Genomic DNA, 72089 nt, shown 5'->3' on the forward strand with positions numbered 1-72089 from the left:
AAGAAAATCTATCAGCTTTGATTTTGTGCACGGTTTTGAAAGTTTGTTTTATTTTCTCGTGCAAGGTGGCAGTTATTATTAATAACTGGCGGGAGGAGCGATCCCATTAAGTATCTGACACCTTACTCTTGTCCGTCATGTATGCACTTGTGTGTAGGCAAACATGTTGTGGGCTTTGGTTTGTGGATTATTTCGAGTCTTTCTATTGATTAATTGATGCAAGTTTGTGGTTATCATTAATAACCGGTGAGAGGAGCAATCACATTGATTATATGGTTATACTTTGGGTGGAAGCACGTGCAGGAGCAAGGCTATTGGCTTTGATTTTGTGCACGGCTTTGAGAGTTTGTTTTTTCTATCATGCAAGGTGGCGGTTATTATCAATAACTGGCAGGAGGAGCAATCCCATTGAGTATCTGACACTTTAATCTTGTCTGTCATGGATGTGGGCTTTGTTTTGTGGATTATTCTTTGTATTGATTAATTGACGCACGTTTGTGGTTATCATTGATAACTGGCGGGAGGCGCAAATGCCATGATGTTGTCTGCGTGCATGTATCTGCTTGTGTTTTTGGCAAACTCATTGTGGGCTTTGCTTTTGTGGACTATTTCGAGTATTTCTTTTGATTAATTGATGCAAGTTTGTGGTTATCATTAATAACTGGCGAGAGGTGCAATCGTCATTATGTTGACTGCGTGCATGTATCTTCTTGTGTTTGGGCAAACACATTATGGGCTATGATTTTGTGGACTATTTCGAGTCTTTCTATTGATTAATTGATGCAAGTGTGTGGTTATCATTAATAACTGGCGGGAGGAGCGATGCCAATAAGTATCAGACACCTTAATCTTGTTAATTTTCCTGAGGGACCTCTCCTGAAGGAATCAATAAAGTACTATCTATCTATGTGCTTGTGTGTAGGCAAACTATTATTTCGAGTCTTTGCGGTTATCATTAATAACTGGCGAGAGGAGCAATCACATTGATTAGATGCGGAGTATAATTAATTGGCGGGAGATGCAATTGCCAGTATGTTTTCTGCGTATCTGCTTGTGTTTGGGCAAACATATTGTGGGCTATGATTTTGTGGACTATTTCGAGTCTTTCTATTGATTAATTGATGCAAGTTTGTGGTTATCATTAATAAGTGGCGAGAGGAGCAATCACATTGATTATATGAGGAGTATAATTAACTGACGGAATCGCCATTATGGGGTGGGCTATAGTTTTGTGGACTATTTTGGGTCTTTCTATTGATTAATTCATGCAAGTGTGCGGTTATCATTAATAACTGGCGCTTTGCATCTTTCTGTTTATTGCTATTATGCGCAGTGGTGGTTGACCCTGGAACAGGCTAAGCACGTACAGGAGCAAGGCTATTGGCTTTGATTTTGTGCATGGCTTTGAGAGTTTGTTTTTTCCATCATGAAGGTGGAGGTTATTATTAATAACTGGCAGGTGGAGCGATTCCATTGAGTATCTGACACCTTAATCTTGTCCGTCATGCATGTGCTTGTGTATAGGCAAACATGTTGTGGACTTTGGTTTGTGGCTTATTCTTTCTATTGATTCATTGACGCAAGTGTGTGGTGATCATTAATAACTGGCGTGAGGCGCAATCGCCATGATGTTGTCTGCGTGCATGTATCTGCTTGTGTTTGGGCAAACACATTGTGGGCTATGATTTTGTGGACTATTTTAAGTCTTTCTATTGATTAATTGATGCGAGTGTGTGGTTATCATTAATAACTGGCGGGAGGGGTGTTCACATTGACTATACAAAGAGTCTAGTTTGGGTGTGAGCAAGTGCAAGAGCATGTCAATTGGCCTTTTGGATTAATTTTGCATCTTTCTTTCTATTGATTAACTGATGCAAGTTTGTGCTTATCATTAATAACTGGCGAGAGGAGCAATCACATTGATTATGGGAGGAGTATAATTAACTGGCGGGACACGCAATCGCCGTCATTTTGTCTGCGTGCATGTATCTTCTTGGGATTGGGCAAACACATTGTGGGCTGGGTTTTTGTGGACTTTTTTCGAGTCTTTCTATTGATTAATTAATGCAAGTGTGTGGTTATCATTAATAACTGGCGGGAGGTGCAATCGCCATGATGTTGTCCGCTTGCATGTATCTTCTTGGGATTGGGCAAACACATTGTGGGGCTTTGATTTTGAGGACTATTAAGAGTCTTTCTATTGATTAATTGATGCGAGTGTGTGGTTATCATTAATAACTGGCGGGAGGAGTGTTCATATTGACTATACAAACAGTCTACTTTAGGTGTGAGCAAGTGCAAGAGCACGTCAATTGGCTTTTTGGATTATTTTTGGATCTTTCTTTCTGATGCAAGTTTGTGGTTATCATTAATAACTGGCGGGAGGTGCAATCGCCATGATGTTGTCCGCGTGCATGTATCTTCTTGGGATTGGGCAAACACATTGTGGGGCTACGATTTTGAGGACTATTTTGAGTCTTTCTATTGATTAATTGATGCGAGTGTGTGGTTATCATTAATAACTGGCGGGAGGGGTGTTCACATTGACTATACAAAGAGTCTTGTTTGAGTGTGAGCAAGTGCAAGAGCATGTTAATTGGCTTTTTGGATTATTTTTGCATCTTTCTTTCTGATGCAAGTTTGTGGTTATCATTAATAACTGGCGGGAGGTGCAATCGCCATGATGTTGTCCGTGTGCATGTATCTTCTTGGGATTGGGCAAACACATTGTGGGGCTATAATTTTGAGGACTATTTTGAGTCTTTCTATTGATTAATTGATGCGAGTGTGTGGTTATCATTAATAACTGGCGGGAGGGGTGTTCACATTGACTATACAAACAGTCTTATTTAGGTGTGAGCAAGTGCAAGAGCATGTCAATTGGCATTTTGGATTCATTTTGCATCTTTCTTTCTGATGCAAGTTTGTGGTTATCATTAATAACTGGCGGGAGGTACAATCGCCATGATGTTGTCCGCGTGCATGTATCTTCTTGGGATTGGGCAAACACATTGTGGGGCTACGATTTTGAGGACTATTTAGAGTCTTTCTATTGATTAATTGATGCGAGTGTGCGGTTATCATTAATAACTGGCGGGAGGGGTGTTCACATTGACTATGCAAAGAGTCTTGTTTGGGTGTGAGCAAGTGCAAGAGCATGTCAATTGGCTTTTTGGATTATTTTTGCATCTTTCTTTCTGATGCAAGTTTGTGGTTATCATTAATAACTGGCGGGAGGTGCAATCGCCATGATGTTGTCCGCGTGCATGTATCTTCTTGGGATTGGGCAAACACATTGTGGGGCTATGATTTTGAGGACTATTTCAAGTCTCTCTATTGATTAATTGATGCAACTTTGTGGTTATCATTAATAACTGGCGAGAGGTGCAATCGCTATGATGTTTTCCGCATGCATGTATCTTCTTGGGATTGGGCAAACACATTGTGGGGCTATGATTTTGAGGACTATTTCGAGTCTTTCCATTGATTAATTGATGCAAGTGTGTGGTTATCATTAATAACTGGCGGGAGGGGCGTTCACATTGACTATACAAAGAGTCTAGTTTGGGTGTGAGCAAGTGCAAGAGCCTGTCAATTGGCTTTTTGGACTATTTTTGCATCTTTCTTTCTATTGATTAACTGTTACAAGTTTGTGGTTATCATTAATAACTGGCGAGAGGAGCAATCACATGGATTATAAGAGGAGTATAATTAACTGACGGGAGACGCAATCGCCGTCATGTTGTCTGCGTGCATGTGTCTTCTTGGGATTGGGCAAACACATTGTGGGCTATGATTTTGAGGACTATTTAGAGTCTTTCTATTGATTAATTGATGCGAGTGTGTGGTTATCATTAATAACTGGCGAGAGGAGCAATCACATTGATTATGTGAGGAGTATAATTAACTGGCAGGAGATGCAATCGCCGTCATGTATTTTCTTGGGATTGGGCAAACACATTTTGGGGCTTTGATTTTGAGGACTATTTAGAGTCTTTCTATTGATTAATTGATGCGAGTGTGTGGTTATCATTAATAACTGGCGGGAGGGGGGTTCACATTGACTATACAAACAGTCTTATTTAGGTGTGAGCAAGTGCAAGAGCACGTCAATTGGCATTTTGGATTCATTTTGCATCTTTCTTTCTGATGCAAGTTTGGGGTTATCATTAATAACTGGCGGGAGGTGCAATCGCCATGATGTTTTCCGCATGCATGCATCTTCTTGGGATTGGGCAAACACATTGTGGGGCTACGATTTTGAGGACTATTTAGAGACTTTCTATTGATTAATTGATGCGAGTGTGTGGTTATCATTAATAACTGGCGGGAGGGGTGTTCACATTGACTATACAAAGAGTCTTGTTTGGGTGTGAGCAAGTGCAAGAGCATGTCAATTGGCTTTTTGGATTATTTTTGCATCTTTCTTTCTGATGCAAGTTTGTGGTTATCATTAATAACTGGCGGGAGGTGCAATCGCCATGATGTTGTCCGCGTGCATGCATCTTCTTGGGATTGGGCAAACACATTGTGGGGCTATGATTTTGAGGACTATTTTGAGTCTTTCTATTGATTAATTGATGCGAGTGTGTGGTTATCATTAATAACTGGCGGGAGGGGTGTTCACATTGACTATACAAAGAGTCTAGTTTGGGTGTGAGCAAGTGCAAGAGCATGTCAATTGGCCTTTTGGATTAATTTTGCATCTTTCTTTCTATTGATTAACTGATGCAAGTTTGTGGTTATCATTAATAACTGGCGAGAGGAGCAATCACATTGATTATGGGAGGAGTATAATTAACTGGCGGGACACGCAATCGCCGTCATTTTGTCTGCGTGCATGTGTCTTCTTGGGATTGGGCAAACACATTGTGGGCTATGATTTTGAGGACTATTTCAAGCCTTTCTATTGATTAATTGATGCAAGTTTGTGGTTATCATTAATAACTGGCGGGAGGTGCAATCGCCATGATGTTGTCCGTGTGCATGTACCTTCTTGGGATTGGGCAAACACAATGTGGGGGTACGATTTTGAGGACTATTTTGAGTCTTTCTATTGATTAATTGATGCGAGTGTGTGGTTATCATTAATAACTGGCGGGAGGGGTGTTCACATTGACTATACAAAGAGTCTTGTTTGGGTGTGAGCAAGTGCAAGAGCATGTCAATTGGCTTTTTGGATTCATTTTGCATCTTTCTTTCTGATGCAAGTTTGTGATTATCATTAATAACTGGCGGGAGGTGCAATCGCCATGATGTTGTCCGTGTGCATGTATCTTATTGGGATTGGGAAAACACATTGTGGGGCTACGATTTTGAGGACTATTTTGAGTCTTTCTATTGATTAATTGATGCAAGTGTGTGGTTATCATTAATAACTGGCGGGAGGGGTGTTCACATTGACTATACAAAGAGTCTTGTTTGGGTGTGAGCAAGTGCAAGAGCATGTCAATTGGCTTTTTGGATTATTTTTGCATCTTTCTTTCTGATGCAAGTTTGTGGTTATCATTAATAACTGGCGGGAGGTGCAATCGCCATGATGTTGTCCGTGTGCATGCATCTTCTTGGGATTGGGCAAACACATTGTGGGGCTTTGATTTTGAGGACTACTTAGAGTCTTTCTATTGATTAATTGATGCGAGTGTGTGGTTATCATTAATAACTGGCGGGAGGGGTGTTCACATTGACTATACAAACAGTCTTATTTAGGTGTGAGCAAGCGCAAGAGCACGTCAATTGGCATTTTGGATTCATTTTGCATCTTTCTTTCTGATGCAAGTTTGGGGTTATCATTAATAACTGGCGGGAGGTGCAATCGCCATGATGTTGTCCGCGTGCATGTATCTTCTTGGGATTGGGCAAACACATTGTGGGGCTTTGATTTTGAGGACTATTTCAAGTCTTTCTATTGATTAATTGATGTGATTGTGTGGTTATCATTAATAACTGGCGGGAGGGGTGTTCACATTGACTATACAAACAGTCTACTTTAGGTGTGAGCAAGTGCAAGAGCACGTCAATTGGCTTTTTGGATTCATTTTGCATCTTTCTTTCTGATGCAAGTTTGTGGTTATCATTAATAACTGGCGGGAGGTGCAATCGCCATGATGTTGTCCGCGTGCATGCATCTTCTTGGGATTGGGCAAACACATTGTGGGGCTATGATTTTGAGGACTATTTAGAGTCTTTCTATTGATTAATTGATGCGAGTGTGTGGTTATCATTAATAACTGGCGGGAGGGGTGTTCACATTGACTATACAAACAGTCTACTTTAGGTGTGAGCAAGTGCAAGAGCATGTCAATTGGCTTTTTGGATTCATTTTGCATCTTTCTTTCTGATGCAAGTTTGTGGTTATCATTAATAACTGGCGGGAGGTGCAATCGCCATGATGTTGTCCGTGTGCATGTATCTTCTTGGGATTGGGCAAACACATTGTGGGGCTACGATTTTGAGGACTATTTTGGGTCTTTCTATTGATTAATTGATGCGAGTGTGTGGTTATCATTAATAACTGGCGGGAGGGGTGTTCACATTGACTATACAAAGAGTCTTGTTTGGGTGTGAGCAAGTGCAAGAGCATGTCAATTGGCTTTTTGGATTATTTTTGCATCTTTCTTTCTGGTGCAAGTTCGTGGTTATCATTAATAACTGGCGGGAGGTGCAATCGCCATGATGTTGTCCGTGTGCATGCATCTTCTTGGGATTGGGCAAACACATTGTGGGGCTAGGATTTTGAGGACTATTTTGAGTCGTTCTATTGATTAATTGATGCGAGTATGTGGTTATCATTAATAACTGGCGGGAGGGGTGTTCACATTGACTGTACAAAGAGTCTTGTTTGGGTGTGAGCAAGTGCAAAAGCATGTCAATTGGCTTTTTGGATTATTTTTGCATCTTTCTTTCTGATGCAAGCTTGTGGTTATCATTAATAACTGGCGGGAGGTGCAATCGCCATGATGTTGTCCGTGTGCATGTATCTTCTTGGGATTGGGCAAACACATTGTGGGGCTATGATTTTGAGGACTATTTTGAGTCTTTCTATTGATTAATTGATGCGAGTGTGTGGTTATCATTAATAACTGGCGGGAGGGGTGTTCACATTGACTATACAAAGAGTCTTGTTTGGGTGTGAGCAAGTGCAAGAGCATGTCAATTGGCCTTTTGGATTAATTTTGCATCTTTCTTTCTATTGATTAACTGATGCAAGTTTGTGGTTATCATTAATAACTGGCGAGAGGAGCAATCACATTGATTATGGGAGGAGTATAATTAACTGGCGGGACACGCAATCGCCGTCATTTTGTCTGCGTGCATGTGTCTTCTTGGGATTGGGCAAACACATTGTGGGCTATGATTTTGAGGACTATTTCAAGCCTTTCTATTGATTAATTGATGCAAGTTTGTGGTTATCATTAATAACTGGCGGGACACGCAATCGCCATGATGTTGTCCGTGTGCATGCATCTTCTTGGGATTGGGCAAACACATTGTGGGGCTTTGATTTTGAGGACTATTTAGAGTCTTTCTATTGATTAATTGATGCGAGTGTGTGGTTATCATTAATAACTGGCGGGAGGGGTGTTCACATTGACTATACAAACAGTCTTATTTAGGTGTGAGAAAGTGCAAGAGCACGTCAATTGGCATTTTGGATTCATTTTGCATCTTTCTTTCTGATGCAAGTTTGGGGTTATCATTAATAACTGGCGGGAGGTGCAATCGCCATGATGTCGTCCGCGTGCATGCATCTTCTTGGGATTGGGCAAACACATTGTGGGGCTACGATTTTGAGGACTATTTAGAGTCTTTCTATTGATTAATTGATGCGAGTGTGTGGTTATCATTAATAACTGGCGGGAGGGGTGTTCACATTGACTATACAAACAGTCTTATTTAGGTGTGAGCAAGTGCAAGAGCATGTCAATTGGTATTTTGGATTTATTTTGCATTTTTCTTTCTGATGCAAGTTTGGGGTTATCATTAATAACTGGCGGGAGGTGCAATCGCCATGATGTTGTCCGCGTGCATGCATCTTCTTGGGATTGGGCAAACAAACTGTGGGCTATGATTTTGAGGACTATTTCAAGTCTTTTTATTGATTAATTGATGCAAGTTTGTGGTTATCATTAATAACTGGCGGGAGGTGCAATCGCCATGATGTTTTCCGCATGCATGTATCTTCTTGGGATTGGGCAAACACATTGTGGGGCTATGATTTTGAGGACTATTTCGAGTCTTTCCATTGATTAATTGATGCAAGTGTGTGGTTATCATTAATAACTGGCGGGAGGGGCGTTCACATTGACTATACAAAGAGTCTAGTTTGGGTGTGAGCAAGTGCCAGAGCATGTCAATTGGCTTTTTGGACTATTTTTGCATCTTTCTTTCTATTGATTAACTGATACAAGTTTGTGGTTATCATTAATAATTGGCGAGAGGAGCAATCACATGGATTATAAGAGGAGTATAATTAACTGGCGGGAGACGCAATCGCCGTCATGTTGTCTGCGTGCATTTGTCTTCTTGGGATTGGGCAAACACATTGTGGGGCTATGATTTTGAGGACTATTTCAAGTCTCTCTATTGATTAATTGATGCAACTTTGTGGTTATCATTAATAACTTGCGGGAGGTGTAATCGCCATGATGTTTTCCGCATGCATGCATCTTCTTGGGATTGGGCAAACACATTGTGGGGCTTTGATTTTGAGGACTATTTCAAGTCTTTCTATTGATTAATTGATGCAAGTTTGTGGTTATCATTAATAACTGGCGGGAGGTGCAATCGCCATGATGTTGTCCGCGTGCATGTATCTTCTTTGGATTGGGGAAACGCATTGTGGGGCTATGATTTTGAGGACTATTTAGAGTCTTTCTATTGATTAGTTGATGCGAGTGTGTGGTTATCATTAATAACTGGCGGGAGGGGCGTTCACATTGACTATACAAAGAGTCTAGTTTGGGTGTGAGCAAGTGCCAGAGCATGTCAATTGGCTTTTTGGACTATTTTTGCATCTTTCTTTCTATTGATTAACTGATACAAGTTTGTGGTTATCATTAATAACTGGCGAGAGGAGCAATCACATGGATTATAAGAGGAGTATAATTAACTGGCGGGAGACGCAATCGCCATGATGTTGTCCGCGTGCATGTATCTTCTTTGGATTGGGCAAACACATTGTGGGGCTATGATTTTGAGGACTATTTCAAGTCTCTCTATTGATTAATTGATGCAACTTTGTGGTTATCATTAATAACTGGCGGGAGGTGTAATCGCCATGATGTTTTCCGCATGCATGCATCTTCTTGGGATTGGGCAAACAAACTGTGGGCTATGATTTTGAGGACTATTTCAAGTCTTTCTATTGATTAATTGATGCAAGTTTGTGGTTATCATTAATAACTGGCGGGAGGTGCAATCGCCATGATGTTGTCCGCGTGCATGTATCTTCTTTGGATTGGGCAAACGCATTGTGGGGCTATGATTTTGAGGACTATTTAGAGTCTTTCTATTGATTAGTTGATGCGAGTGTGTGGTTATCATTAATAACTGGCGGGAGGGGTGTTCACATTGACTATACAAAGAGTCTAGTTTGGGTGTGAGCAAGTGCAAGAGCATGTCAATTGGCTTATTTGGACTATTTTTTGCATCTTTCTGTTTATTGTTATTATGCGTGGTGGCGGTTATGATTAATAACTGGCAGGTGGAGAACTCATATAACCACAAACCTTTTTTTTTTTTTTTTAAATAAAGTGTTTACGTGGCCACAGTTTGAGCCTGGAACGGACTACTTCTGTCAGGGTGGGGTCAAAGCCTTTTCACGCACACTCTTCAGTGTTTGCGCGTCCCCACTCGCTCCTTATTTCCCCTTCCACGCAAACCTCCGTGGGTCTCATTTTCCGTCTCCTGACGTTTCTCACCTGACGCCGTACCGGCGGCGGTGTGCGCGCGGACCGTGCGTGCACGCGCGCGCCCGCGCGCGCGTAACGACCCCCGGTCCCGATCCACGTCTCCCACGAGACGTGGGGTGATGATGGCGCTCGTCGTGCGCACGCGTGCCAGTCGCAGGAGGTGAGAGAAAAGGAAAGCAAACATTAAGTGCGTCACATCAAGTCCGCTATGGCGCACCGGAAGTTGCCTCCGGACTCCAAACCTTTGTCCAAAGTCTACTTTCTGATTTGGCTGCTGCTCATCTTCACACCCAGAGTGGATTCATCGTGGTGGTGAGTGACGTCATGCGTTTTCCACTCTTATCATTTTTTAAATATTTGTCATTACAATCACGTTTTATATACTCGTGTTTGATATCAATGATAGAAATAAAAATATTGCATAAAATAAATGATGGTGACAATAATTTATATGATTTTTTTTTTACATAATAAATATGTAATAGGTTTTATATTAATAGAATATACATGATCTAAATGATATTGTGCTTTATACAACAATACATTAATGATTAATATAATTGTTATTGTTTTTGTTTTCAATAAATAAAATAAATGTTGACAATAATGATACCAATGTATATTATGTTTATATAATATTGTGTTTTATATCATGTTTTTTTTATATATTGTGTTTTGCATTAATAAAATATACAGTATTTAAGTAATATTGTGCTTTATTTAGTATTAAAATATCACCGTGTTGTATTTATACTAATGTTACCATTAATCATACTACTGTAACTATCTTTACAGTTTTGTATAGATAAAATAGTGGATACATGATATTGCGTTCATTACAAATAAAATACCAAGCTCTAATAATAAAATATTATTGTATAAAAAATATTTGTGTTTTATATACATAAGATAAATGATGATGACAATAATTGATATGATTTTTTACATAATACTGTAATTAAATCCAAATAATTGGGCTTTATATTAATAGCACATACAATATCTAAATGATATTGTGCTTTATATAACAATAAATAAATGATTAATATAATTGTTATTGGGATTTTTAATAAATAAAATAAATGTTGACAATAATGATATCAATTTATATTATGTTTATATAATATTATGTTTTATATCATATTGTTTTATATATTGTGTTTCACATCAATAAAATATATAGTATTTATTATAATATTAAAATATTATTGTGTTGTATTTATACTAATGTTACCATTAACCATAAAAATTATAAAAAACCATACTACTTTAACTATCTTTACAGTTTTGTATGTTTATATAATATTATGTTGTATATCACATTGTTTTATATATTGTGTTTTACATCAATAAAATATATAGTATGTATTATAATATTAAAATATTATTGTGTTGTATTTATACTAATGTTACCATTAATCATACTACTGTAACTATCTTTACAGTTTTGTATGGATAAAATAGTAGATAAATGATATTGTGTTCATTAAAAATTAAATACCAAGCTCTAATAATAAAAAAATAGTATTGTATAAAAAATATTTGTGTTTTATATACATAATATAAATGTTGATGACAATAATTTTTACATGATACTGCAATTAAATCTAAATACCATTGAGCTTTGTATTAATAGAACATACAATATCTCAATACTATTGTGCTTTATACAACAATAAATAAATTATTAATATAATTGTAATTGTTTGTGTTTAAAAAAAAATTAATAAATGTTGACAATAATGATACCAATGTATATTATGTTTTTATAATATTGTGTTTTATATCATATTTTTTTTTTATATATTGTGTTTTGCATCAATAAAATATTTGGTATTTAAGTAATATTGTGCTTTATTTAATATTAAAACATCATAGTGTTGTATTTATACTAATGTTACCATTAATCATACTACTGTAATTATCTTTACAGTTTTGTATAGATAAAATAATACATACATTATATTGTGTTCATTACAAATAAAATACCAAGCTATAATAATATATTAGTATTGTATACAAATATTAGTGTTTTATATACATAAAATACATGATGATGACAATAATATATAATTTTTACATAATACTGCAATTAAATATATCATGATATTTTCTAAATAACATTGTGCTTATATTAATAGAACATACAATATCTAAATAATATTGTGCTTTATACAACAATAAATACATTATTAATATATTGTAATTGTTTGTGTTTTAAATAAATAAAATAAATGTGAATAATGATAACAAGTCATATTATGTTCATATAATATTGTGTTTTATATCAATGAATTGTATCATATTTTGTAATATATTGTGTTTTACATTAATAAAATACATAGTATTTATGTGATATTGTGCTTTATTTAATATTAAAATATTATTATTAAAATATTATTTTGTTACCATTAATCATACTCGTGTGACTATCTTTACATATAAATGATATTGTTTTATTTATTATTAAAATAATATTATTAAAATATTATTGTGTTACCATTAATCATACTACTGTAACTATCTTTACAGATAAATTATATTGTGTTCATTACAACTAAAACACCAAGCTATAATAATATATTAGTATTGTATAAAAAATATTGTGTTTTATACAAATACAGTAAAATACAATTATTACAAATGATAAATTACTACAATGTGAATATTGTTTTATATAATGAAAATATATAATTATAATATAAATAAATATACTATAATTAATAAATGTAAATAAAAATAACATTAGGAAATAAAAAATAAAAACTGGTCCATCTTATACAGATATTATATATTTTTTATTATGTGTACAGTTTTGTAGTGATGTCGAATATTGTCAATAGTTTGGTTCAACATATATGACAGTTATTAAGCTACGAACACGATAATAAGCACATCACATCTGTATATTTAGCTGCAACTAAACGGAATGACACGACAGTAAATATTATTGTACAACAAACCAAGTTATGAGAGCTTAAGCTGGTGTACCTAATGCTGTGGCCCCCTGCCTTGATGAAGATGAATGGTTTTGAGGGTGGGCGGGGGCCATAATCTCCCCCATAGCCCACCCCCAGTGTCAGGTGCAGGCGCTGGTGCATGAAAGAAGTGAACCTTTGGTGATCTGTGGGCAGACTTTAAAACGCCTGCAAGAGGGAGAGAACTAACATGCAACATTGAAGATGAAATAGTTAGAAAAATGCCATCTTTACTTCATCATCATGTCAAGTCAAATACAGGAATAGTGGGTCATGTTCCTTTACTAGCGTAAACATGCACAAGGAAGCATTGCTCACATCTTGGAGTCACAATGGAAACTGTAACTGGAGAGTAAAAGGAAGTGAATCACGCTGTCAAAAAGCATGTTGTTTCAACGTTGTATTTGTGTTGTGGAATATTAGTTGGGAAATGACCAAATTTCAATGGTCAAATAAACGTTGTCAAAAAGCATGTTGTTTCAACATTGTATTTGTGTTGTGGAATATTGGTTGGGAAATGACCAAATTTCAATTGTCAACTCAATATCAGAACCCAACATTGATTGAACGTTGTCAAAAAGCATGTTGTTTCAACGTTGTATTTGTGTTGTAGAATATTGATTGGGAAATGACCAAATTTCAATGGTCAAATAAACGTTGTCAAAAAGCATGTTGTTTCAACGTTGTATTTGTGTTGTGGAATATTGGTTGGGAAATGACCAAATTTCAATTGTCAACTCAATATCAGAACCCAACATTGATTGAACGTTGTCAAAAAGCATGTTGTTTCAACGTTGTATTTGTGTTGTAGAATATTGATTGGGAAATGACCAAATTTCAATGGTCAAATAAACGTAGTCAAAAAGCATGTTGTTTCAACGTTGTATTTGTGTTGTGGAGTATTGGTTGGTCCACTCAACATCAGAACCCAACATTGATTTAACGTTGTCAAAAAGCATGTTGTTTCAACGTTAGGTTTGAGTTGCAGAAGATTGATTGGGAAATTACCAAATTTCAATGGTCAAATAAACGTTGTCAAAAAGCGTGTTGTGGAGTATTGGTTGGTCAACTCAACATCAGAACCCAACATTGATTTAACGTTGTCAAAAAGCATGTTGTTTCAACGTTAGGTTTGAGTTGCGGAAGATTGATTGGGAAATGACCAAATTTCAATGGTCAAATAATTGTCGTCAAAAAGCATGTTGTTTCAAAGTTGTATTTGTGTTGTAGAGTATTGTTTGGGAAATGACCACATTTCAATGGTCAACTCAACGTCAGAACCCAACATTGATTAAACGTTGTCAAAAAGCATGTTGTTTCAATGTTGTATTTGTGTTGTAGATTATTGGTTGGGAAATGACCACATTTCAATGGTCAACTCAACGTCAGAACCCAACATTGATTAAACATCTGTCAAAAAGCATGTTGTTTCAACGTTATATTGGTGTTGTACAATATTGGTTGGGAAATTACCAAAACTCAATGGTCAAATCAACGTCAGAACTCAACATTGGTCAAAAAGCATGTTGTTTCAACGTTGTATTTGTGTTGTAGAATATTGATTGGGAAATGACCAAATTTCAATGGTCAAATAAACGTTGTCAAAAAGCATGTTGTTTCAACGTTGTATTTGTTTGTGGAATATCGGTTGGAAATGACCAAATTTCAATGGTCAACTCAACGTCAGAACCCAACATTGATTAAACGTCGTCAAAAAGCATGTTGTTTCAACGTTGTATTTGTCTTGTAGAATATTGGTTGGGAAATGACCACATTTCAATGGTCAACTCAACGTCGTCAAAAAGCATGTTGTTTCAACGTTGTATTTGTTTGTGGAATATCGGTTGGAAATGACCAAATTTCAATGGTCAACTCAACGTCAGAACCCAACATTGATTAAACGTCGTCAAAAAGCATGTTGTTTCAACGTTGTATTTGTCTTGTAGAATATTGATTGGGAAATGACCAAATTTCAATGGTCTAATAAATGTCGTCAAAAAGCATGTTGTTTCAACATTGTATTTGTGTTGTGGAATATTGGTTGGGAAATGACCAAATGTCAATGGTCAACTCAACGTCAGAACTCAACATTGATTAAACGTTGTCAAAAAGTATGTTGTTTCAACGTTAGGTTTGAGTTGTAGAATATTGATTGGGGAATGACCAAATTTCAATGGTCAAATAAACGTTGTCAAAAAGCATGTTGTTTCAACATTGTATTTGTGTTGTGGAGTATTGGTTGGTCAACTCAACATCAGAACCCAACATTGATTTAACGTTGTCAAAAAGCATGTTGTTTCAACGTTAGGTTTGAGTTGCAGAATATTGATTGGGAAATGACCAAATTTCAATGGTCAAATAATTGTCGTCAAAAAGCATGTTGTTTCAACAATGTATTTGTGTTGTGGAGTATTGGTTGGGAAATGACCAAATTTCAATGGTCAACTCAACGTCAGAACCCAACATTGATTAAACGTTGTCAAAAAGCATGTTGTTTCAACGTTGTATTTGTGTTGTAGAATATTGGTTGGGAAATGACCAAATTTCAATGGTCTAATAAACGTCGTCAAAAAGCATGTTGTTTCAACATTGTATTTGTTTGTGGAATATCGGTTGGAAATGACCAAATTTCAATGGTCAACTCAACGTCAGAACCCAACATTGATTAAACGTTGTCAAAAAGCATGTTGTTTCAACGTTGTATTTGTGTTGTAGATTATTGGTTGGGAAATGACCAAATTTCAATGATCAAATAAACGTTGTCAAAAAGCATGTTGTTTCAACGTTAGGTTTGAGTTGTAGAATATTGATTGGGAAATGACCACATTTCAATGGTCAAATAATTGTCGTCAAAAAGCATGTTGTTTCAACGTTGTATTTGTGTTGTGGAATATTGGTTGGGAAATGACCAAATTTCAATGGTCAAATAATTGTCGTCAAAAAGCATGTTGTTTCAACATTGTATTTGTGTTGTAGAATATTGATTGGGAAATGACCAAATTTCAATGGTCAAATAAACGTTGTCAAAAAGCATGTTGTTTCAACGTTGTATTTGTTTGTGGAATATCGGTTGGAAATGACCAAATTTCAATGGTCAACTCAACGTCAGAACCCAACATTGATTAAACGTCGTCAAAAAGCATGTTGTTTCAACGTTGTATTTGTCTTGTAGAATATTGGTTGGGAAATGACCAAATTTCAATGGTCTAATAAACGTCGTCAAAAAGCATGTTGTTTCAACATTGTATTTGTGTTGTGGAATATTGGTTGAGAAATTACCAAATTTCAATGGTCAACTCAACGTCAGAACCCAACATTGATTAAACGTTGTCAAAAAGTATGTTGTTTCAACGCTAGGTTTGAGTTGCAGAATATTGGTTGGGAAATGACCATATTTCAATGGTCAAATAAACGTAGTCAAAAAACATGTTGTTTCAACATTGTATTTGTGTTGTGGAGTATTGGTTGGTCCACTCAACATCAGAACCCAACATTGATTTAACGTTGTCAAAAAGCATGTTGTTTCAACGTTAGGTTTGAGTTGCAGAAGATTGATTGGGAAATGACCAAATTTCAATGGTCAAATAATTGTCGTCAAAAAGCATGTTGTTTCAACATTGTATTTGTGTTGTGGAGTATTGGTTGGTCCACTCAACATCAGAACCCAACATTGATTTAACGTTGTCAAAAAGCATGTTGTTTCAACGTTAGGTTTGAGTTGCAGAAGATTGATTGGGAAATGACCAAATTTCAATGGTCAAATAATTGTCGTCAAAAAGCATGTTGTTTCAACATTGTATTTGTGTTGTGGAGTATTGGTTGGGAAATGACCACATTTCAATGGTCAACTCAACATCAGAACCCAACATTGATTAAACGTTGTCAAAAAGCATGTTGTTTCAACGTTGTACAAACCCTGTTTCCATATGAGTTGGGAAATGGTGTTAGATGTAAATATAAACGGAATACAATGATTTGCAAATCATTGTCAAGCCATATTCAGTTGAATATGCTACAAAGACAACATATTTGATGTTCAAGCTCATAAACTTTATTTTTTTTTGCAAATAATCATTAGAATTTCATGGCTGCAACACGTGCCAAAGTAGTTGGGAAAGGGCATGTTCACCACTGTGTTACATGGCCTTTCCTTTTAACAACACTCAGTAAAGGTTTGGGAACTGAGGAAACACATTTTTGAAGCTTCTCAGGTGGAATTCTTTCCCATTCTTGCTTGATGTACAGCTTAAGTTGTTCAACAGTCCGGGGGTCTCCCTTCTGCTATTTTAGGCTTCATAATGCGCCACACATTTTCAATGGGAGACAGGTCTGGACTACAGGCAGGCCAGTCTAGTACCCGCACTCTTTTACTATGAAGCCACGTTGATGTAACACGTGGCTTGGCATTGTCTTGCTGAAATAAGCAGGGGCGTCCATGGTAACGTTGTTTGGATGGCAACATATTTTGCTCCAAAACCTGTATGTACCTTTCAGCATTAATGGTGCCTTCAAAGATGTGTAAGTTACCCATGTCTTGGGCACTAATACACCCCCATACCATCACACATGCTGGCTTTTACACTTTGCGCCTATAACAATCCGGATGGTTCTTTTCCTCTTTCGTCCACAGTTTCCAAAAACAATTTGAAATGTGGACTCGTCAGACCCACAGAACACTTTTCCACTTTGCATCAGTCCATCTTAGATGAGCTCGGGCCCAGCGAAGCCGACGGCGTTTCTGGGTGTTGTTGATAAACGGTTTTCGCCTTGCATAGGAGAGTTTTAACTTGCACTTACAGATGTAGCGACCAACTGTAGTTACTGACAGTGTTTCTGAAGTGTTTCTGAGCCCATGTGGTGATATCCTTTACACACCGACGTCGCTTGTTGATGCAGTACAGCCTGAGGGGATGGAAGGTCACGGGCTTAGCTGCTTACGTGCAGTGATTTCTCCAGATTCTCTGAACCCTTTGATGATATTACGGAGCGTAGATGGTAAATTCCTTGCAATAGCTGGTTGAGAAAGGTTTTTCTTAAACTGTTCAACAATTTGCTCCGGCATTTGTTGACAAAGTGGTGACCCTCGCCCCATCCTTGTTTGGGAATGACTGAGCATTTCATGCAATCGACTTTTATACCCAATCATGGCACCATGCATGGTAGATGTTTCCGGACCCTACAGCCTGTCAGCTGTAGGTTTTTTTTTTTAACCTTGAAAATCATTTTTTTACCTTGAAAATCATTTTTTACCTTGAAAATCAACTTTTACCTTGAAAATCATTTTTTACCTTGAAAATCAACTTTTACCTTGAAAATAATTTTTTTTTTACCTTGAAAATCTTTTTTACTTTGTAAATAATTTTTGTTACCTTGAAAATCATTTTTACCTTGAAAATCAATCTTTTTTACTTTGAAAATCATTTTTTACCTTGAAAATCATTTTTTACCTTGAAAATCAGTTTTTTACCTTGAAAATCATTTTTTACCTTGAAAATCAACTTTTACCTTGAAAATCATTTTTTTTACCTTGAAAATCTTTTTTACTTTGAAAATCATTTTTTACCTTGAAAATAATTTTTTACCTTGAAAATCATTTTTTTACTTTGAAAATCAGTTTTTACCTTGAAAATCAGTTTTTACCTTGAAAATCAGTTTTTTTTACCTTGAAAATCAGTTTTTTACCTTGAAAATCAACTTTTACCTTGAAAATTATTTTTTACCCTGAAAATCAACTTTTACCTTGAAAATATTTTTTTTTTTACCTTGAAAATATTTTTTACTTTGAAAATCATTTTTTTTACCTTGAAAATCATTTTTACCTTGAAAATCAATCTTTTTTACTTTGAAAATCATTTTTTACCTTGAAAATCATTTTTTACCTTGAAAATCATTTTTTACCTTGAAAATCATTTTTTACCTTGAAAATCAACTTTTACCTTGAAAATCATTTTTTACCTTGAAAATCAACTTTTACCTTGAAAATATTTTTTTTTACCTTGAAAATATTTTTTACTTTGAAAATCATTTTTTTTACCTTGAAAATCATTTTTACCTTGAAAATCAATCTTTTTTACTTTGAAAATCATTTTTTACCTTGAAAATCATTTTTTACCTTGAAAATATTTTTTTTTTTACCTTGAAAATATTTTTTGTTCCCAATTAGCCTGTTCACCTGTGGGATGTTCCAAATAAGTGTTTGATGAGCATTCCTCGACTTTATCAGTATTTATTGCCACCTTTCCCAACTTCTTTGTCACGTGTTGCTGCCATCAAATTCTAAAGTTAATGATTATTTGCAAAAAAAAAAAAAAAGTTGATCAGTTTGAACATCAAATATGTTGTCTTTGTAGCATATTCAACTGAATATGGCTTGAAAAGGATTTGCAAATCATTGTATTCCGTTTATATTTACATCTAACACAATTTCCCAACTCATATGGAAACGGGGTTTGTAATTGTACCAAGCAACATTCTACCACACAAATAGAACATTGAAACAACCTTAGAGCGGTGAGTTGGAGACGGTTGGGTAAGAGGAATATTAATGTAGTGTTTAGTAAACACACACATTCCAGGAGAAAGATGAACTCCTGACAAAAGACCCGTGGGGATCATTGGAGTGTGAGTGCGAGCGCTCTTGGCTCTTGTGACGGGGCCCCGTGTGCAGCAGCAGACAATAAACACAAGTAGTCTTGTGGCGGGGCCCCGTGTGCAGCAGACAATAAACACAAGTGGGGCTCCTGCTCAGCTTTACTCCTCCGTCACATAGCTAAGAGCACCACGGCCATAACGGGAGTGGAAACTGCCAGCTCGCTGGTGGCAACACAAAGGGAAGCAGACTGGTCGGGATGGGGAAAGCACTTGATGTTGAAACGGTTGCTTTGTCCTGTCCGGGACTGTCCTTGTGTGGCCTCCCCCCCCCCCATGAGAAGCAACATGGTGCCACCGCCAAGTGATCCACCCTTTTTAAGAACGGCAGGGATTATGGCAGGCAAACTGTTAACATGCTAGGTTTGTTAGCTAATTTTGCAGATTTAAACTTTGACAAATGCTAAAAGTTAACTTTTATTTTTTTTTTAGCACATTTTGCAAGGATGAAGTCATATAAGTTGGTACTTGACACAGGTTAACTTAAAATGCTAAAATTAGCATGTTAGCTTTTTTTATTTAGCTCATTTAACAGGTTAACTGTTAGCATGCTAGGTTTGTTAGCTCATTTTGCAGGTTTAAAATTTAGGGAACAACACAAAGGGAAGCAGACTGGTCGGGATGGGGAAGCACTTGATGTTGAAACGGTTACTTTGTCCTGTCCAGGACTGTCCTTGTGTAGGACAAAAGGAATCCCACAGGGAGTCCTTTTGCAATGGGACGAAAGGACCCTATTGAAATTGTAATGTTTATTATTATTATTATTATTATTATTATACCTATATACCTATATATTATATATATATATATATATTTATTATTTATATATTATATTTATTATTATATATATATATATATTATTATACCTATATACCTATATATTATACCTATATTATACCTATTATTATGCCTCTTCGAGCAGCAATTTGACCCACTTAACATGCTCCAAAACTCACCAAATTTGACACACAAGTCAGGACCTGCGAAAATTGCAAGTTAATAACAAAACCAACCCCCAAAAGTAAAAATTGCGCTCTAGCGCCCCCTAGGAAAAAAAACAAACAAACTGCCTGTAACTCCCACTAGGAAGGTCGTAGAGACATGAAACAAAAACCTGTATGTAGACCTACATTTCATAATTTTACATCCTCGGGCAAAAACCAACAGGAAGTTGGAAATTTCCCCTTCAAGACAAATTTGTACTAAAAAAACTCGTTTTTGCCTCTTTGAGCTGTAATTTGACCCCCGTAAAATACTTCAAAACTCACCAAACTTCTCACACACATCGGGACTGGTAGAAATTGCGATCTCAAAAAATAACCGAACCCCGAAACTCAAAATTGTGCTCTAGAGCAATTTTTAAAGAAAACAGAGAAAAAACTGCTTTTTAGAGGAAAACTCTGACAAAACTGCTTATAACTTCCGGTAGGAACGTCTTAGAGACATGAAACAAATACCCCTATGTAGGTCTTGTTTTTTTTTGTTTTGCTTAGTTGTTTTTTTTTTTGTTGTTGTTTTTTTTTGTTTTGTTTTTTTTGTTTGCTCCATGCTTTTTTAACCTGTAAAGCACTTTGGTGCAATCTAAAAAGTTGTTGAAAATGTGCTATATAAATAAAGTTGACTTGACTTGACTTGAATGGAGCAGGAAGCTAAAAGCCTGGGCTTTTGAACGTGAGGGATTTAATCATCTCTTCGGAATATGGGATTCAAGGCCAACGAACACACCCGAGGATCATATTTACCTCGGATTTGATTGTCGTTGAATAAACCGTACAGGAAAAATGACATTTTCTGTCGAAAGTGCGTTTAAAATGAACAGTTTTTAACTTAATTTTACATTTGGCATGCTTATCAATCGTCCTAAAAGGGTCATTTCACTTTACATTACTTCCTACGAGGAATACATTTTTTTTTACACTAGTAGCAAGCGTCCTGGCTGGTCAACCAACGTATGCTGAACACTAAAGTCTCTCGTTTTTCCAACAACGCTTCCACACTTTGAACACCGCTAGTTGAAGTACTTCATCAAGGGTTTCCAGGGGAAAAAAATGTATATTTCATTTTGCAAGTATATACATCACAGAGGCGTATAAGTCATAAGGTTAACTTAACATGCTAAAATTAGCATGTTAGCTTTTTTTCTAGTTAGCTCATTTAACTGTTAGCATGCTAGGTTTGCTAGCTCATTTTGCAGGTTTACACTTCAGAGCCATTAACTGTACGCTGGTATTTGACACATGCTAAATGTTAACATGCTAACATGAACATGCTAGGTTTTTAATTTTTTTTTTTTTTTTTTAGCTAATTTTGCAAGGATACAGTCATATAAATTGGTACTTGACACTTAACATGCTAAAATTAGCATGTTAGCTTTTTTTTATTTAGCTCATTTAACAGGTTAACTGTTAGAATGCTAGGTTTGTTAGCTCATTTTGCAGGTTTAAAATTTGACAAATGCTAAATGTTAACATGCTAACGTTAGCATGCTAGCTTTAAAAAAAAAAAAGTTTTAGCTAATTTTGCAGGTATAAAGTCATAAAAGTTGGTACTTGACACAGGTTAACTTAACATGCTCAAATGAGCATGTTAGCTTTTTTTATTTAGCTCATTTAACAGGTTAACTGTTAGCATGCTAGGTTTGTTAGCTCATTTTGCAGGTTTAAAATTTGACACATGCTAAATGTTAACATGCTAACGTTAACGTGCTAGCTATTTATTTATTTATTTTTTCTTAGCTAATTTTGCAGGTATAAAGTCATAAAAGTTGGTACTTGACACAGGTTAACTTACCATGCTAAAATTAGCATATTAGTTATTTTTTATTTAATTCATTTAACAGCTTAAATGTCAGCATGCTAGGTTTGTTAGCTCATTTTGGAGGTTTACACTTTGACACATGCTAACATTAACATGCTTGCTTTTTTTTTTTTTTTTTTAGCTAATTTTGCAGGTATAAAGTCATATAAATTAGTACTTGACACTGGTTAACTGTTAATATTCTAATGTTAGCATTCTCGCTTTTTTAGCTCCTAGCTACATGCCTTGGGAATTCTTGACGCTATCTGGCCAGCGTGCTACCTGCTTGCATTGCCTTCGCACGCAATTTCATCGTGAAAATGTAGTTTTGAGTTCAGATTATCATTAAGATGTCAGTTTAAATATGTGAATGTGTCATGACCATATAAGTACTGAGGCATAATAATATTATTTATATATGGATGGTAAAGATAAATATATAATTAAATTAATTGTTTGTACAATGAATAATATATATTTTTTGACGAATACATAACAATCTTTATATAAAAACGAGGCATTGATTTGACATCACGTAGGGAAATGAGGACGTTGTTAAATGAATTGAAGCCAATAAATTATATATGAAAATGTAAAAAATATACTATGGTTATGACAATAAACATTTTTCAAGGAGTGCACGATAGCTATTTGACAGATAATTATTCATACAAAAATAGGTATTATGATGGCATACCAATACATCCAGTAATATTAAAAAGTAGCTGGAATAAATAAAATAAATAAAATAAAAAATGCCCCGATGATTAAATTGCAAATTACCAGTTTGATACACACTTAAATAAATTGCCAGAAATAGCCAATTTGCTCAATTTACCTTTAACTCTATGTTATTATTAATAATTAATGATATTTACACTTAATTGAACGGTTTAAAAGAGGAGAAAACACGAAAAAAAATGACAATCAAATTTTGAAACATAGTTCATCTTCAATTTTGACTCTTTAAAATTCAAAATTCAACCGAAAAAAAAGAGGACAAAAACTAGCTAATTCGAATCTTTTTGAAAAAAATTCAAAAAATAATTTATGGAACATCATTGGTCATTTTTCCTGATTAAGATGCATTTTAGAATTTTGATGACATGTTTTAAATAGGTTAAAATCCAATCTGCACTTTGTTAGAATATATAACAAATTGGACCAAGCTATATTTCTAACAAAGACAAAATCATTATTTCTTCTAGATTTTCCAGAACAAAAATTTTAAAAGAAATTCAAAAGACTTTGAAATAAGATTTAAGTTTGATTCTACAGATTTTCTAGATTTGCCAGAATTTTAAAAAAATTTTTTAATCATAATAAGTTTGAAGAAATATTTCACAAATATTCTTCGTCGAAAAAACAGAAGCTAAAATGAAGAATTAAATTAAAATGTATTTATTATTCTTTACAATAAAAAAAATAAATTTACTTGAACATTGATTTAAATTGTCAGGAAAGAAGGGGAAGGAATTTAAAAGGTAAAAAGGTATATGTGTTTAAAAATCCTAAAATCATTTTTAAGGTTGTATTTTTTCTCTAAAATTGTCTTTCTGAAAGTTATAAGAAGCAAAGTAAAACAAATAATGAATTTATTTAAACAAGTGAAGACCAAGTCTTTAAAATATTTTCTTGGATTTTCAAATTCTATTTGAGTTTTGTCTCTCTTAGAATTAAAAATGTCGAGCAAAGCGAGACCAGCTTGCTAGTAAATAAATACAATTAAAAAAAATAGAGGCAGCTCACTGGTAAGTGCTGCTATTTGAGCTATTTTTAGAACAGGCCAGCGGGCTACTCATCTGGTCCTTACGGGCTACCTGGTGCCCGCGGGCACCGCGTTGGTGACCCCTGCTCTAAACAAACATGGTGTTCTTCAATGTTTCTGCACTATTTTCACCAAATGTTCTGTAAACATCCAGTGAGGAGGGTGAAAAACATCAAGCTTTAACACATCAGCCACCTGAAACGCTAACAAAGACCCTCGCTGCTGAAGAAGTGAAACCAAAGTCATCTGCAAGGAACGCAATAAAAGTAACACATTTAAAACGGAGTTTACAAAGCAAAAGATAAAAATGGGGTTATCGGTTTTCAGAGTCCGTAGCTGAATCGGTTTGGAAAAACTGTATTTTATATATATTTATACAAACCCCGTTTCCATATGAGTTGGGAAATTGTGTTGGATGTAAATATAAACGGAATACAATGATTTGCAAATCCCTTTCAACTAGGGATGTCCGATAATGGCTTTTTGCCGATATCCGATATTCTGATATTGTCCAACTCTTTAATTACCGATACCGATATCAACCGATACCGATATCAACCGATATATGCAGTCGTGGAATTAACACATTATTATGCCTAATTTGGACAACCAGGTATGGTGAAGATAAGGTACTTTTAAAAAAATAAAATAAAATAAGATAACTAAATTAAAAACATTTTCTTGAATAAAAAAGAAAGTAAAACAATATAAAAACAGTTACATAGAAACTAGTAATGAATGAAAATGAGTAAAATTAACTGTTAAAGGTTAGTACTATTAGTGGAGCAGCAGCACGCACAATCATGTGTGCTTACGGACTGTATCCCTTGCAGACTGTATTGATATATATTGATATATAATGTAGGAACCAGAATATTAATAACAGAAATAAATGAGGCGGAGGTTTTTTGGGTTGGTGCACTAATTGTAAGTGTTTTTTATGTTGATTTAATAAAAAAATAAAAATAAAAAAAAATAAAAATAAAAACAACGATACAGATAATAAAAAAAACTGATACCGATAATTTCCGATATTACATTTTAACGCATTTATCGGCCGATAATATCGGTCCATATTCGGTTGAATATGCTACAAAGACAAAATATTTGATATTCAAACTCATAAACTTTGTTTTTTTTTTGCAAATAATAATTAGAATTTCATGGCTGCAACACGTGCCAAAGTAGTTGGGAAAGGGCATGTTGACCACTGTGTTACATGGCCTTTCCTTTTAACAACACTCAGTAAAGGTTTGGGAACTGAGGAGACACATTTTTGAAGCTTCTCAGGTGGAATTCTTTCCCATTCTTGCTTGATGTACAGCTTAAGTTGTTCAACAGTCCGGGGGTCTCCCTTCTGCTATTTTAGGCTTCATAATGCCAAACACATTTTCAATGGGAGACAGGTCTGGACTACAGGCAGGCCAGTCTAGTACCCGCACTCTTTTACTATGAAGCCACACTGTTGATGTAACACGTGGCTTGGCATTGTCTTGCTGAAATAAGCAGGGGCGTCCATGGTAACGTTGCTTGGATGGCAACATATGTTGCTCCAAAAGCTGTATGTACCTTTCAGCATTAATGGTGCCTTCACAGATGTGTAAGTTACCCATGTCTTGGGCACTAATACACCCCCATACCATCACACATGCTGGCTTTTACACTTTGCGCCCTATAACAATCCGGATGGTGCGGAGGACACGACGTCCACAGTTTCCAAAAACAATTTGAAATGTGGACTCGTCAGACCACAGAACACTTTTCCACTTTGCATCAGTTCATCTTAGATGAGCTGGGGCCCAGCGAAGCCAGCTGTATTTCTGGGTGTTGTTGATAAATGGCTTTTGCTTTGCATAGTAGAGTTTTAACTTGCACTTAAAGATGTAACAACAAACTGTAGTTACTGACAGTGGTTTTCTGAAGTGTTCCTGAGCCCATGTGGCGATATCCTTTACACACTGATGTCGGTTTTTGATGCAGTACAGCCTGAGGGATCCAAGGTCCGTAATATCATGGCTTACGTGCAGTGATTTCTCCAGATTCTCTGAACCTTTTGATGATATCACGGGCCTTAGATGGTGAAATCGCTAAATTCCTTGCAATAGCTGGTTGAGAAAATGTTGTTCCTAAACGGTTCGACAATTTGCTCAGGCATTTGTTGACAAAGTGGTGACCCTCGCCCCATCCTTGTTTGCGAATGGCTGTTTTTATACACAATCATGGCACCCGCCTGTTCCCAATTAGCCTGTTCACCTGTGGGATGTTCCAAATAAGTGTTTGATGAGCATTCCTCAACTTTCTCAGTCCTTTTTGCCACTTGTGCCAGCTTTTTGGAAACATGTTGCAGGCATCAAATTCCAAATGAGCTAATATTTGCAAAAAAAAACAACAAAGTTGAGCAGTTTGAAGGTTAAATATCTTGTCTTTGCAGTCTATTCAATTGAATATAAGTTGAAAAGGATTTAAAAAATCATTTTATTCAGTTTTTATTTACCTTTTACACAACGTGCCAACTTCACCGGTTTCGGGTTTTGTCCCGTTTGATCATCCGTATGAATCTCCAAGTGGCCATGTGGGTAAACGAGTGTAATGAGGTGTGTTCACCTGCACAGGTACATCGGCGCGTTGGGGGCGCGGGTGATCTGCGACAACATTCCGGGCCTGGTGAACAAGCAGCGGCAGCTCTGCCAGCGCCACCCGGAACTGATGCAGTCCATCGGGGAGGGCGCCAAGGAGTGGATCAAGGAGTGCCAGCACCAGTTCAGACACCAGCGCTGGAACTGCAGCACCCTGGACCGGGACCACACCGTGTTTGGCAGGGTGATGCTGCGAAGTGAGTGCACACAACTGGCAACCGCACACCCTTGTAAAAATCCCCACTGTTATCACACCATTAATGGATGAATGTCTCATGAATAAATCCCGACACGTAAACACGAGGTGTTTTCTTTTGGGGAGTGCGGGAAAGTGGCTATTCTCTTAGAAAAAGCAGCAGAGTACGGGGAGATTGTCACTGGTGATGTATAAACAGTAATAGGAGATGTAAATATTTGGCTGGATGTTTCTGGCAACCAGACATGTCGCCTGTCTTCTGCTCGCTTGCGCTGAGGACACACGAGGCAAGAGGTGGATCACGTCTTCTCGCACACAAGGAAAAAGCTGCCACACGAGCAGATGGGAAAAAAAAAAAAAAAGGTGAAAGAAAAATGATTTTCCAGGTAAAAAATGATTTTCAAGGTAAAAGTTATATAATATAATAAATGATAAATGGGTTATACTTGTATAGCGCTTTTCTACCTTCAAGGTACTCAAAGTGCTTTGACAGTATTTCCACATTCACCCATTCACACACACATTCACACACTGATGGAGGGAGCTGCCATGCAAGGCGCTAACCAGCAGCCATCAGGAGCAAGGGTGAAGTGTCTTGCCCAAGGACACAACGGACGTGACTGGGATGGTAGCAGGTGGGGATTGAACCCCAGTAACCAGCAACCCTCCGATTGCTGGCACGGCCACTCTACCAACTTCGCCAGTTGATTTTCAAGGTCAAAAATGATTTTCAAGGTAAAAAGATTTTTAAGGTAAAACATGATTTTCAAGGTAAAAAATGATTTTCAAGGTAAAAAAATGATTTTCAAGGTAAAAAAATGATTTTCAAAGTAAAAAAGATTGATTTTCAAGGTAAAAATGATTTTCAAGGTAAAAAAAATGATTTTCAAAGTAAAACTTGATTTTCAAGGTAAAAGTTGATTTTCAAGGTAAAAAATGATTTTCAAGGTAAAAGTTGATTTTCAAGGTAAAAAACTGATTTTCAAGGTAAAAACTGATTTTTAAGGTAAAAACTGATTTTCAAGGTAAAAAATGATTTTCAAAGTAAAAAATGATTTTCAAGGTAAAAAATGATTTTCAAGGTAAAAAAAATTATTTTCAAAGTAAAAAAAAAATTATTTTCAAGGTAAAAGTTGATTTTCAAGGTAAAAAATTATTTTCAAGGTAAAAAATTATTTTCAAGGTAAAAGTTGATTTTCAAGGTAAAAAAATATTTTCAAGGTAAAAAAAACGATTTTCAAGGTAAAAACTGATTTTCAAGGTAAAAAAATGATTTTCAAAGTAAAAAATGATTTTCAAGGTAAAAAATGATTTTCAAGGTAAAAAATGATTTTCAAAGTAAAAAAGATTGATTTTCAAGGTAAAAATTATTTTCAAGGTAAAAAATGATTTTCAAGGTAAAAAAATTATTTTCAAAGTAAAAAAAAAATTATTTTCAAGGTAAAAGTTGATTTTCAAGGTAAAAAATGATTTTCAAGGTAAAAGTTGATTTTCAAGGTAAAAAATTATTTTCAAGGTAAAAAAAACAATTTTCAAGGTAAAAACTGATTTTCAAGGTAAAAAAATGATTTTCAAAGTAAAAAATGATTTTCAAGGTAAAAAATGATTTTCAAGGTAAAAAATGATTTTCAAAGTAAAAAAGATTGATTTTCAAGGTAAAAATGATTTTCAAGGTAAAAAAAATGATTTTCAAAGTAAAAAATATTTTCAAGGTAAAAAAAAAATATTTTCAAGGTAAAAGTGGATTTTCAAGGTAAAAAATGATTTTCAAGGTAAAAATTGATTTTCAAAGTAAAAAAGATTGATTTTCAAGGTAAAAATGATTTTCAAGGTAAAAAAAATGATTTTCAAAGTAAAAAAATGATTTTCAAGGTAAAAACTGATTTTCAAGGTAAAAACTGATTTTCAAGGTAAAAAAATGATTTTCAAGGTAAAAACTGATTTTCAAAGTAAAAAAGATTGATTTTCAAGGTAAAAATGATTTTCAAGGTAAAAATTGATTTTCAAAGTAAAAAATGATTTTCAAGGTAAAAAATGATTTTCAAAGTAAAAAAGATTGATTTTCAAGGTAAAAATGATTTTCAAGGTAAAAAAATGATTTTCAAAGTAAAAAAGATTTTCAAGGTAAAAAAAAATAGATTTTCAAGGTAAAAAATGATTTTCAAGGTAAAAGTTGATTTTCAAGGTAAAAACTGATTTTCAAGGTAAAAACTGATTTTCAAAGTAAAAAATGATTTTCAAGGTAAAAAATGATTTTCAAGGTAAAAAATGATTTTCAAAGTAAAAAAGATTGATTTTCAAGGTAAAAATGATTTTCAAGGTAAAAAAATGATTTTCAAAGTAAAAAATATTTTCAAGGTAAAAAAAAAATATTTTCAAGGTGAAAGTTGATTTTCAGGGTAAAAAATAATTTTCAAGGTAAAAGTTGATTTTCAAGGTAAAAAAATGATTTTCAAGGTAAAAAAACTGATTTTCAAGGTAAAAAAAAAAATATTTTCAAGGTAAAAACTGATTTTCAAAGTAAAAAATGATTTTCAAGGTAAAAAATGATTTTCAAGGTAAAAAATGATTTTCAAAGTAAAAAATATTTTCTAGGTAAAAAAAAAAATATTTTCAAGGTAAGTTGATTTTCAATTTAAAAAAATATTTTCAAGGTAAAAGTTGATTTTCAAGGTAAAAAATGATTTTCAAGGTAAAAAAAAAAAAATTTCGGGGTAAAAAACTGATTTTTAAGGTAAAAACCGATTTTCAAGGTAAAAACTGATTTTCAAAGTAAAAAATGAGTTTCAAGGTAAAAAATGATTTTCAAGGTAAAAAATGATTTTCAAAGTAAAAAAGATTGATTTTCAAGGTAAAAATGATTTTCAAGGTAAAAAAATGTTTTTCAAAGTAAAAAATATTTTCAAGGTAAAAAAAACAACATATTTTTTTTAAGGTAAAAGTTGATTTTCAAGGTAAAAAATGATTTTCAAGGTAAAAATGATTTTCAAGGTAAAAAAATGATTTTCAAGGTAAAAACTGATTTTCAAGGTAAAAACTGATTTTCAAAGTAAAAAATGATTTTCAAGGTAAAAAATGATTTTCAAGGTAAAAAATGATTTTCAAGGTAAAAAAATATTGATTTTCAAGGTAAAAATGATTTTCAGGGTAAAAAAAATTATTTACAAGGTAAAAAAGATTTTCAAGGTAAAAAAAAAAATATTTTCAACGTAAAAGTTGATTTTCAAGGTAAAAAATGATTTTCAAGGTAAAAGTTGATTTTCAAGGTAAAAAAATGATTTTCAAGGTAAAAAAAAAACCTACAGCTGACAGGCTGTAGGGTCCGGAAACATCTACCATGCATGGACCGCACTCCGTGAATACTTATATGCAAGTGATTTCTTCCTTTTTAAAATTTTTTTAATACATTTGCAAAAATTTCTAAAATTACTTTTTTCCATTGACATTATGGGGTATTGTGTGTAGAATTTTGAGGACAAACATGCATTTATTCCATTTTGGAATAAGGCTGTAACATGACAAAATGTGGAAAGAGTGAATACTTGTTATCACACTCGTTGCTAGGCAGAATTAGTAGGACACCATCATTTGACCATTTACCGTGACTAGAGATGTCCGATAATGGCTTTTTTGCCGATATCCGATATTCCGATATTGTCCAACTCTTAATTACCGATTCCGATATCAACCGATACCGATATATACAGTCGTGGAATTAACACATTATTATGCCTAATTTTGTTGTGATGCCCCGCTGGATGCATTAAACAATGTAACAAGGTTTTCCAAAATAAATCAACTCAAGTTATGGAAAAAAATGCCAACATGGCACTGCCATATTTATTATTGAAGTCACAAAGTGCATTATTTTCTTTAACATGCCTCAAAACAGCAGCTTGGAAGTTGGGACATGCTCTCCCTGAGAGAGCATGAGGACGTTGAGGTGGGCGGGGTGTGTGTATTGTAGCGTCCCGGAAGAGTTAGTGCTGCAAGGGGTTCTGGGTATTTGTTCTGTTGTGTTTATGTTGTGTTACGGTGCGGATGTTCTCCCGAAATGTGTTTGCCATTCTTGTTTGGTGTGGGTTCACAGTGCGGCGCATATTTGTAACAGTGTTAAAGTTGTTTATACGGCCACCCTCAGTGTGACCTGTATGGCTGTTGACCAAGTATGCCTTGCATTCACTTGTGTGTGTGAAAAGCCGTAGATATTATGTGACTGGGCCGGCACGCAAGGTTTATTGGCGCTCTGTCATAAATTTTACTTTTTGAAACCGATACCGATAATGTCCGATATTACATTTTAAAGCATTTATCGGCCGATAATATCGGCAGTCCGATATTATCGGACATCTCTAACCGTGACCTTTTTTCCGGAAGGTTCTTACTGGGAGGGATGAAGCCGACCCAGCAATTTTAGACTTAGACTTAGACAAACGTTATTGATCCACAAGAGAAATTGTTCCACACAGTAGCTCAGTTACAAAGGATGGAAAGGGTACACTGCAAAAAGTCAGTGTTCAAAAACAAGAAAAAAATAAATAAAAATGAGGGGTATTTTATTTGAACTAAGCAAAATTATCTCCCAATAGAACAAGAAAATTTGGCTTGTCAAGACTTTCCAAAACAAGTAAAATTAGCTAACCTCAATGAACCAAAACATACCTTAAAATAAGTATATTCTCACTAATAACAAGTGCACTTTTCTTGGTAGAAAAAAGAAAAAGAGACCTTTTTGCTCAATATGTTGAAAAATATTCTTAAATCAAGTAAGTGCTAGTGCCATTATCTTGACATAATGATATGCGCTCGGCATCATGATTTTTTTTTTTCATGCTTGAAGTAAGAAATGATGACTTTAAAAAAGTAGTTTTATACTCGTGAGTGTTGATGACACAGCTTTGCAACAGTTGATATTCTAGTTTCAAGCATGTTTTACTCAATATAGGTCATCAAATCTCAGCAACAAGCTGTAATATCTTACTGAGATCATTTAGGACCAAAACACTTAAAACAAGTAAAACACTCTAACATAAAATCTGCTTAGTGAGAAGAATTATCTTATCAGACAGAAAATAAGCAAATATCACCCTTATTTGAGATATTTAATTCTATTTAATTCCTGATTGATTTTTTTAATTCATGATGGACTTTACAAATATATTTAGCTTGTATGCGTACTAGGGATGGTTTACGGAAAAAAAAGCTGAACCAATTATTTTGGTAATCAGGTAATGTTTTAACTATTTTGTTAAATTAATCGAGTTATCGGATAAACCCCATTTTATAGTGTCTTTAGTGAATTAGTTGAAATAAACACCATTTTTTGTACTCGCTATAACCTTCATTCTTTTTTTCTAATAAATAATACTTCATCAACATTGAAATTGTACGTTTAACATGTGTACATCGATAAATAATAATAATAATAATCTCTGCTCTTCGCCATCGCACAAATCACAGCACCCACACACCACCGCTCTCATGGACGCTCTTTTTCCAGAACAGCTAACCTTGACTAGTCGGATGTGTTTGGGTCTGCCAACGCCTTCTTCTCCGATTTCGCATCAACATTTGCAACAAACATGCCCGATGTAACATTGATTGGACTCATCTACAATAACCTGCCCAGTGGCCTAGTGGTTAGAGTGTCCGCTCTGTATATATGTATCTGTTTATATTTTATTTTATTTCTGATTATTATTATCATTAATGTATTATTATTTCCTTTTTTTTTCTTCTTTGTTTATTTAATCGATGTATTTGTAGATATTACTTTGTTTTTGTTGTTGTTTCTTTCTTTTTTGGGAGGGCTGGTATGGATGGGATATAAACAAAAATATTTTGACATTTAGGGCTGACAATAGATATATAATTTATGTGAATATGATGTAATGGATAGGAATGTCTGATGCTGGAGGTCAACAAAAAAAAAAAATTAAATAAAAAAAATAAATAAATAAATAAATAAATAGAGTGTCCGCCCTGAGATCGGTAGGTTGTGAGTTCAAACCCCGGCCGAGTCATACCAAAGACTATAAAAGTGGGACCCATTACCTCCCTGCTTGGCACTCAGCGTCAAAGGTTGGAATTGGGGGGTTAAATCACCAAAAATGATTCCCGGGCGTGGCCACCGCTGCTGCTCACTGCTCCCCTCACCTCCCAGGGGGTGATTAAGGGTGATGGGTCAAATGCAAAGAATCATTTCGCCACACCTAGTGTGTGTGTGACAACCATTGGTACTTTAACTTTAACTTTAATACTCCCCTGTCTGTCAAGGGAGCTAACATGCTAATGAATAGTCCACAGTGCCCCTAGTGTTTCAGCAGAGTAACGCATGACATGCACCCAAACCCGACAAAGAGACATCAAACAATCATGATCAATCAATCATCAATTAAAGTGGATTTATATAGCCCTTAATCATAAGAGACCGGATGGATGCCGAGTGGATATGGTTAATAATGTGAGTCTAGTCCAGGGTAGGGTTGTACGGTATACCGCTACTAATGAATTAAAAACGGTACTATACTGCTTCTGAAAAATACCGGTACATTTTTTTTTTCTTTCCGGACTGACATTGAGAACTTTAATTATGACCATTGTATAACCCTGTAACTACTTGGTATCGGGTCAATACCTACATTTGTAGTATCAGCCAAAAGTATCAAATAATAGAAGAATAAGTGATTTTTACAAACCCCAAAACCAGTGAAGTTGTGTAAATGGTAAATAAAAGCAGAATACCTTTATTCAATTGAATAGACTGCAAAGACAAGATACTTAACGTTCAAACTGGAAAACTTTGTTATTTTTTTGCAAATATTAGCTCATTTGGAATTTGATGCCTGCAACGTGTTTAAAAAAAGCTGGCACAAGTGGCAAAAAAGACTGAGGGAAGTTGAGGAATGCTCATCAAACACTTATTTGGAACATCCCACAGGTGAACAGGCAAACTGGGAACAGGTGGGTGCCATGATTGGGTATAAAAGCAGCTTCCACGAAATGCTCAGTCATTCACAAACAAGGATGGGGCGAGGGTCACCACTTTGGGAACAAATGCGTGAGCAAATTGTTTAACAACATTTCTCAACCAGCTATTGCAAGGAATTTAGGGATTTCACCATCTACGGTTCAAAATATCATCAAAAGGTTCGGAGAATCTGGAGAAATCACTGCACGTAACATTGAATTGATCCCTCAGGCGGTACTGCATCAAAAAGCGACATCAGTGTGTAAAGGATATCACCACACGGGCTCAGGAACACTTCAGAAAACCACTGTCGGTAACTACAGTTGGTCGCTACATCTGTAAGTGCAAGTTAAAGCTCTACTATGCAAAGCGAAAGCCATTTATCAACAACACCCAGAAACGCCGCCTGAGCTCATCTAAGATGGACTGATGCAAAGTGTACAGTTTGTGGAGGGTCCTTTGGAGGAAAAGAACCATCCGGATTGTTCACCACAAGGGTGAAGTGTCTTGCTCAAGGACACAACGGACGTGACTAGGATGGCGGAAGCCAGAGATCGAACCAGGTCCCTTTTATTTTGAAAAGTATTGTAAAGTATCCAAAAGTATTGGAATATATTTTATACTAAATAAGGGTATTGGGACTACCCTGGTCCAGTTCATAAGGAGGTCAGCAGGGGATCAAGAGAAGTCACCAACTGATGCATAGAGGAGTAGTACACTTAACGGCTAGTGCATCCTCTGTGGAAAACTGATCCGTGGCAGAGTATTAAAGAGAAGCGGCAGATCAACTGGTCTAAAAAAGGGGTCTATTTAAAGGCTAGAGCATACAAGTGAGCTTTAAGATGGGACCTAAATGCTTCTACTGAGGTAGCATCTCTAACTGTTAGTGGTGGGGCATTCCAGAGTGCTGGAGCCAAAATAGACACCACTTCTGTGATGGAGAGGAGTCACACACACACACAGACGGAACCACAATGGCAACAAAGTGGTACCTCTGGTTTTGTACACCTTTACATTTCCTCATTCATCATGGATGTGTTTCAAATTGTTTGTTAAACTATAATTATTCTCAATAATGTGTGTTTTGTTTAAAAAGTTTGGTCGTCCCGAACAGCTTCATAAAATGTATGGGAAAAATTGCTTTGGTTTTCGTACGATTCCGTTACATCGGCGAAAATTGAGGTACCACCGAAAGCAGTACTATAAAAATGTATATTAAAAAAATGATCGTTAGGTCAGGAAAAACCGCGGAGGCTATTTCATCCCTACAAGCCTATAAACTTCAATGAAATCCTCTGAAGAGCAGGGAAACCTGCGAAACAGGCTTGTAGGGATGAAATAGCCTCTGTGTTTTTTCCCTGACCTGTTTCGCAGGTTTCCCTGCTCTTCAGATGATTTTATTGAAGTATATAAAATCCCCTGAAGAGCAGGGAAACCTGCGAAACATCATGAAAAAAAAATCCCATTTCATCAAGAAAACACAACGAAAGATGTGTTTTATATATATTTTTTGGTTATAAATTAGTTCAGGAAAAAACCCAGAGGCTATTTCATCCCTACAAGCCTGCTTTGCAGGTTTTCCTGCTCTTCAGGGGATTTTATTGAAGTATCCCCCGAAGAGCAGAGAAACCTGCGAAACGATTCCGTTTCATCTGACCTTTTGGAACACGTTCTGCTCTTCAGGGGATTTTATTGAAGTATATAAAAATCCCCTGAAGAGCAGGGAAACTTGCGAAACAGGCTTGTAGGGATGAAATAGCCTCTGTGTTTTTTCCTGACAAGCCTGTTTCACAGGTTTCCCTGCTCTTCAGGGGATTTTTATTGAAGTGTATATAAAATCCCCTGAAGAGCAGGGAAACCTGCGAAACAGGCTTGTAAAAAATATAATTCGTCTCAATAATGTGTGTTTTCTTTAAAAAGTTTGGTCATCCCGAACAGATTCATTAAATTTATGGGAAAAATTGCTTTGGTTTTCGTACGATTCCGTTTCATCGGACCTTTTGGAACACGTTCTGCTCTTCAGGGGATTTTATTGAAGTATATAAAAATCCCCTGAAGAGCAGGGAAACCTGCGAAACAGGCTTGTAGGGATGAAATAGCCTCTGTGTTTTTTCCTGACAAGCCTGTTTCACAGGTGTCCCTGCTCTTCAGGGGATTTTATATACACTTCAATAGAATCCCCTGAAGAGCAGGGAAACCTGCGAAAAAGGCTTGTAGGGATGAAATATCCTCAGGTTTCCCTGCTCTTCAGAGGATTTTATTGAAGTATATAAAATCCCCTGAAGAGCAGGGAAACCTGCGAAACATCATTGTAAAAAAAAATCCTATTTCATCAAGAAAACACAACGAAAGATGTGTTTTATATATATTTTTTGGTTATAAATTAGTTCAGGAAAAAACCCAGAGGCTATTTCATCCCTACAAGCCTGTTTTGCAGGTTTTCCTGCTCTTCAGGGGATTTTATTGAAGTATCCCCTGAAGAGCAGAGAAACCTGCGAAACGATTCCGTTTCATCTGACCTTTTGGAACACGCTCTGCTCTTCAGGGGGTTTTATTGAAGTATATAAAAATCCCCTGAAGAGCAGGGAAACTTGCGAAACAGGCTTGTAGGGATGAAATAGCCTCTGTGTTTTTTCCTGACAAGCCTGTTTCACAGGTTTCCCTGCTCTTCAGGGGATTTTTATTGAAGTGTATATAAAATCCCCTGAAGAGCAGGGAAATCTGCGAAACAGGCTTGTAAAAATATAATTCGTCTCAATAATGTGTGTTTTCTTTAAAAAGTTTGGTCATCCCGAACAGATTCATTAAATTTATGGGAAAAATTGCTTTGGTTTTCGTACGATTCCGTTTCATCGGACCTTTTGGAACACGTTCTGCTCTTCAGGGGATTTTATTGAAGTATATAAAAATCCCCTGAAGAGCAGGGAAACCTGCGAAACAGGCTTGTAGGGATGAAATAGCCTCTGTGTTTTTTCCTGACAAGCCTGTTTCACAGGTGTCCCTGCTCTTCAGGGGATTTTATATACACTTCAATAAAATCCCCTGAAGAGCAGGGAAACCTGCGAAACAGGCTTGTAGGGATGAAATATCCTCAGGTTTCCCTGCTCTTCAGAGGATTTTATTGAAGTATATAAAATCCCCTGAAGAGCAGGGAAACCTGCGAAACATCATTGTAAAAAAAATCCTATTTCATCAAGAAAACACAACGAAAGATGTGTTTTATATATATTTTTTGGTTATAAATTAGTTCAGGAAAAAACCCAAAGGCTATTTCATCCCTACAAGCCTGTTTTGCAGGTTTTCTTGCTCTTCAGGGGATTTTATTGAAGTATCTCCCGAAGAGCAGAGAAACCTGCGAAACGATTCCGTTTCATCGGACCTTTTGGAACATGTTCTGCTCTTCAGGGGATTTTATTGAAGTATATAAAATCCCCTGAAGAGCAGGGAAACTTGTGAAACAGGCTTGTAGGGATGAAATAGCCTCTGTGTTTTTTCCTGACAAGCCTGTTTCACAGGTTTCCCTGCTCTTCAGGGGATTTTATTGAAGTGTATATAAAATCCCCTGAAGAGCAGGGAAACCTGCGAAACAGGCTTGTAAAATTATAATTCTTCTCAATAATGTGTGTTTTCTTTAAAAAGTTTGGTCATCCCGAACAGATTCATTAAATTTATGGGAAAAATTGCTTTGGTTTTCGTACGATTCCGTTTCATCTGACCTTTTGGAACACGTTCTGCTCTTCAGGGGATTTTATTGAAGTATATAAAAATCCCCTGAAGAGCAGGGAAACCTGCGAAACAGGCTTATAGGGATGAAATATCCTCAGGTTTCCCTGCTCTTCAGAGGATTTTATTGAAGTATATAAAATCCCCTGAAGAGCTGGGAAACCTGCGAAACATCATTGTAAAAAAAAATCCTATTTCATCAAGAAAACACAACGAAAGATGTGTTTTATATATATTTTTTGGTTATAAATTAGTTCAGGAAAAAACCCAGAGGCTATTTCATCCCTACAAGCCTGTTTTGCAGGTTTTCTTGCTCTTCAGGGGATTTTATTGAAGTATCCCCCGAAGAGCAGAGAAACCTGCGAAACGATTCCGTTTCATCGGACCTTTTGGAACACGTTCTGCTCTTCAGGGGATTTTATTGAAGTATATAAAATCCCCTGAAGAGCAGGGAAAGCTGCGAAACAGGCTTGTAGGGATGAAATAGCCTCTGTGTTTTTTTTTACTGACAAGCCTGTTTCACAGGTTTCCCTGCTCTTCAGGGGATTTTATTGAAGTGTATATAAAATCCCCTGAAGAGCAGGGAAACCTGCGAAACAGGCTTGTAGAATTATAATTCTTCTCAATAATGTGTGCTTTCTTTAAAAAGTTTGGTCATCCCGAACAGATTAATTAAATTTATGGGAAAAATTGCTTTGGTTTTCGTACGATTCCGTTTCATCGGACCTTTTGGAACACGTTCTGCTCTTCAGGGGAGTTTATTGAAGTATATAAAAATACCCTGAAGAGCAGGGAAACCTGCGAAACAGGCTTGTAGGGATGAAATAGCCTCTGTGTTTTTTCCTGACAAGCCTGTTTCACAGGTGTCCCTGCTCTTCAGGGGATTTTATATACACTTCAATAAAATCCCCTGAAGAGCAGGGAAACCTGCGAAACAGGCTTGTAGGGATGAAATAGCCTCTGTGTTTTTTCCTGACAAGCCTGTTTCACAGGTGTCCCTGCTCTTCAGGGGATTTTATATACACTTCAATAAAATCCCCTGAAGAGCAGGGAAACCTGCGAAACAGGCTTGTAAAATTATAATTCTTCTCAATAATGTGTGTTTTCTTTAAAAAGTTTGGTCATCCCGAACAGATTCATTAAATTTATGGGAAAAATTGCTTTGGTTTTCGTACGATTCCGTTTCATCGGACCTTTTGGAACACGTTCTGCTCTTCAGGGGATTTTATTGAAGTATATAAAAATCCCCTGAAGAGCAGGGAAACCTGCGAAACAGGCTTGTAGGGATGAAATAGCCTCTGTGTTTTTTCCTGACAAGCCTGTTTCACAGGTGTCCCTGCTCTTCAGGGGATTTTATATACACTTCAATAAAATCCCCTGAAGAGCAGGGAAACCTGCGAAACAGGCTTGTAAAATTATAATTCTTCTCAATAATGTGTGTTTTCTTTAAAAAGTTTGGTCATCCCGAACAGATTCATTAAATTTATGGGAAAAATTGCTTTGGTTTTCGTACGATTCCGTTTCATCAGACCTTTTGGAACACGTTCTGCTCTTCAGGGGAGTTTATTGAAGTATATAAAAAACCCCTGAAGAGCAGGGAAACCTGCAAAACAGGCTTGTAGGGATGAAATAGCCTCAGTGTTTTTTCCTCACCTAACGTATATTCCGCCCTACCCCGGTATTGAGCACTGTATAACGGATAAACCACAGAAACCTCGACTATTAAAAAATGAATATTGGCACAGATTGACTTGCATGCAAGATATCATGTATAAAATCTAGAACCCTTTCCCGCTGCTCATTAGCCACTTAGCCATTAACATCTTGGTTCTTTCCTACCAGGCAGCAGAGAAGCGGCGTTCGTGTACGCCATCTCCTCGGCGGGCGTGGTCTACGCCATCACCAGGGCCTGCAGCCAGGGCGAGATCAAGAACTGCAGCTGCGACGGCCTCAAGCGCAGACAAGCCAGCGACCACCGGGGCGACTTCGCCTGGGGCGGCTGCAGCGACAACGTCAACTACGGCGTCAAGTTCGCCAAGGCCTTCGTGGACGCTCGCGAGAGGATGGTGAAGGACGCCCGGGCGCTCATGAACCTGCACAACAACCGCTGTGGACGCATGGTGAGCAACTGAGAAGGGATTAGCGGAGTATGTTAGAGTCTGGTTCTGAAAAAAACTGTCCCTGTAGTCAAGTGTTCAGGGCATAAAAACTAGGAGGGGCTATGAAAAGTGGCAGGTGGAGCAATTGCATTAAATACTAGTGATGTGATGTGCGATACCACTAATAAAATTCATGCTGGTAATCAACGATACAGATCTGATACTTTGTGCAAATATACATAATGTGTCAGTTATATGTCAAAAGTTGTTTATTTTCAAATTATAACAAATCCACCTAAACATTTAAAAAAAAAAATATATATATATACATAGCCACCTATAACACAACATTTTGTGTTTAAATATATATATATATATATATATATATATATATATATATATATATATATATATATACAGTATATATATACATACATACACACATATGTATACATACATATACATATATACACATATATACATGCATATAAATATATATATATATATATATATATATATATATATATATATATATATATATATATATATATATATATATATATATATATATATACACACATATATACATACATATATGTACACATATAAACATACATATATATATACACATATAAACATACATATATATACATACATATATACACACATATATACATACATATATACACATATATATACACATATATACATACATATATATATACACATATAAACATACATACTGTATATACACACATATAAACATACATATATATACACACATATATACATACATATATATATATACACATATAAACATACATACTGTATATACACACATATAAACATACATATATATACACACATAAATATACACACATACATACATACATATATATACACATATATACATACATAGATATACACGTATATACATACACATATATACACATATATACATACATATATATACACATATATACATTATATATTCACATATATATATATATATATATATATATATATATATATATATATATATATATACATATATACATATATATATACATACATACATACATACATACATACATACATACATACATACATACATACATACATACATACATACATACATACATATATATATATATATATATATATATATATATATATATATATATATATATATATATATATGTTTATTGCAGTTTTTTAAAATAATAAAATACTTGACTTTTCAGTAAGCTGCTTTAGACATCCCTGATTTAAAATAAAAGCTCTCAAAAAAAATATTTAAAAATGTTTTAGTTTAATTCAAAATCTTATGAATTAAATAATTAAAACAATTACAACAATAATAAACACAGTTAAATATGTAACTAATATTTAACATTTTCAACACACTAGGTTATGCAGTTACGCAGTCATATTTTTAATTTTATTCTATTTTTAAATGGGAATAAAACAACAGTAAAAAAACAAACAAAAAAAAAACAAAAGACTAATACATAGCTGACAAAACATCTGTTCTTAGCATTTTTTTAAAATATAAAAATATAATAATATCAATATGGCTCCAGCTTACTCTGACTTTTCAGTATGTGGCCCTTGGTGGAAAAACTTTGGACACAACTGAACTACAGTATCACAAGTTATTTGATTTCAGAACTGATACCAGAGCATAAAGATCCAGTATTGACATTTCAGCATCGATACGCACATCAAGTCTTGATAGCGCCTTCGCCGCGGGGCACCAATCGCCGGCTTAACGCCCTGTCGTCACCTTTGACCTGTGCTGCAGGCGGTGAAGCGCTTCATGAAGCTGGAGTGCAAGTGTCACGGCGTCAGCGGCTCCTGCTCCGTGAGGACCTGCTGGCTGGCCATGTCCGACTTCAGGCGAACGGGCGACTACCTTTGCAAGAAGTACAACACGGCCGTGGAGGTGACCATGAACCAGGACGGCACGGGCTTCATGGTGGCCGACAGGGACTTCAAAGGCAGCGCCAAGAACGAGCTGGTGTACGTGGAGAACTCGCCGGATTACTGCCTCATGGACCGAGCCACAGGTATCAAAAAATAAGATCCTTGGACAGAGTCCACAACTGCAACAGTATTTCCGAGTTTAACTTAACTTAGCTTAACGCCACCAAGAGAAAGAGTTCTCATTTGTGACACATTTGATGTCATTTTTGCACAAATCAAGAGTTTAGAAAGCGCCACTGTGCAAGTGGACTTTTTGGAGACAATCATCGGGCCCTGACTGGAGGGCGAGGCAGGCATAAATACAAACCCCGTTTCCATATGAGTTGGGAAATTGTGTTAGATGTAAATATAAACGGAATACAATGATTTGCAAATCCTTTTCAAGCCATATTCAGTTGAATGCACTACAAAGACAACATATTTGATGTTCAAACTCGTAAACTTAATTTTTTTTTGCAAATAATAATGAACTTAGAATTTCATGGCTGCAACACGTGCCAAAGTAGTTGGGAAAGGGCATGTTCACCACAACTTAAGTTGTTCAACAGTCCGGGGGTCTCCGTTGTGCTATTTTAGGCTTCATAATGCGCCACACATTTTCAATGGGAGACAGGTCTGGACTACAGGCAGGCCAGTCTAGTACCCGCATTCTTATACTATGAAGCCATGTTGATGAAACACGTGGCTTGGCATTGTCTTGCTGAAATAAGCAGGGGCGTCCATGGTAACGTTGCTTGGATGGCAACATATGCTGCTCCAAAACCTGTATGTACCTTTCAGCATTAATGGTGCCTTCACAGATGTGTAAGTTACCCATGTCTTGGGCACTAATACACCCCCATGCCATCACAGATGCTGGCTTTTACACTTTGCGCCTATAACAATCCGGATGGTTCTTTTCCTCTTTTGTCCGGAGGACACGACATCCACAGTTTCCAAAAACAATTTAAAATGTGGACTCGTCAGACCCCAGAACACTTTTCCACTTTGCATCAGTCCATCTTAGATGAGCTCAGGCCCAGCGAAGCCGACGGCGTTTCTGGGTGTTGTTGATAAACGGTTTTCGCCTTGCATAGGAGAGTTTTAACTTGCACTTACAGATGTAGTGACCAACTGTAGTTACTGTAGTAACAAACAAAATTATGGCTAGTTGAGCAACAATCGTGTTCCCATGTTTAGTTTTTACTCATTTTTACTAATTGGTTTTTATCTAGTCTGCACTTTGTCTGTGTTATTATTATTATTATTGGCTTTTATCTAGTTTGCACTTTGTCTGTGTTATTACTATTATCATTATTATCAACGCACTCTATTTTTTATTTTCCTATTTTAATGATGTTGGATCTGTGTTGTTGTTGTTGTTGTTGGGGACAAGTGTTGTAAATTAGCTTTGGCTACAAACACTGTGATGCATGCATCGGATAACATCAGATGTCTATGTTTTTGTATCTGTCCCTATTTCAAATAAACCTCTATAATAATAATTAAAAAAAACTGACAGTGGGTTTTTCTGAAGTGTTCCTGAGCCCATGTGGTGATATCCTTTACACACTGATGTGGCTTGTTGATGCAGTACAGCCTGAGGGATGGAAGGTCACGGGCTTAGCTGCTTACGTGCAGGGATTTCTCCAGATTCTCTGAACCCTTTGATGATATTACGGAGCGTAGATGGTGAAATCCCTAAATTCCTTGCAATAGCTGGTTGAGAAAGGTTTTTCTTAAACTGTTCAACAATTTGCTCAGGCATTTGTTGACAAAGTGGTGACCCTCGCCCCATCCTTGTTTGTGAATGACTGAGCATTTCATGGAATCGACTTTTATACCCAATCATGGCACCCACCTGTTCCCAATTAGCCTGCACACCTGTGGGATGTTCCAAATAAGTGTTTGATGAGCATTCCTCAACTTTATCAGTCTTTTTTGCCACCTTTCCAAACTTCTTTGTCACGTGTTGCTGGCATCAAATTCTAAAGTTAATGATTATTTGCAAAAAATTTTTTTTTTATCAGTTTGAACTTTAAATATGTTGTCTTTGTAGAATATTCAACTGAATATGGGTTGAAAGGGATTTGCAAATCATTGTATTCCGTTTATATTTACATCTAACACAATTTCCCAACTCATATGGAAACGGGGTTTGTAGTAGCCTGATTGGCAACTGCAACCAGGTGTGCCAGGCTCCCAATCAGGGACAGGTGAGGGAAACGAGGGTTCCCATGCAGACTGCAGTGTTTCCCATAAACTGCCAAGATACCTGTGGCGGTGGGGGCGTGGCTATGGGCGTCGTCACCATGACATCATCGAGTAATTTGCATAAATTACTACAATGATATGACTTTCTCTAAAAAGGCTAAAAAAATGTATACTTAGTAATTAATAACAGTTTTGTTTTAAACGTCCATCCATCCATCCATTTTACAATATAATTACAACACTTTATGTACATATTTATATACAGATTTGAACAATAAGTTATTCACTGAAATATATTTATTAATTGTGGTTCTTACAAAAAATATATCTTATAAAATATAAAAGCTAAAATGTCTCTTAAAGCTCTGCCCCTTTAATTAGTGCATACTAAATAATTTAACTTTAGCCTACTACTACAACCATATTATTTACCAGCAACATAAAGTCAAACAGAGGCAGAGGTGTCCTGCCACAGTCAGTAAAAAAATAAACAGAAAACAGTAGTGGTCAAATACAAATAAGGCAACAAGAGAAGTATCCTACACTTCTCTTTTGTAAAGTAAATCTGAACAGCCTATATGGGCATCTACATCAACTATATGATTTGCCTGAGAAGCTCGACAGGACAAAAAAAAATAAATAAATAAAAATATATATATATACACTACCGTTCAAAAGTTTGGGGTCACATTGAAATGTCCTTATTTTTGAAGGAAAAGCACTGTACTTTTCAATGAAGATAACTTTAAACTAGTCTTAACTTTAAAGAAATACATTCTATACATTGCTAATGTGGTAAATGACTATTCTAGCTGCAAATGTCTGGTTTTTGGTGCAATATCTACATAGGCCCATTTCCAGCAACTATCACTCCAGTGTTCTAATGGTACAATGTGTTTGCTCATTGGCTCAGAAGGCTAATTGATGATTAGAAAACCCTTGTGCAATCATGTTCACACATCTGAAAACAGTTTAGCTCGTTACAGAAGCTACAAAACTCACCTTCCTTTGAGCAGATTGAGTTTCTGGAGCATCACATTTGTGGGGTCAATTAAACGCTCAAAATGGCCAGAAAAAGAGAACTTTCATCTGAAACTCGACAGTCTATTCTTGTTCTTAGAAATGAAGGCTATTCCACAAAATTGTTTGGGTGACCCCAAACTTTTGAACGGTAGTGTATATTTTTTGTAAATGTTTTTATTTGTGGCGGACGTAATTCTTTCGTGGCGGGCCGCCACAAATAAATGAATGTGTGGGAAACACTTAGACTGGACACTGGCCGAGGTTGCTTTGTTGGGTCTGCTCCTGTCTCTTGCCATGCTCCCCGCACCCCTGCAGACGATGGCGTGGAACACCGCAGAGGCCACCACAGTGTATATGTTTTTTTTGGTGTTGTTTTACTTTTGTGGCTGGTTGCATCTTTGATGTTTCCCTCTTACAGACATGTTTATGTGTGCTATGGCTATGAGGTTTTTCCCCCCTTGGCCTCAGGCTTAGACTGAATTTTTTTTCTTTCTTTCCCCGTTTAAAAATGTTGAGTAACGTACTGATATCGTTTTCAGTCCGGCAAACAGGTGCTCGGTGCCACCCAATTCCCTTCCATGCGAATAGGAGCACGGTCAAGCATTCCACCACAGCTTAAAGTTCAACGATTTGCCCCCGAACATCTGCCTTAATTCCCGCTGTTTGCTTTGCTTTGTTAAGGTCCGTCTCCCTGCTCAAATCCAGTCTCCTCAACGGAGCGTGAAGACGCGGTTAATAGGCCGCTCGCGATGGCGCGGTTCACACAGTTGGCGTGGCTGCGGGCTGATAGCCGATGTAATGACAGCGTTTTGGCTCAAAGGGAAGCTTGTTAAAAAGTGATCTTAAAAGGAGCTTATGATGCCTCCTCGCCGCGAGTCTCCATTGTGTTGGAATTCACGTCCCGGGGATACATGCGGGCTTATTTTTCAAATCCTTCCTTTGGTCACTTTTAAGCCGGGCTCCTCGCAGCCTGAGGGGAATATCTGCTCGTTATCCCTCCTCTGTTTATCGGGGATGCTCTGTCATTATTGGCAGCATCTGATCTTCACACCTGAGCACCGCTTTGGGTTTAAAGTCCGAGGGTCTTTGCTGCGTGACCCGCTTGGGAACCTAACCATCTGATAAGCATCATATTCACAAGTGACAATCAGTCCCTCCACAGGTTGTTTTTTTTGCCATTGATGCGGCCTAAAATGCCTGAATTTGCAGTAGCTTTTTCAGAAGGTTTTTTTTTTACATAATATTGAATAAACATATTTTTTTACATTTGTTATCAATGGAGGTTAATTTGTGTCTTTATTATGAAAGCTTTATTTGACACTGATTTATGTACCGTATTTTTCGGACTATAAGGCGCACTTAAAATCCTTTAATTTTCCCCAAAATCGACAGTGCGCCTTATAACCCGGTGCGTCTAATGCAGTGTTTTTCAACCACTGTGCCGTGGGAGATGATCTAATTTCACCTATTTGGGTTAAAAATATTTTTTGCAAACCAGTAATTATAGTCTGCAAATGATGTGTTGTTGTTGAGTGTTGGTGCTGTCTAGAGCTCGGCAGAATAACCGTGTAATACTCTTCCATATCAGTAGGTGGCAACCGGTAGCTAATTGCTTTGTAGATGTCGGAATTGATTAATTGATTGATTGAAACTTTTATTAGTAGATTGCACAGTTCAGTACATATTCCGTACAATTGACCACTAAATGGTAACACCCGAATAAGTTTTTCAACTTGTTTAAGTCGGGGTCCACGTAAATCAGCAAAAAACAGCGGGAGGCAGTGTGTAGGTAAAAAAGGTGTCTAATGCTTAAACAAAAAAATAAACAAAGGGTGAGTGCCCCTAAGAAAAGGCATTGAAGCTTAGGGAAGGCTATGCAGAACAAAACTAAAACTGAACTGGCTACAAAGTAAACAAAAACAGAATGCTGGACGACAGCAAAGACTTACTGTGGAGCAAAGACAATGTACATCCGAACATGGCATGACAATCAACAATGTCCCCACAAAGAAGGATAAAAACAACTGAAATATTTTTCATTGCTAAAACAAAGTAGATGCGGGAAATATCGCTTAAAGGAAGACATGAAACTGCTACAGGAAAATACCAAAAAAAGCCACCAAAATAGGAGCGCAAGACAAGAACTAAAACACTACACACAGGAAAACAGCAAAAAAAAAAAAAAAGTCACGGCGTGATGTGACAGGTGGTGACAGTACACCTACTTTGAGACAAGAGCTATATTGATGCATGCTTTGTTATGGTTTAAAGTCATATCCAACAATTGCGACAACGACTTTTTACTATCTACTGAGTTTAGTTTTTTTAATGATTTCTGCTGGTGGTGTGCCTCCGCATTTTTTAAACGCAAAAAATGTGCAATGGCTCAAAAAAGGTTGAAAAACACTGGTCTAATGTACGGCATAATTCTGGTTGTGCTTACCGACCTCGAAGCAATTTTCTTTGGTACACGGTGTAATGATAAGTGTGACCAGTAGATGGCAGTCACACACAAGAGATACGTGTAGACTGCAATATGACAAAACGTGGACCTTGGGGTTTGTTTTCCCGGAATGCAAAGGAAAGTTGGCGCGGGCAAGGCGTGAATGTAAGTACATGATTTATTAAAACACTAACAAACTACAAAAAAAGGAAGCAAACAAAAGGCGCACATAATGGCGGAGAACATACTTGACTAATGAAACCAAAAGACTAGCACAAAGGCAATTAACTATGAACACAAAACAAAAACACTTACTGTGGCGTGGCATGAAGCAAGAACTATGGTAAACAGGAATATCATGGGTAGCAGTAGTATGGATGGATGGATAGATAGATAAATGTCACCACCACGATCAGCAGAAACAGACAGGCTTAAATAGCAGTGACATGATTAGTGACAGGTGTGCGAGTGCAAAGCGTGAGACAGGTGCGTGACATGACAGGTAAAAAACTAATGGGTTGCTATGGTGACAAAACAAACAAAAGTGCACAAAGAGTCCAAAAGCAAAACCGAACATGACTAAAACAAAACATGATCACACAGACATGACACAATATGACTCAAGTAAACAACACATGTTCCATTGAGAATATAGAACATTACACACGGCGCTCAAAAATATGTCAAAATGTTTTTAGTACGACTTCGGTAAGCTATGAAGCCGCACCGCTTGATGGATTGTCGGCGCATTAAACATACAAGTATTATTATGGTGTGTGTACAAGGACCGCAAAATGGCACCTATTAGCAGACATATTACCTGGCGATATTATGCAAAACCAATTTTTCTTACCTTCTAGTACCTGCTGATCTGTATTTGGGATCTGCATAAGTCCTGAAAATGTGCACGCATCCGCAATTGTAGTCTGTGGCGACACCGTAGTCATAAGCTTCTTCTTTTTCTCTACCTTCTTATGTGGCATTCATCTTCCGCTGTTGCCATTTCTAATATAAAGTAGTATAAAGTTCTTACTTGTATCTGTTGTGGGTTTACATTATTCACCCACGGAACTTTAGTTATTAGAAGGTTCCGGTCGGACGGTTTTTCACGGGACACATTTACGGCGTTGATGTTGCATTATTGAGCCACGGATGAAGAGATGCTGCTCCGTTATTGACTAAAACAGTTAGCTCCATCTTTTGACACTTCTTCCACTCCCGTCCTTGCACGCTACACCGCTACAACAAAGATGACGGGGAGAAGACGCTGCCGAAGGTGAGCCACGTAAATAAGACCGCCCACAAAACGGCGCATCCTGAAGAGACGCTCAAAATGATGTGTAAAACATAATCTATGCAAACATTTCACCAAATAACCACCATTACATGTTATGGAAATCACAAGATAGTGTTTTACATTTAGAAAAGTATCATAATATGACCCCTTTAATGCGCCTTATAATCCGGTGCGCCTTTTGTATGAAAATAGACCTGAATAGACCCGCTCATCGGCAGATTCAAGAAGTACACGGCGCACTTACCCCTGTAAAAATTGTCCGAGGAGGGGAATCTTAAAGGCCTACTGAAATTAATTTTTTTTATTTAAACGGGGATAGCAGGTCCATTCTATGTGTCATACTTGATCATTTCGCGATATTGCCATATTTTTGCTGAAAGGATTTAGTATAGAACAACGACGATAAAGTTCGCAACTTTTGGTCGCTGAGCCAGGATGAAAGATTCGTGGATGAGGAACGTGAGAGTGAAGGACTAGAGAGGCAGTGCAGGACGTATCTTCTTTCGCTCTGACCGTAACTTAGGTACAAGGGTTCATTGGATTCCACACTTTCTCCTTTTTCTATTGTGGATCACGGATTTGTATTTTAAACCACCTCGGATACTATATCCTCTTGAAAATGAGAGTCGAGAACGCGAAATGGACATTCACAGTGACTTTTATCTCCTCGACAATACATCGGCGAAGCTCTTTAGCTACTGAGCTAACGTGATAGCATCGGGCTCAAATGCAGATAGAAACCAAATAAATAAACCCTTGACGGGAAGGATAGACAGAAGATCAACAATACTATTAAACCATGGACATGTAAATACACGGTTAATAATTTCCAGCTTGGCGAAGCTTAACAATGCTGTTGCTAACGACGCCATTGAAGCTAACTTAGCTACGGGACGGCGGCGGCGGCGGGCATTGTAGCTTTTGACGACACCCCGGCCGCCATCAGAGTCGGCAAGAAACATATATTTCCCCAAAGTTACGTACGTGACATGCACATAGCGACATGCACGTACGGGCAAGCGATCAAATGTTTGGAAGCCAAAGCTGTACTCACGGTAGCGTGTCTGCTATCCATCTCAAAGTCCTCCTGGTTGTTTTGCTGCAGCCAGCCGCTAATACACCGATCGCACCTACAGCCTTCTTCTTTGCAGTCTCCATTGTTCATTAAACAAATTGCAAAAGATTCACCAACACAGATGTTAGTAGGTGACAGTGTCATCACCAGGAAAGATGAGGTCACCTACCTAGGTTCCATTCTAGAGGCTAACCTTTCCTGTGACAAAATGGCAACCAAGGTAATCAAAAAGGTTAACCAACGAACGAGATTTCTCTACAGAATTTCCTCTCTGGTCAACAAAAGCATCTTGAGGATTCTAGCGGGAACTCTCGTTCAACCCTTTTTAGATTATGCATGCACCTCCTGGTACCCTAGCACCTCCAAAACCCTCAAATCTAAACTCCAAACATCTCAGAACAAGCTAGTCAGGTTACTTCTAGACCTACACCCCAGATCCCACCTCACTCCTACCCACTTCTCTAAAGTGGGCTGGCTCAAGGTGGAGGACAGAGTTAAACAACTTGCACTGAGCCTAGTCTATAAAATCCGCTACACCTCCCTGATACCGAAGTACATGTCAAACTACTTCCTTAACGTAAATGACCGCCATAACCACAACACCAGGGGGAGCGCCACTAACCACGTTAAACCCAGATTCCGAACTAACAAAGGTCTTAACTCATTCTCTTTCTATGCCACATCAATGTGGAATGCGCTCCCAACAGGTATAAAAGAAAGGGCATCTCTATCCTCCTTCAAAACCGCACTAAAAGTTCACCTCCAGGCAGCTACAACCCTAAACTAACACCCTCCCCGGATTGCTAATAATCAAATGTAAACAATCAAATGCAGATACTTTTTCTTTTTCTTATGCCTTCTGATCTCTCTCTCTCTCTCTCTCTCTCTATGTCCACTACTTGATGTCCATACCCCCCCCCCCCCTCCACACCCCTGATTGTAAATAATGTAAATAATTTAATGTGATTATCTTGTGTGATGACTGTATTATGATGATAGTATATATGATAGTATATATCTGTATCATGAATCAATTTAAGTGGACCCCGACTTAAACAAGTTGAAAAACTTATTCGGGTGTTACCATTTAGTGGTCAATTGTACGGAATATGTACTTCACTGTGCAACCTACTAATAAAAGTCTCAATCAATCAATCAATCAATCCAGAATACTGCGGAATTTTGGGATGAAAACAGAGCTTTTTTGTATTGGATTCAATGGGTCAGAATACTTCTGTATCAACCATTGACGTCACGCGCATACGTCACCATACACAGACGTTTTCAACCGGAAGTGTGGCGGGAAATTTAAAATTGCACTTTATAAGTTGGCATGTGTTGCAATGTTAAGATTTCATCATTGATATATAAACTATCAGACTGCGTGGTCGGTAGTAGTGGCTTTCAGTAGGCCTTTAAACGCTGGGTTAGTGTGGCTGAAACGGGGCTTAGGCTAAATAACTATTAGTTTAAGGGTTAATTAAACGACTTAGTGTAGACATGGCCAAAGTCTAAGTTCATTGATAGATTTTCCGCCCTGCGGCCCCTAAACTAAAATTAGTTTGACAGCCCTGTGCTAGACTGATATTACGATGTTCTCTTGTGACGCAGGATCAACGGGCACGGCGGGCCGAGAGTGCAACAAATCCTCCCAGGGCACGGACGGCTGCGAGGTGATGTGCTGTGGGCGGGGCTACGACACCAGGCGGGTCTCACGCCGCAGACAGTGCGAGTGCAAGTTCGACTGGTGCTGCGAGGTGAAGTGCAAATACTGTGAGGACGTGGTGGACGTCCACACCTGCAAGCCCCACGATTGGTTGGTCCGAACCTAGAGGCAGGATTTTCTTCCACTCTCAGAACATTTTCCCAGGATCTTTACAGACTGAAAACTGGAAAAATATGTCCAGTTATTCATTGTGAGCTGCTTTATTTGGATATGGCTGACAAATGTTTGACAGCACTAATATTAGCCAGAATATTTAGCACGCCGACAGAAAGAGATAAGCCAGAGTGCGACTTTCCATTTAAAAAGCGGCACGCAGCTGCTGAAATGAATGAAATTGAATTTCCTTGCTGCTATCATGGACTTTTAATCCCAGAGAGACATTGTTGCAAAATCTTTGCAAAAAAAACAACAAAAAAACAAGTTCCTCATGTTGACGTTGGACACTTTTTCTCCCACATTCACTTTTTATGCCTCATTGAAAATCTTGTTCATTTGTACCTCTGCTCTTTGTCTTTGCTTGTTTTGAGTCACACATACAACCTCAAGACACTTCTTTTTTTTTTTTTTTCCCCCGTGGATGTTTTCATTTCGTGGTCACAAACTAAATTTCCAAATATTTCGAGTATTTAGGTTAGAAAAACTGCAATTTTTTTTATTTTTTTTTTCATGCACCAGCACATGCGTTCCTTAGCTAGAAAAAAAACGAAGCACCGGGTTTGAAATCCGGCCAAGACGTGGCAGACTTTTTAACATCTGGTTCATGCACGTCCTCTTAAGCCCGCCAGATATCCAAACCTTACAAGGGCCACTAAACGGATTTGACAACAAGCTGCAAAATGCAAAGCGTCAACACATTTTTTTTCCAAGTGCGCTGAGAGCCAAATTAAAGTGTTTTGCAAAAGGCCAAATAAGAAAAAAGGGAAAGTAAATGTTGAGGGTTTTCACTGTGGGTGTTTATTGTACGACGGCGTGCTCGGTGGTCACAACAAACCATCACACTTGCTAAGACACGCATTGTGCTTTGGTCTGTAATGGCTGCTCGTCAGGTAAAAACGAAGAAATAACAAGAACTGATTGTCAAGAATAACGACAGTCTTAAAGGCCTACTGAAATTATATTTTTTTTATTTAAACGGGGATAGCAGATCCATTCTATGTGTCATACTTGATCATTTCGCGATATTGCCATATTTTTGCTGAAAGGATTTAGTAGAGAACATCGACGATAAAGTTCGCAACTTTTGGTCGCTGATAAAAAAAAGCCTTGCCTGTACCGGAAGTAGCGTGACGTCACAGGTTGAAAGGCTCCTCGCATTTCCCCATTGTTTACACCAGCAGCGAGAGCGATTCGGACCGAGAAAGCGACGATTACCCCATTGATTTGAGCCAGGATGAAAGATTCGTGGATGAGGAACGTAAGAGTGAAGGACTAGAGTGCAGTGCAGGACGTATCTTTTTTCGCTCTGACCGTAACTTAGGTACAAGCTGGCTCATTGGATTCCACACTCTCCTTTTTCTATTGTGGATCACGGATTTGTATTTTAAACCACCTCGGATACTATATCCTCTTGAAAATGAGAGTCGAGAACGCAAAATGGACATTCACAGTGACTTTTATCCCCACGACAATACATCGGCGAAGCACTTTAGCTACGGAGCTAACGTGATAGCATCAGGCTTAACTGCAGATAGAAACAAAATAAATAAATCCATGACTGGAAGGATAGACAGAAAATCAACAATACTATTAAACCATGGACATGTAACTACACGGTTAATGCTTTCTAGCCTGGCGTAGCTTAACAATGCTGTTGCTAACGACGCCATTGAAGCTAACTTAGCAACGAGACCTCACAGAGCTATGCTAAAAACATTAGCTATCCACCTACCCCAGCCAGCCCTCATCTGCTCATCAACACCCGTGCTCACCTGCGTTCCAGCGATCGACGGAGCGACGAAGGACTTCACCCGATCATCGATGCGGTCGGCGGCTAGCGTCGGATAGCGCGTCTGCCATCCAAGTCAAAGTCCTCCTTGTTGTGTTGCTGCAGCCAGCCGCTAATACACCGATTCCACCTACAGCTTTCTTCTTTGCAGTCTTCATTGTTCATTAAACAAATTTCAAAAGATTCACCAACACAGATGTCCAGAATACTGTGGAATTTTGCGATGAAAACAGAGCTTTTTGTATTGGATTCAATGTGTCCGAATACTTCCGTTTCAACCATTGACGTCCGGTTTTCAACCGGAAGTTTCGCGGGAAGTTTAAAATTGCACTTTATAAGTTAACCCGGCCGTATTGGCATGTGTTGCAATGTTAAGATGTCATCATTGATATATAAACTATCAGACTGCGTGGTCGCTAGTAGTGGCTTTCAGTAGGCCTTTAACATGACGCTGGTGATGGAAAGAACCAATCACAGAAAGGTTCTGTTCAAGACCGCTCAAAACCTTTGCCTTGTTTACACTGCAGGTCAATTCCCATTTTTTCGCCCCATATACCACCTGTATCTGATTTATTCATGTCCATTCATGTGCAATTCCGAATTTTTCATAACCGACCCTGGCCTCTTTTGCATGTGAATATAAATCGGATACACACTACATTGCCTTGACTCACGTATGAACTTGAAGTGCCATCCCATTCCTAACCCATAGGGTTTAACATGATGTCGGTCCACCTTTTAGCAGCTATTACAGCTTCAACTCTTCTGGGAAGGCTGTCCACAAGGTTGCGGAGTGTGTTTGTAGGAATTTTCAACCAATTTTGGTGAGGTCACACACTGATGTGGGTCGAAAAGGCCTGGCTCTCAGTCTCCGTTCTAATCCACCCCAAAGGTGTTCTATCGGGTTCAGGTCAGGACTCTGTGCAGGCCAGTCAAGTTCATCCACACCAGACTCTGTCGTCCATGTCTTTATGGACCTTGCTTTGTGCACTGGTGCAGAGTCATGTTGGAAGAGGAAGGGGCCCGTTCCAAACGGTTCCCACAAGGTTGGGAGCTTGGAATTGTCCAAAATGTTTTGGTATCCTGAAGCATTCAAAGTTCCCTTCACAAGCCCAACTCCTGAAAAACAACCCCACACCATAATTCCTCCTCCACCAAATTTCACACTCTGCACAATGCAGTCCGAAATGAACTGTTCTCCTGGCATATAATTCACAATTACAACGATTTAATGCATGATGGGAACATGCAAAACACCCTTCTTCATGTTTAGCGCATTTTACCTGCTTGATATTTCTAATTGACAGACATTTTTTAATTTATTTATTTAGCAGTCGGCTTTCGGCCCTCGGACACATTTTTTTTTAACCCAGTTTGGACATCCCAATGTTGTTTTTTGTTCTCGAGTTCAGTGTTGCGTACGAACAGCACGCAGCATACCATGCACTGTCTTGAATAATTACTTCCATGGCAACATCAAAGTAATCCTCATATTCCTGCTTATTTTCACAAGTAATCATGACTTTTGGTAAATAGCGAGACCCAGGAGCTAAAACTGCGACTGTTTGGGAAATTACAGAATTACAAAATTACAGTCCCAGTCACAATTTGGAGACCTTTTCTCATCCTAAACGTGTCTCCAAACCTTTCTGGTACAGCAGATAGCTCAGCTTTTCACCTTGGCAAAGCAGGTCTCCGAAAATACCTTCCTGCTTCTATATTAAACCTTGTTGATCCGTCCTGTGTCACTCCTATCATGAATGGGATCGAGACAATGCTACAGTAGCCTGGCGAGCTCGGGTTCAGTTGCTTCAGTGTCAGGTGACTACAGGGATTTTTTTCCAGTGACACAACGGACAGACGCTGCATAGCGACAGTCTGAACATTGGTCAACGTCAACTGAAATGTTGGTGTAGTCCTTAATAGCATAAGAGATGAACGAGATGCTTTATTTGCAAGACGATGCACTCCACTTTTGGTTCCTCGTTTCCTGTTTGCACGTCTATCTGTGCTAAATGGTAATGATGAAGTACAAAACCCAAAACCAGTGAAGTCGACACGTTGTGTAATTTGTAAATAAAAACAGAATACAATGATTTGCAAATGCTTTTCAACTTATATTCAATTGAATAGACTGCAAAGACAAGATATTTAATGTTCAAACTGAGAAAGTAGTTTTTTTTTGCAGATAATCATTAACTTTTTACCACTGTGTTACATGGCCTTTCCTTTTAACAACACTAAGTAAATGTTTGGGAACTGAGGAGACCAATTTTTGAAGCTTTTCAGGTGGAATTCTTTCCCATTCTTGCTTGATGTACAGCTTAAGTTGTTCAACAGTCCGGGGGTCTCCGTTGTGCTATTTTAGGCTTCATAATGCGCCACACATTTTCAATGGGAGACAGGTCTGGACTACAGGCAGGCCCATCTAGTATCCGCACTCTTTTACTATGAAGCCACACTGTTGTAACACGTGGCTTGGCATTGTCTTGCTGAAATAAGCAGGGGCGTCCATGATAACGTTGTTTGGATGGCAACATATGTTGCTCCAAAACCTGTAGGTACCTTTTAGCATTAATGGTGCCTTCACAGATGTGTAAGTTACCCATGCCATGGGCACTAATACACCCCCATACCATCACAGATGCTGGCTTTTGAACTTTGCGCCTATAACAATCCGTATGGTTCTATTCGTCTTTGGTCCGGAGGACACGACGTCCACAGTTTCCAAAAACAATTTGAAATGTGGACTCGTCAGACCACAGAACACTTTTCCACTTTGCATCAGTCCATCTCAGATGAGCTCGGGCCCAGCGAAGCCGGCGGCGTTTCTGGGTGTTGTTGATAAATGGCTTTTCGCTTTGCATAGTAGAGTTTTAACTTGACTCTTACATATGTAGCGACAAACTGTAGTTACTGACAGTGGTTTTCTGAAGTGTTCCTGAGCCCATGTGGTGATATCCTTTACACACTGATGTCACTTTTTGATGCAGTACCGCCTGTGGGATCGAAGGTTCGTAATATCATCGCTTACGTGCAGTGATTTCTCCAGATTCTCTGAACCTTTTGATGATATTACGGACCGTAGATGGTGAAATCCCTAAAATTCCTTGCAATAGCTGGTTGAGAAATGTTCTTAAACTGTTCGACAATTTGCTCACGCATTTGTTCACAAAGTGGTGACCCTCGCCCCATCCTTGTTTGTGAATGACTGAGCATTTCATGGAAGCTGCTTTTATACCCAATCATGGCACCCACCTGTTCCCAATTAGCCTGTTCACCTGTGAGAAGTTCCAAATAAGTGTTTGATGTGCATTCCTCAACTTTATCAGTCTTTTTTGCCATCTTTTTTTGTTGCAGGCATCAAATTCCAAATGAGCTAATATTTGCAAAAAATAACAAAAGTTTTCCAGTTCGAACGTTAAGTATCTCGTCTTTGCAGTCTATTCAATTGAATATAGGGTGGAAAGGATTTGAAAATCATTGTATTCTGTTTTTATTTACCATTTACACAACGTGCCAACTTCACTGGTTTTGTACATCGTTTGAGGTAGAATTAAATTTGTGTTTTAATTTGAAATACAGAGGAACCCAAAAATTGTGTTTCGGAACATTGTTCAATCCCTTAACTTAGGGGTGTCAAACTACTAATGAATACATTTGTCCTTTTCTCATCAAGTGATTTAAGTTAAGAGTGAATGATGTCATTGGTTTGTTTAACAACGATAAAAACTATCCCAAGAAATTCAGCGTCCTTCATATATTTCATCATATGAGGCAACAAACCCCACAAAATGTTTTAACGGGATTGCAAAGATTTAGTGTCGTGTCACTTTTTGATTAACATGTTTTATTCCCCCCTCCAACTTGTCCAAAGAGCCTAAAACCAATGATAAATATCTATACTTAAAACTGGAAGAGTAAATAGAGTAAATTGGGAAATATGTTGATGTCATGGACTGATAAGACATTCATTTAAGATTAGCTATACTGTTTATTGACTTTACATGTGGATACTTTTGAAAAAGAACAACATATGCATGCACTGTATTAATGTCAGCTATATGCTGTTGCAACGGGGTAAAAATGTAGATCGTGACGCAGGAAAAATGAACATATCGTGTTGCCTCACATGCAAAGCGTAATTAGTGAGTTGAGCCAGCCAAGTCAAACTAAACAGACGTGGTTCGAACGCAGTCGGAGCGCGGAGGTGATATTTAGCCAATAATCTTGGAGCTGATCCTTGCAAGCACACAGGAGGCCACCGTGTGTGTTTTGCGTGACGTGTGAGAGGACGGCTGGCTTTCAAACAAACTTCTTGCTACACTTTTTGTTAGTGTGAAGCGCCGATTTTCAACCTGTGAGTGAGTGTTTGTGTGTAAACACTCGGGGATTATTGTCAAAGTGGGAACTTTCTTTAATGTTCCCCTATTAAAGGCCTACTGAAAGCCACTACTACCGACCACGCAGTCTGATAGTTTATACATCAATGATGAAATCTTAACATTGCAACACATGCCAATACGGCCGGGTTAGATTACTAAAGTGCAATTTTAAATTTCGCACGAAATATTCTGCTGAAAACGTCTCGGTATGATGACGTTTGCGCGTGACGTCACGGATTGTAGAGGACATTTTGGGACAGCATTGTGGCCAGCTATTAAGTCGTCTGTTTTCATCGCAAAATTCCACAGTATTCTGGACATCTGTGTTGGTGAATCTTTTGCAATGGAGACAGCAAAGAAGAAAGCTGTAGGTGGGAAGCGGTGTATTTCGGCCGGCTGCAGCAACACGAACACGTAGCCGGTGTTTCATTGTTTACATTCCCGAAAGATGACAGTCAAGCTTTACCATTGACCTGTGGAGAACTGGGACAACAGAGACTCTTACCAGGAGGACTTTGAGTTGGATACGCAGACGCGGTACCGTGAGTATGCAGCTGCGGCTTCCAAACATTTGATCGCTTGCCCGTACGTGCGTACCGCTATGTGCATGTCACGTACGTAACTTTGGGGAAATATATGTGCTGTATGACCTTTGGGGAGGTGAACGGTACTTTGGGCTGTGGGATTGAGTGTGTTGTGCGGGTGTTTGAGTTGTATTGGTGGGTTATATGGACGGGAGGGGGGAGGTGTTTGTTATGCGGGATTAATTTGTGGCATATTAAATATAAGCCTGGTTGTGTTGTGGCTAATAGAGTATATATATGTCTTGTGTTTATTTACTGTTTTAGTCATTCCTAGCTGAATATCAGGTCCCACCCGCCTCTCACAGCATCTTCCCTATCTGAATCGCTTCCACTGCCCTCTAGTCCTTCACTCTCACTTTCCTCATCCACGAATCTTTCATCCTCGCTCAAACTAATGGGGAAATCGTCGCTTTCTCAGTCCGAATCGCTCTCGCTGCTGGTGGCCATGATTGTAAACAATGTGCAGATGTGAGGAGCTCCACAACCTGTGACGTCACGCTACTTCCGGTACAGGCAAGGCTTTTTTAATCAGCGACCAAAAGTTGCGAACTTTATCGTCGATGTTCTCTACTAAATCCTTGCAGCAAAAATATGGCAATATCGCGAAATGATCAAGTATGACACATAGAATGGACCTAAAATCCCTGTTTAAATAAGAAAATCGCATTTCAGTAGGCCTTTAAGTTCCTCTCTGCTAATGGATTACGCTGACCAGATAGGTGAAGTGTTCCTCTTCCCCTAAGGCTTTGTGCGTGCGCACACTTTGATACATCTGAATATTTACTGGCGTGCGTACTTTTCTGGATTTGAACGTACGTCTATTTTTAGTAGGAACGCCACACAACTGTTGTTACATGAGGCTCCTGGAGAACAATGGTCAACATTATGAAGACATTTCAGTCCTTCATCAACAACACCAGTCTCAGACAAATCTGTAGGTTACGCTGGGCAAACACCATCATTGTTAATCATTTGGAGCAAAACAAGACAGCAGCCTGCGAAGGAAGAGATCCTCAAAGACACTAGAGATAGGTTGCAGGCCTACATCCAACACAGCAAGACCTGCCCTCTTTTGGAATCCACAAGGTAAAGGAGGAGGGGCAGATCAAGGAACAGCTGGCACAGCAAGAGGTCTGGCCATACATTGGGAGAGCTGGGAAGTTGGCCCAAGAGTGGGATGACTTTAGTTGGGCGGTCGGCGTAAGTACGTAAAGTAAGTATTCAGTCCCTCCAGGATTTTGCGATGTCAACAATCATTACAAATTCAACCAATCCCCGCAAAGTATGGCGACTTTGTCCAAAGCCCCCAACTGCCCGGCACATTTTGGGCAATCAGCATCATTTTCGCCAATCTATTTTTTCTTTGGACGGCGCTCAAACACGCACGTCAACAGTCTAATCAAAACCTAGGTTTGTTTCTTGTGTAGACAAAGCAGGAACAGCAAAATGTAACAATATAGCAACACTAGTGTATATAAGAACAGATACATTTTTTTCAATGCTGACCTACCACAAAGCAGCATTTACATCTTAAAGGCCTACTGAAAGCCACTACTACCGACCACGCAGTCTGATAGTTTATATATCAATGATGAAATCTTAACATTGCAACTTATAAAGTGCAATTTTAAACTTCCCGCGAAACTTCCGGTTGAAAACGTCTATGTATGATGACGTATGCGCGTGACGTCAATCGTTGAAACGGAATTATCCGGACACATTGAATCCAATACAAAAAGCTCGGTTTTCATCGCAAAATTCCACAGTATTGTGGACATCTGTGTTGGTGAATCTTTTGCAATTTGTTTAATAAACAATGAAGACCGCAAAGAAGAAAGTTGTAGGTGGGATCGGTGTATTAGCGGCCGGCTAGAGCAACACAAGCAGGAGGACTTTGACTTGGATAGCAGACGCGCTATCCGACGCTAGCCGCCGACCGCACGGATGATCGGGTGAAGTCCTTCGTCGCTAAAATGATCAAGTATGACACATAGAATGGATCTGCTATCCCCGTTTAAATTTTTAAAAATTCATTTCAGTAGGCCTTTAAAGATTTTGAAGTGTGATAAAAATCTCCTATTGTCTCTCATTTACAAACACAAATTACCGCTATAGATCGCTCTAAAATGTTGACAAATGCTCTTAATGTGCGAGAGTAAATGTGTTGGAGCATAAATGTTTAAAATACACTTTTCAAGCGTAAAACATACACTGAGAATGTCTGCAACTTGCGGACGACAGAGCAAACAAAGAACAATGAATTTTTTGGCGCAGTTTCTTCCTATGACTATAATTATTATTAATATTTTTTTAAATAGTACAGTAATTTCACAGCTCTGAGAATGTGCTTTTATTCTATTGTAATTTTAATTTAAAACATCAGTACAGTATTTGTTTTCAAATTTCTGTTGAAATCCTGTGCTTTCGAGGTTAGTTCATTTTTACTTTCCTTTATTTAACCAGGTAAAACTCATCGAGATTAAAATCTCTTTTGCAAGAGTGACCTGCATGCCAAGACGGCAGCAAAAACGGGTTTCATAAATACATAGAGCAACAAAAAAACAGAAGCAGCCACACACTATAGTTATAATAAAAATGACTTACAACACAAACATAAAAACATGCAATAGGTTAAAAATAAAATGTTTCAATAAGAACAAATTCAAAAACAAGTACAGTGCCCAATATAAATAGTTGCTTTATCCTTTAAAATGGCCTGAAATCCCCCCAAAGTAATCCGTTCTGGTAGCCTCAGATCCTTTTGTAAACTATTCCATGACCATGGAGCTGCAAATCTGAGGGCTTTTTTTTTTTACCAAGACTTGTGTTGGCTTTAGGTAGAAACATGCCAAACATGTCCTGTGACCTCAAACTGTAGCGACTGAAGTCTCTACACATAAAAGAACATAAATAAGGGGGAACCAGACTAAGAAGTGATTTATATAAAAAAAACATCTATCGAGAAAATCCGCAGACTGACAAAGATGGACAGTTTGCCTTTGCATACAAAGTGAAATGGTGGACAGGATTGACAACCAGTAATAAAACAGTGATATACAGTATTCAGTTTTTTCAAGTATGTGTCAGGTGCATTAATAAAAAGAAAGTCTCCATAATCTAGCAAAGGCATAAAAGTGGTCAGCGCTTTTGAATTTGTATGGAAAAAGAGGACTTGTTTCTAAAGAAAAAAACATTTGAATTTTAATTAAAGGTTTAAAGGAAAACTTAAAACACCAATAACCAATTCATAAAATCACAAGTTGATTCAATGCTATTGAAGAAAATAAGCCTAAATGTGTCACAACTTTCTGGAAAAGCTGCAGATCTGGCATTATTGGCTGCAACAATCACATATATAGCCTGCAAAATCCTGGAATGACAGACTATTTTGCAAAAGTAACTTTTTATGATGTATTAAGAGTACTTTGCGTCTTTAAAACCGGTTTATAAGCATCGGACATGATAAAACTCACCTCTCTGCTTTTTGCCACACGTTTGAAGAGGTGGTCAAACGGTCACTTTATTTTTTTTATGATGTCATGGAGGAAAAAGATTAGATGACAATTTAACACTAGACAGCTTTGTCATAAAAAAAAGAAAAAAAAAAAAAAAAAAAGAAAAAAGAGGCTTCGCTACACATTTTAAAATAAATCTTGGAACTGTAGGTTTGATAATTTTGTTTTTCTTGGGGAAATAGGCTAACCTAGCATACTGTTGTAAAATGTGACTGTAGGCCAAATGTTAGCACTTAAGCCCACGAAGCTATGTTAGGGATGCGAACGTTGTTGCATGTCATATATGACTAGGGATGATGTTTGATAAGAAATTATCGAGTTCCAGCCCATTATCGAATCCTCTTATCGGACCGATTCTTTGTCGATTCTCTTATCGAATCCAGATAGGTTGTTGTATATGGAAAAAAACACACAACATTTGGTTTAACAAAAGCTCACTTTTATTTTATAAGAAAAAAATGAAATAAAATAAGAATATAAATATTGACTATTGTTACCCCCCTAAAAAGCAAAATAAAATAAATAAATATTGACTGTTGTTACCCAAAGTATATTAAGTGGGATTTTTCAGAAAAACAAATATATACAGTAACACAAAAACAACCTGTCTCTGTGATCATAATAGGTGTATAAATAATAGTATAGTGTTAAATAAAATCAGTCCCTTGGGCAAAAAACTTAAAATAATACAGCTCTCCAAAAAGTGCACTTCTGCTGCTATTGGAACATACTAACTACACACACTATGACACTAAGAACGCCACAGTCATCAATCAACAATTCTGCAGTCCTGGTTGACATAAGAGGTAACCTTATTTTAGCCTAAACGCTACAAGTGAGCAGATATGGAAATTAACCGACAACAGTTAACGTTAGTTACTCACCGGAACTGGGGCTGCAGGTTGAAGCAGATGAAGAGGGGCATGCTTCGTCATCTCTGTCGCTGCTTCTCCACGTGTCGAAGACACAACACGGTTCTTGAACGTTCAGGTTATGTGTGACCTGAACATGTTTCAACATGTTTGTTGTACTTCCCCCCCTTACATGAGAGCGAAGCCTGGCAATAATTGCATATTGCCGTTTCCTCGTCGTATTTTTTTGTAAAATGAAGCCATGCCTTGAGGCGTTTTTTCCGGTCCATTATGTTTGCTGCTTTCTGTATCTGCCGCCGAATGACTGAGCTATGTAATTTCCTGTGATGTTCCACAGGGCATTTCCTGTGGGACGGGATTCGTTCAGAGGGATTCGAAAAAAGAACCAACTCTTTTCCTTTACTATAGTGGCCTCGATAACGGGAACCGGTTCTCAAAAAGGGATTTGAGTCCATGGAATTGGTTCTTTTCTTATCGAACCACCGGGAGAACCGGTTTCGAACATCATCCCTATATATGACATCCACACACTCGCTGCTAGTCTAAGCGTTTCCATTGCAAACTCAACAAATGTGGATTTAAAACAAAGAAAAAAGAAGCACGCCACTACAGAAAAACCCCAAACAAATATTGGACTTTCACAGGAGTCATTTTATTGTCTATTTTTTTTTCCCAAGCGCTTTCAAACATGCCAGTTGGCCCAGTCTCCTGTCTTCAGCATGTACTCTGTTATTTATTTGGATATTTCATACCACCAAATTTAAACTGTACACCATAACAACACGTTACGGTGGAGCGTTGTTTTTTTGTCTGCTGGTAGCGTCGTTCACCACTGTTATTGAGTTAGGTACAATCAATTAGAATCCGAAAAATGGGTAAATGCCAAAGTTAGGATGAGAATAAAAAGGCACTTAATCACATTTTAAGCAATCATGTATGAAGTGGTTAACGCACATTCTTGGACGCGTGTGTGATGAATTGAATATCGCTGCATTGTCACGAGCACATCACGCTGCGATATACTCCAACAGTCATTCTCAAACTGTGCTACGCCAAATAATCACTTGATTTAAAGTATTTCCTATATTCAAACACAGTGTTACTGTTCAGACTGTGTGTATTGTTACAGTGGCCACAAATATTACTTGTTAAATAAAACATTTCACTTGGTTTTAATGAATACTTAGGTCTACTAAGCTACTGTATTTCAATGTTGGTCATTATGGTGGTACTTGGAGAGCCACGTTTTTTTCTGAGGTGGTATTTTTTTTTATATCAACTGCTCTATTAGACACGACCAGCCAGAGCAAAAGGTTTGTTTTGTCCAAAAATGTGTCCAAAAACCATCTGAACCCTTCCTTTCCTCATGACAAATACATGAGGATGCTGCACATTCACTAACGGACTTCTTGGAAAGAGGACAGGCGTCTTTCTAAGAGTGGTACTGCCGCTGTGTTGATACGACTCGAGCCAATGTAATCAGTAACAATGCAGCACGCAGACAGTAATGCTGAGGACAGAAGAGCTCCACGCATGTGTGTAAGTGTGTGTGTGTGTGTGTGTGTTGGGGTCAGATCCGAGTCAGTTGGTGCCAGAAACTGGACGGCATGAAGCTTTCCATCTTGTCTGCGAAAAAGCCCAGCGGTGCGAAGAGTGTGCTGAAAAACTGAAAATAGAGGGATGCTGAGTGCCACTATAACTTTTATCAACATCTTGGGTTTCTTCAAGTGACAAACATTCACTTTATAAACTCGACGAGATCGGAAGTAGTATGGTCGTAACTAGTGATGTGCCGATCGATCGTGGAAAAGTACACTACCGTTCAAAAGTTTGGGGTCACCCAAACAATTTTGTGGAATAGCCTTCATTTCTAAGAACAAGAATAGACTGTCGCGTTTCAGATGAAAGTTCTCTTTTTCTGGCCATTTTGAGCGTTTAATTGACCCCACAAATGTGATGCTCCAGAAACTCAATCTGCTCAAAGGAAGGTCAGTTTTGTAGCTTCTGTAATGAGCTAAACTGTTTTCAGATGTGTGAACATGATTGCACAAGGGTTTTCTAATCATCAATTAGCCTTCTGAGCCAATGAGCAAACACATTGTACCATTAGAACACTGGAGTGATAGTTGCTGGAAATGGGCCTCTATACACCTATGTAGATATTGCACCAAAAAGCAGACATTTGCAGCTAGAATAGTCATTTACCACATTAGCAATGTATAGAGTGTATGTGTTTAAAGTTAAGACTAGTTTAAAGTTATCTTCATTGAAAAATAAGGAAACTTTTGAACGGTAGTGTATGTGATCACCATTGCTAATCAATATCTGTAAGCAGCTACCATAATTTCCGGACTATAAGCTGCTATTTTTCCCTACACTTTGCACCCTGCGGCTAAAACAACGGTGCAACAAATGTATGTTTTTTTCTTTTTCCTAATTGCCATAATATTTTGTGGTCAATAGTTTTCATCAAACTTAAGCAGAGGTCTGTAATGTTGTGCTATTGTTTGTGCTATGGCGCCATCTTTTGGACTGTTTTGCCTCACCGGAAGTAATAACCGTACGTAGCGTTTCTGCTCGAAAGGATTCTTCATTCATCACTCCAAGCAACGTTTGTAAGTTTCACAATTTGACTAAAACAATTCGTACTTACCAAACCGTCCCATGTGTGATGTCTGTAGGAGTGTTTTCATGCATAGTTGTCCATGCTATCGTAATGTAAACAAGCTAGCGCCGTTAGCATTAGCTAATATGCTAACACCTTTACAAGTGTCTGTGTTAGTATTATTAACTTTTCAGTTTCAGTTTCACAAATTCCTCAGTTAACTCACCAAAATGTCACTGTGGCGTTATTGAGTCTGTTTAGCTAATTGGAGGGCTAGCTTCCACAGCTACGATGACTTCTGTTGTGTTTGATCGGCAGTTTTACTGCTGTGTTACAGACACCGTTTGGAAACAATTAAGGTATGTAAATAAACATTAACAAAATATTTGTCTGTAAATAACTAATTTCACAGCGTAAACAGTATATCTGTGGCGTAGAGTACAATGTGGCTAAAATATGGAAAATGTTTTCTTAGTGGGTGCGGTTTATGTCCTGATGCGCTCTATAATCCGGAAAATACGGTAATTATGTATCTCCCGCCTTACCAAGTTAATAATAATCGCATCCATTACGGCAAATAAACTGCATTTTTTAGTATTCTTAGTTTAGTCTATATATGGTGGTGTCAATACCAAGAGTAGTAGTATCACTATATGATCAATACTACAGGCATTAGGTCGATATTTTTATTTTCCTAATATTTTTGTTATTGTTATTAATGTTTATAAATTACCTGGACACACGAAGACTTTGAGGGCAAATAACTAAATATTTAAATGAGTAGTAGATAGAAGTTTATTTTTATTTTGTTTAGTTATCGTGTACTATTGACTTTGTTTTCTCAAACAATTGTATCGAATAAAACAGAATAAGACTTCTTTTTTTTTTTTTAAGACTTCCTTTTTTATTGTTATTCAAATTTGAACTTTACAGTACAGATAAGAACGAACTTTCGTTACATTAGCTCATGGTAGTGCAGGATAAAAAAGCAATAAGGTGCATATATAAATAAATAAATATGTTATAAGGAACGTGTTTAAATATTGTGTTGATATTAGGGACGGTATCGTTTTTTTTATTATCTGTATCTTTTTTTTTGTTTTGTTTTTGTTTTTTTAATTAAATCAACATAAAAAACACAAGATACACTTAAAATTAGTGCACCAACCCAAAAAACCTCCCTCCCCCCATTTCTTTCTGTTATCAATATTCTGGTTCCTACATTATATATCAATATATATCAATACAGTCTGCAAGGGATACAGTCTGTAAGCACACATGATTGTGCGTGCTGCTGGTCCACTAATAGTACTAACCTTTAACAGTTAATTTTACTCATTTTCATTAATTGCTACTTTCTATGTAACTGTTTTTATATTGTTTTACTTTCTTTTTTATTCAAGAAAATGTTTTTAATTTAGTTATCTTATTTTATTTATTTATTTTTTAAAAGTACCTTATCTTCACCATACATGGTTGTCCAAATTAGGCATAATAATGTGTTAATTCCACGACTGCATATATCGGTTGATATCGGTATCGGTAATTAAAGAGTTGGACAATATCGGGATATCGGCAAAAAGCCATTATCGGACATCCCTAGTTGATATTGTTACCGCCAATAGAACTCCTCATATGTAAATGGTAACATTTACAGTTAATACATGTGATCCGTATTGGTATTCGCAAATCTCACTTTCAGTGTCGGCAGCAAAAAAAAAACGTGATCGGAACATCCCTAGTTGTAACCACCACAATTATCATGCATTATATCATGCATTCAAATATGACAGTGGATCAAAGCATAAAAGTTGGTAAATACAGTCTGCCCCTGGCCATATATTTTAAATATCACTTATTTGATAAACCTCAACAAAGAGATATAGTGAAACTTCAAATGTCTACCCCAATCTGTCCCATTTTTTTTTTACTAAAAATTCTCACAGGAAATAATAGGAAAGGAAATAATCTGTTCCAGTGACCAAATATCATACAATTGTTAAACCTTAAGAAGGTAATACAGTGAAACCTCTATTGTTGGTCCCAATCTGTTTCAGTGTGCTAGTCTACTATTCTCTTTTCATATTTTGATCTAATATTCTCATAGGAAAAAATGGAAATGGCAAAAATCTGTTGCAGGGTCAAACTGTTGCCACCATGCAACCTTGATTAACTGTGCATTTCTTTTTAAACCATCTTAAAAGTGTAAAAATCATTTAAACACTGCAACAAATAACACTTAGAAAGAATACATTTGAACTTTTAACATTTGTCCAAATGCGGAATGTATGATGTGCCACACCTTACCGATAACACATTTTGCTGGATGATATATTGTCCACAAATTATTGCCGATAAACAACATTACTGTCAGCATTATTGTAGGACCAAATTAAGCACCAACATAATACCGTAATTTTCAGTCTATATATCGGTACTTTTCCCCCGTTTTGAACCCTGTGCTTTATGCAATGTTACAGCTAATTTTTCCCGCACAAACACACCAAAAGAGCGTGTTACAGACACCGTCTTTTGTTAAATTTGTGAATGAACACAAGCACTTTTTTAATGTGTCCACTGTTCTTTGTCTAATAAGTGGTTGTGGCCAATATATGTATAAAGTAAAACAAATCTTCCAAAAATTAGGTGGGCGTGGCTGATAAGCAGGTGCGCTTTATAACACGGAAGTTACGGTTAAAAAAGATTACAAAATAAAAATGGATGAGCCTTTCAAACATGATTATTACTATCATTTTTACCATTGTAATAGGAAAGTCAAGACTTTTTGATTATCTTAAATAAGTAAACAAAAAAATGGACTAAATCTCTGTCAGCAAAAATTGCCATTCAGTATTGAACATCTTGAAGTGCAGTTTTTTCCCCAGTTGGAAAAACTGAATCGGGTCAACTAATAAATATTCAGCACATTGGCTCGTTTTATAGTGTAATTTTGCTCATTTAGTTTGAGGCCAAAATATTCCCACAACAGGAATTTCGGCTTCGCTAGCAGGCCACGCACAGAGACAAAGATATTAGATGACTGACAAGAGGGTTTACTCCCTCCATTCAATCCTGTCCTTTAACGAACTCAGGTGCTGAGAGCAATGCACAGAGTGAAACCTCTTGCACCGCGTTTGAAAGCAAGAGACGAAGAAATCAAACACACACGAACGTGGCAATATTTTTAATTTATCGTTCAATTAATTGACCTATTGATTATAGGCCAAGCCTACCTATCCCAACATTTTGAACTGTCACACAAGAGTAAAAATAAATTAACAACTGAACAACATTTTTTCTAAGTGTTTTAAATGTGTGTCTACTTATTTTTATGTAACCTCCTGTGTACATATCTTAATCATGTGACTTTAGAAGAAATGTTTTCCTTACTGCACCATTTTTTACAATTTTGCCTATCATTCACAATCCTTATGAGAGACAAGAAGACAAAAAGTTTTTTTTTTTTTTGCATTCCTATTTGTAATAATCGGCTTGTTCTAGGTGGGTTGCAATGCAGCTAATTGGAGCAATCCATTCTGCCTCTAAATCACTTTTAAAAACGCCAACTTAATTTACATTATGTAACCTGTATAATAACCAAGCCGTAGCAACATTGTTATTGTAAGAGCTAACACTAAGGGAACTGTTTTTTTAGCGTAGTGACACATCGCCTTGCGACGGCATTAGCCGTAAGCTAGCTACTGTGTCAACAGCTCAATGGCTTTTGAGTTTGTAATGCACAACACAATGTGATAGGACACCAATCTTACAGACTGAAAAACATGAACAATCATATTACAGTATCTGTAAAGTATTAATTAGCCCACATTTTATGTTTTGTGTTTTACACATCTAGCTCGACCATGTACTGTAGTTGTATTAGCAAGCATAATGATCAATATTATAGTGACTTACTCGATGGACTGGTGAGGTTTTTTTTCCCAGTTGATTTTGGGTAAGCATGCCATTTATGTCAGCATAGCTTGGCTCCAAAGTTCAACATTCAAACCGTCAAGTCACGCCGACCTCAGTCTCTTGTGCCCGCTTCTATAACCGGTAGTTCATATTCAGCTTAAAAAAAGATAAGGTTGTAAATCCTATTTTTTTTTAAAGATTGCCGTCTTCATCGTCTGTTACCAAATTTGCCATGATTAGAACACACAAAATTAGAACCCACTCACATGTGTTTCTGGACTCTAATTACCGTATTTTTCGGAGTATAAGTTGCTCCGAAGTATAAGTCGCACCGGCCGAAAATGCATACTAAAGAAGGGAAAAAACATATATAAGTCGCACTGGAGTATAAGTCGCATTTTTAGGGGAAATTTATTTGATAAAACCCAACACCAAGAATAGACATTTGAAAGGCAATTTAAAATAAATAAAGAATAGTGAACAACAGGCTGAATAAGTGTACGTTATATGAGGCATAAATAACCAACTGAGAACGTGCCTTGTATGTTAACGTAACATATTATGGTAAGAGTCATTCAAATAACTATAACATATAGAACATGCTATACGTTTACCAAACAATCTGTCACTCCTAATCGCTAAATCCCATGAAATCATATACGTCTACCGGTAGTCTCTTACGTGAATGAGCTAAATAATATTATTTGATATTTTACGGTAATGTGTTAATCATTTCACACATAAGTGGCTCCTGAGTATAAGTAGCACCCCCAACCAAACTATGAAAAAAACTGCGACTTATAGTCCGAAAAATACGGTAGCCGCATATTGCATGTTTTTATCATGTTTAGAATCCTAAAAAAAAAGACGACGTGTGTTCTTGTCTCTCATAAGGATTGTGAACGATTGGCAAAATTCCTAAAAAAAGTGTATTTCTCTTTAAAAATTGTCTTTAATTCAGCGTTGTATACTAGAGGGCAATTTCTAGCCTGTCGATATACTGTTTATAAACATAGTACTGTTATAAATACTGTGCCAATCAAACGTTTGGAGACACTTTCTCAAATAGAATGTAAAAGTGTACCCAAACTTTGGACTGGTACTGTACTGGAAACGTGAACATGTTCTAAATAGAAAAATCCAGTGTACTTTGGGCAAAACAATGTTAAAATCTTACAGAAACTTGCTTCATGCTGTTGTTGGGGAATAAAATAGTCTTATCGATAGAAACCACAGTGTTAGAAAGTAGTTTGGTTTCTATACTTTATGTTTAAGCAGCAAGTTATAAATATAGAAAGTAGGCTGTTATTGAACTGCTGTTACTGGCCATAAAGATATGGAACATTTTATGACAATATATTTGCACTCCTGCACCACTTAGATGATCTTGTCAAGAGCAGGAGCTTCAGAAAAATGTGTTTTCCTTCAAAACGGCAGACGAGACCTCGCGATCCCCCCTCCATGTACTCCGTCTGAACATTTACACAAAGTCAGCTTTCCAAACTTGAAATCCCATCTGCGCCCTATCTTTCTCAAAACAAAAAAGGAAGAGTACTCGATGTTCTCAGCGACAAGCCTCGCGTCAATGAGGCGAAGACTGACTAATAAACACGGCGGCTATAAACGTGGCGTGAAGTAACGCGGCCGCCAAACAACACCTTTGCTGCAAATAAATAGCGCACGGAAGTCATCCTGCTTTTAGAGGCTCGAGCCTGCGCTACGGTGCTTTGTTTGCTATTGTGGTTACTGATACCTTCCACTGGACTTAAGCTTGTTTTGGCGGGAGCACGTTAACACTTTACGGGCCGACGTCTCCCATGAGCCTCCACTGTTGCTGACAGTAGTGGAAGGCAGTAATTACTGCACGAGGCTCACGTTACAAATAAGATTATTTAAACTCATAAAATGAGGGTCAAGCAGAGATAGCTCTCAAGGAGCCTTTTAAGGATAAAAAAAAAAAAAGAAAAATAAGAGTGAAGTGCTCAGAAGACACTTACCGCTTTGGCGAAGACACCCATGAGCTCTGGGAACTGATGTGTGAGCATGGCCAGCATGGCGGTGAAAGAGCAAAGGCCTGCGGTGAAGAGGATGAAGAAAGGAAGCTCTTTCTTTGGGTACACCGACACCTCGTGGAAAGCTGGTTGACAAGACGGGTTCATGAGGAGAAGTCTATCAAGTCGAAAGAAGGTTGAATGGTGGTTTGGAGCTTCCGCTTACATGGTAGCAGCTCTCGATCTGCTGTTTCTGTGCATCCTGGGTAAGGGTAGAACAGGTGACCCTTCTCTAGTGGGTAAGGGATTATCCGGAAGGCTGGAAATATAGATACGATCAGAAAAAGAATGCAAAATGTTGCAAATAAATCATCGCAAATGCAGAATACTTTACTAGCTAAAGGCTTGTAAACCTGTTTGGATTCTATGGATGTAGTACTGTAGTTAAAGGGCGACTGCACATTCTTTACAATCCTTATGTGATACAAGCACACGTTTTATGTATTCTAACCTGTAAATAAACATGAGCAAAAGTAAACAAACAAAAGGGGCCAATGGGAGGTGCTCTATTCTGCCTATTAGGCGCTCTAAAAAAAACATCCAAAAGTCTCCATCAACATTTTTTATACACACTGTTTGTTTTATTTCATTCATTTAAGGTCAAACCAAAAACAATCAACATAATATTTAAAATAAATAATGAACCAAAAGGAGCAGAAATAAGTAAAACTTATATCTGCCCCCATTCATACAGTTACATTTGTTGTTCAACTCAGAAGACATTATATGTATGTGTATATATATAT

The 72089-nt window shown here is 37.3% G+C and overlaps 2 protein-coding genes across 2 annotated transcripts in view; one reads left to right on the forward strand and one right to left on the reverse strand.

Moving 5' to 3' along the window:
• Positions 1 to 9468: 9468 nt before the first annotated feature.
• On the forward strand, positions 9469 to 52207 carry LOC133643605 (protein Wnt-2b-like). Its single transcript, XM_062038274.1, has 5 exons — positions 9469 to 10226; positions 26717 to 26937; positions 39472 to 39749; positions 41533 to 41797; positions 51357 to 52207. Exons 1-5 carry the CDS (start codon positions 10123 to 10125, stop codon positions 51575 to 51577), a joined length of 1089 nt encoding a protein of 362 aa, XP_061894258.1. The 5' UTR covers positions 9469 to 10122; the 3' UTR covers positions 51578 to 52207.
• Positions 52208 to 63249: 11042 nt separating this feature from the next.
• The window catches only part of st7l (suppression of tumorigenicity 7 like), a 58477-nt gene continuing 49637 nt past the window's right edge, over positions 63250 to 72089 (reverse strand). Inside the window, exons 13-15 of the mRNA XM_062037809.1 lie at positions 71510 to 71602; positions 71290 to 71429; positions 63250 to 64438 (exon numbers count right to left, since the gene is read on the reverse strand). Of these exons, the coding sequence (XP_061893793.1) occupies positions 64343 to 64438; positions 71290 to 71429; positions 71510 to 71602 (329 nt within the window). The 3' untranslated portion in view covers positions 63250 to 64342. The remainder of the gene's footprint in view (positions 64439 to 71289; positions 71430 to 71509; positions 71603 to 72089) is intronic.

Source organism: Entelurus aequoreus, linkage group LG26, assembly GCF_033978785.1.
Source record: "Entelurus aequoreus isolate RoL-2023_Sb linkage group LG26, RoL_Eaeq_v1.1, whole genome shotgun sequence".
Classification (NCBI taxonomy): domain Eukaryota; kingdom Metazoa; phylum Chordata; class Actinopteri; order Syngnathiformes; family Syngnathidae; genus Entelurus; species Entelurus aequoreus.

Excerpts from the sequence above, each read along its gene's own strand:
- LOC133643605 (XM_062038274.1), top strand. The coding sequence starts at position 10,123 with ATGGCGCACCGGAAGTTGCCTCCGGACTCCAAACCTTTGTCCAAAGTC. Across the intron at positions 26,938-39,471 it reads TGGCAGGGTGATGCTGCGAA|GCAGCAGAGAAGCGGCGTTC; the intron begins GTGAGTGCACAC and ends CTTTCCTACCAG. Across the intron at positions 39,750-41,532 it reads ACAACCGCTGTGGACGCATG|GCGGTGAAGCGCTTCATGAA; the intron begins GTGAGCAACTGA and ends CCTGTGCTGCAG.